Raw genomic sequence first — 72,089 nt, forward strand, 5'->3', positions numbered from 1 at the left:
GACAATAAGATTAAAACCTATACAAAACGCGTGCGTGAAGAAACTAGACTTAGTAAGAGATCGAATAAGTCAAAAGTATGTCTGCGGAACGAATGAAACGACTGTGGAGCGTCGCAAACTTCAGCCTGTAGAGCTGGCTGGACCAGTTGCCTGCCTGGAATGACAAAACGAACGATTTTGTAATCATACACCTCTTGTTACTCACATCATTCATCATTGTTCTATAAAATGTTCATAATTGCTAACAATTATAGAAATGAACATATAAATGAATAAACAAAACGAAGTAAAAATTTCATCTTGTTTATGATTTTTAAATACAGTACACGAGATATATTTCACATTCATAATTCTAGCGGCTGTATCTAATACAGCCTACCACGGTTTTTACTAACGGCTCTTTTAGAAACTGAAGTATTGCTATCATGAGTCATTTCATTGTAAAGCACAATGTTCTTCCATGGTCGGTAAATAGGAGCTGCCGGACATTTTCTTCTTTTAAAACTCTTTTCTTGCTAATAATTTTAAAAACGTTAAACTTAATATGATATCTATATCTTGCCATACTAGCAGAAACTTTAGGCAAATGGAACCTCAAAATTAATGCAAGGAAAACAAAACCCATGACAATATGTAAATCCAAGAAAACACCTATAATACACATCAAAATTGGCCCTAATAAAATTGAACAACTGAAATAGCTTTGCTGCCTGGGAACCCTAATCACGAGCGATAATCGGAGCATACTGGAAGTCACAAAAGGATAGGAATGGGACAGAGAGCCTTCCAAGAAAAAATCTGCTGGCTAATAAACATAGATATTCAAACTCGGAAAGCCTTTTCAGAAAGCTTTTTACGGAGCGTGCTTCTGTATGGTTGCGAAAGCTGGACATTTAGAGAACAGGAAAAGAAAAGATTATAGGCAATTGAAATGTGGATACCTGGAAGAGAATACAGAGGATAACTTGGACTGAAATGAAGAGCAATACCTAAGTCCTTGGAGATAAAAGAAAAAAAACGGAGTCTGGTAATTGAAACTGAAAAGCGGAAAATATACATTATTGGTGAAGAGTTCCTTTGTAACATCACTGAATACCGGGCGAGTTGGCCGTGCGGTAAGGGGTGCGCGGCTATGAGCTTGCATCCGGGAGATAGTGGGTTCGAACCCCACTGTTGGCAATCCTGAAGATGGTTTTCCGTGGTTTTTCATCTTCACACCAGGCAAATTAAGGCCACGGCCGCTTCCTTCCCACTCCTAGACCTTTCCTATCCCTTCGTCATCATAAGACGTATCTGTGTCGGTGCGGCGTAAAACCAATTGTAAAAAAAAATCATCACTAAAGTAAGAATTGCTGGGAAAAGAGGAAGTGGACGACCTAGGATGTCGTATTTCAAGAACCTGCTTCAGAGAATGAACTACAAGACCTACGCCGCATTGAAAAGACTGGCTTAGGATAGACCATCTATGGCTACGGCGACAAGGCTTAGCCTTTTGAATATGATCGTGTCATATGTAAATTTTTAAAGTATTCATTACAATTCGGTACAGGAATTCGCCAGACATAACAATGAGGCAAGTGTAATATTCTACTTCCTCTCATTTTGATGTATTTTTCTCTCTCACAGGTGTTGCTTCTCACCCCAGCGCACCTGTTCAGTGGTACCGCACTCAAGGAGGAAAGTTTGAAAAACGGTCGTATGCACCATAAGTAATAATTAATAACATCATGTACAGTCAATATCTTCTCAATCTATATTTTGCACGTAGATGAGGGTAAAGTTCTGCTGAAGAAGGTTATATCTCGTTCGTCTGGACCATGACCTTTTCAGTTAACATTAATTAAGGTCTCAGGCTTGGAGGAGAGCAGACGGTATGATTTCATCGCCTCAGCAGTCTGGAGTGCTGCGTGTAGGTCGGGACAGTGGTATCAAGGAGGTACTGCAGGTGTGACTGCGACTGTGCATTAATCGAGTAAATGGGAAAATCTGACATCGTTCCATACATATCGTAATTTTTTAATATACAGTACTTCCTAACACCAAGATATAGATTACGATATTTTTACTCGATAGCTTGTAAAATAGTTCGGGAACATGCGTACAAGTGTTATTGTATCAAAAGTACACTACTGGAGCTTACGCTGAACTTCATACTTCAACATTGAGATAAGCTGCGAAAACGGAAATTAAACAAGGAAACTGAAATATAGTAGGATAATAGGTTTATTTACAAAAGTCCGACTCATTCGCTGAATGGTCAGCGTTGAGGCCTTCAGTTCAGAGGGTTCCGGGTTCGATTCCTGGCCGGGTCGAGGATTTTTATCGCCTCTGATTAATTCTCCTGGCCCTGGAACTGGGTGTTTGTGTTTGTCCCAACACTTTCCTCTTCATATTTACACAGCACGCTACACTGCACCACACAAACAAGTAGGGTTATAGCCAAGAAGGGCATCCGGCCGTAAAACAGGACCAAATCCGCATGTGCGATACAGTTCGCACCCGCGACCCCACAGGTGTGGGAAAAGAAGGATAGGTTTATTTACAAAAGAATTTGATCTACATTAGATCATGTTAATATAACCATGACATAATAATAATAATAATAATAATAATAATAATAATAATAATAATAATAATAATAAAATCAAGGAAGTGACTATGCGGTTAGGGTCGTGCAGCTGTGAGTTTGCATTCGGGGATAGTGGGTTCGAACCCCACTGTCGGCAGCCCTGAATATGGTTTTCCGTGGTTTCCCACTTTCACAATAACCAAATGCTGGGGCTGTAGGTCTACCTTAATTAAGGCCACGACCGCTTCCTTCCCAGCCCTAGCCCATTCTTATCCCATCGTCCCCATAAGACCTGTCTGTATCGGTGCGACGTAAAAAATTGCTGAGGGAGGTTAAGATATGTATTCTATATGAACTACGAATCAATGTAGACGTAAGAAGTAATAGTTGCGTGGAGAGGATGAGATCATCACGGACTCGGTGGCATGGAGATCTGCATTAAACTAATATTTGGGACGATGACCCAAACAACTACATATCCTTTAATAAAATATCTGTTTGATGCAATATCCTTTATACATTTGCGATGTGATCAAAGTTAACATTATCATTTGATTTTTATTGTTTCTTTATTCTCATGTATGTAAATAAAATAATGATTTTCTCTGCACACTTCAAATTGTTCCTCATATTCCATTTCTATCTCGAATTAGATATGCAAACGTCGATAGTAGGTTCAGATTAATGTTTGTCTGTCTGTCTATTTGTTTGTTTGTTAAATCACGGGAAAATTACTTAACAGAATGTGTAAGAATTCGGAATTTAATTTCTGGGATAGTCGGGTTGTACGTTATTTGATTAGTACGTAGTGGTGCAAAAATTTTAAGGGGATCAAAACAGAAAATCTCAAATATCTCCGTTAATAATAGTCGAAATGAAAAGTAACATTGTAGACAGTGTAACTTCCAAATTTTGCGTGTGATGAGTTTTTATATCGTACGAGCTACGCTAACGGAGATTTTCACGAATTAGGTTTGTAATGCAAAGTCTATCAACGGTGAGCATGGCGATATCGTATACTATTCACGGTAACAAGTTAACCAGAAGAATAGAGGCGGGGTTGGGTTGTGGAAAGTAATCATAGAAATGTTGGGGAATGAAGTATTACCGAGGTCTCGGATGCCCAAATATTGCCGACAAGCAAGAAAATGGTATGATAACATACAGTGTCGTAAGTTTCCAAAACCGATCTACTGTAACATTTAACTGGCTGCCTGTTAGTTGTATTGTAACTTCGTATATTCTGCTGCCACTCATATTCACTAAATGACATGACTACTGCAATTATACAAAAGCTAACTCGTCAACGGCAGGTACTACAGCCAGTAACACCATCATTCCCATTTTGCAGCCAGACGTCGTATTCAAAGATATCATATAATGTGTTTTTCGATTAATTGTGTGTTCCATGCAATATCGTTCGCTCTCATGTTCCGATAATTCCGAGCAAGTAGCTGCGCGGTTTGGGTCATATGGCTAACAGCTTACATTCGGAAGATAGTGGGCTCGAACCCCACTGTCGACAGCCCTAAAGGCGGTTTTCCGTGGTTTCCTATTTTCACACCAGGCAAATCTTAGTTAAGGCTACGGTCGCTTCCTTCTCGCTCCTAGTCCTATCCTGTACAATTGTCGCCAAAAGACCCATCTGTGTTGGTGCGATGTAAAGAAGACTTCTAAAAATAAAAAAATGGCCCAATAATTGTACAATCATTCAATTAGAAAAGTTCAAGCAAGATTGTCATAGATATTTTCCTTCCAAAGACATATTTTTCACATCGTATATGTACTAGCTGTATTTTGGAAAAATTGTTGATATGCATGCGAGGATAACCCAGCAAGCCGGAGAGGGAATGAAACATGTAACAGACGGCTGTCACAAATGTCGTCTTCGCGTCACTATTTCCGACCTACTGTGGTCTACGTTGCTTGCTTTACTCCTGCAATGGATGGATGCACGCAGGCGGTTTATTTATCGATTATACAGCATTTGATGTTAACCTCGAAATAAACACACTTTGATGTGATGAGCTGTACGAGCATCGTTCCTTCTACAAGCTGCCTATGGTGCTTTTAATTTTAATGTCGCGTGAATTAGAAAGGTCTTTACGATACAAAAAAGAGCTGCTCTTGCTACTAGTCTGCTTTTTAACCTTTTAAACAAAATTTACCAGTTTTACTAGATGGCAGGTACATAAAGTTTGTGAGGCTGGCAATGTCTTATAGTCCACGCAGCTTTCACTTGCCTGCTCAATAGTGCATTATAAAGCTCATAAAATAAACTTCAGTTAATGGGTCCTAGAAAACAGTAAAATTCTGTGCCTATTATGACTATGTTTGTTCTACTCCACCTGCAGACAAATTAATTTGCACCAGTGACGCCGACCTTGAAAGGGCAAGGCGTTTTCTGCCCTCCAAATATGATCTTAGTGGGGGAGAGTGCCATTTTGCACCCCCCACCCCACCCCACCCCACCCCACCCCACCAAAGCGTGGAGTTTGGTAGTTTTCGGAGGCTGCTAAGGCGTTAAATTCGGATAAGATGGTAGATGGTTTTATATGAAGTAATGAGATGAGAAAGCGGACATTTCTTCAGAGAACTACATTTCCCACTGGAGACTGTTCAGGCGGTACACCTGGTGGTAGAGCTTTTCACATTTCGTATCATGAAACGCATAATATACAAGTTAACAGGACATTTATTAAGAAAATATTTATGAATCAAGTTCTATTTTTCTGTTTGCTTGTGAATATTATTGAAAACACCGTACATAAGACTCGTTTAAATATATATTTCAGAAACAAGCTCTATTGCTGTTCAGTATTTTTTTTTCTGTTTGTGAATATTGTTCTTATATAGGAATGATCGCATTAATAGTTGTTCCTCATTTCACATTTCAGAAAAATTTTGGGACAATACAATTTCCGTGCCTCAAATCCACCGGAGAAGTTCAATAAATGAGTACCCAATGTCGGCAGCCCGGAAGATGATTTTCCGTGGATTCCCATTTTCACACCAGGCAAATCTGGGGCTGTACTTTAATTAAGGCCACGGCCGCTTCCTTCCCATTCCTAAGCATTTCCTATCCCATCGTCAACATAAGACCCACTATCTCCCTAATGCAAGCTCACAGCTGCGCGCCCCTAACCGCACGGCCAACTCGCCACTCGCCTGGTATTATTATTATTATTATTATTATTATTATTATTATTATTATTATTATTATACTTAATTCACAATTTTACAATTGGCTTTATGAGCTTCTTCGGTACAATGTACATGGAAGAAGTACTATTTAGTACATTCGCACATATGCTTCATACATATCGGTATATACTTACAGTGTTGACAAATAAATTTGACAGATATTTATAAGATATTAACTATACAAAAATATTCAAAATTATTGTTAACATTATTATTATTGTTGTTACGGGGTTACCCGTGGAACAGCAGAGGTGAAAGAAGGTGCGGGCTGGAATGGGTCTAACTACAAAACCGAGAAATGAATTAAAATTTCATTAAAGGTTATATTTTCAAAACAGCCAAACTTAACAGATTTGATATAGAATTTGAACATACAACAAATAACAACAAGTTAACAAATCAGGTACAAGACCAGGAAATCCAAGATATAGAGATATTTTAACGAATTGGGCTTCGAGCCCCACCTTTTACAATTCCTGAGCTCTCAGCTCACAACCACAAATTACCAAAGGGCAGAAAACCCCTCATTACATGGAGCACTTGCTCCCACCTAGTAATGTCAAGCCTCTTAGAGGCACCTTTCAGAACACCAGAAAGAGCTGACCCGCTCTCAATCTTTCAAGCCTATTAAAGGCAATACTATACTTTACAATCACTTGCCATCGAGGCACAACTTACAAGAATTAAACAGGGGTATCTCGTACCCAGCCAACAAGGCCTTAAAAGAAAAATAATAGTTTAATTTAAATGGCCCTAAATGCAAAAAGGAAAGGAGGCGTGGATTAGCACTCCTAAATACACTTTTTAAAACCTAAGAGGCACTAGGCCGATGACACAGGGGCTATTCCCAAGCTAGGGAGGTGACTCGTATAAGAAAATTTTAATACATTAAGAGTAGAAAATCGGTTATGAAAACGTAGTCACCTCAAATCAAAAATGAAGGGGAGCTCAAGAGGGTAAAGCACTCTCTATCCCCGATTTACAGCTAAAGTAATAAGAAAATTTTACATAAGCCGGCACTAAGTTACATTTTTAGATAGGTAGGTTACATTGAAAAGGTTTCGGACCTTCCCCGAGGCTGAGCTAGCAAGAAATAAAGATGTTAAAAGGCCATTACCTTTGTTGAAGAGCTGCTGCCCGAAGGAAGAGGCGCTACCCGCCCCCTGCTATACTTCCATACACTAAGCTAGAAGTTGTTGAAGTGGCCGAGAGCCAGGAAAATCAGCAGTTTTTATACTCTCGGGGAAGATTCGAGACCTTTCTTGAATAATTAAGACACGTCCACAGTCGTTTATTGGGTAGCTTACAGTTACACATCAAAATTGGAGAAGAAAGACGCAATTGACTGAAAATTAATGACAGAAATTATTGATTGGCTAACTTCAAAACTGGCGGAAAGAAAAGATTTATATTGCCAACCCACAAATGAAAGAACGAAATTTAGTAAGGAACAAACTTATGAATACAAAATTTCTTCAAATAAAGTTCTACCACTTCGCTCCAGGGTGCATGGTCATAGTTTTTGTAGATACATCTATCAGAGAATGTCCACACTTCTTGATAATTAGTAAACAAAGGCAGTTCGAAATTAACACAGTGACATCTTCTGAGAAACTGTTGAGATAATTCAGTTTTTTAAAGTTCAGAGTTTCTGCTGTAGGGGAGTACTTTAAGGCGGAAAATTCGAAATTGCGGCGTAGAGGTGTACCAACCGGTACAATTATTATTATTATTATTATTATTATTATTATTATTATTATTATTATTAATGCAGTTACGTTTATCATATGTTGTTCATTTGTTACCCATTCTTATTTTGATTGCATCGTATTGTAAAGTGTGACAAGCGAGTGGTGACTAATGAACAAAATCGAGAAACATAGACTAGTCGTTATAATTAATTATCTGGACGAGGATTTATTTTGTATCATACATGATTAACACTTTTGAATACCATGCAGTACCGCGTTATGATGCTGTTAGTAATGTTATTTATATATATAATACTGATTGCAAAGAGGAAGAAACTAAGGATTTGTTACAATAGGGAAAGCTAAAAGAAACTTCACTCAGAGACAGAGATATCTGATCACTGGGTCGGATTGATTACAAATGTCAAGAGATAGTAACTATTCAGATCACAAAAATACACTGGCGGAAAGAAATGTCCAAACACCAAGAATGGGGTTGTGCTAGATTAACGAATGTTGATAGGCATGTTTATACATATGATAGATGACGTTGATTCAAATTTTCCGCAGGTCGCATTAGCGTGGGACTAGTAGCTGTCCCATGAAATTGCACAGCAGGGTTGCTTTAAATACGGGCTGTACTGGACGAGAGCGTTACGTACCTGTGAGATTGAACGGAGTGACTGGGAGTGGGTCAAGAATGCATGTACGACGAAGAGGCCAGTATCAACAGCTCACTGCGGTTGAACGAGGCCGTAAAATAGAGCTACGTGAAGGCGGATTTTCCTTCCGTGCTATTGCAGAACGACTTGGCAGGAATGTCTCCACTGTGCATGCGTGCTAGCAGCAGGGGTCACGAGAAGGTACGCTCGCAAGAAGATCGGGCTCCGGACGTCCCCGTGGCACCACCGAGACGGAGGACCCTGTATTCGGCGTATGGCTGTGGTGCAGCAGACTGCGTCTGCAGCAGCAAGTCCAGCGGCAGTTGGCACCACAGAGACGCAACGAATTGTTCGAAATCAGTTACTTGAAGGACAGCTCCGATCCAGACGCCCTGCAGCGTGTATTCCACTTACCCGTCTACGACTTCAGTGGTGTCAAACGAGAGCTTATTGGAGGATGGAGTGGAGGGTCCGTTATGTTTTCCGATGAAAGCCGGTTCTGCCTTGGTCCCAGTGATGGCCGTGTGTTGGTTAGGAGGCCAGGTGAGAGCCTGCATTCCACCTGTCTGCGGCGTCGACACACTGGACCTACACGGGAGTTCTGGTCTGGAGAGCAATTTCCTATGACAGCAGGAGCACTCTCGTGGTTATCCCAGGCACCCTGACTGCAGATATGTACGCCCGTCTGGTGATTCAACCTGTTGTGCTGCCATTCATGAACAGTATTCCCGGGGTTGTTTTCCAACAGGTTAATGCACGCCTCATGCCGTTGTTGTAACCCAACTTGCTCTACAGGGAGTCGACATGTTGCCTTGGCCTGCTCGATGCCTCGATCTCTCCCCATTCGAGCACGTATGGGACATCATTGGACGACAGCTCCAGTGTCATCCACAACCGACATTACTGTACTGACCGACCAAGTGTAACAGCCATGGAACTCCATCCCACAAGCTGACATCCGGCACCTGTACGACACAATGCATGCACGTTGCATGTCTGCATTCAACAGACAGGCGATTACAATGTTATTAATGGACCAGCAAGGCACATTTGCGATGGCTTTTCTCGCATTGATATTAAGTTGTAGTCTTGTACCTTTAATCAATTAAATATGTTACCTCGACAAATATATTGCTAAAATTTTCGTATTCTACATTCTTCATTTCATGGTGTTTGGATATTTTTTCCGCCAGTGTATCAAGTGAGAACTAGTTCAATATAAGTCAACTAGCGAAAATTGTCAGCAGGAAAACTTCGAAAGATGACAGACCGTTAAATGGCATAAAAGATGAGCTTGAAAAGAAAAGGAAAGCTCCTCGAGTTCTCAAAATGTAATGAACTTTACAAGAGTCCTTTGGATGCGAGTTGGCGAGTGAAATGTAGGTGCCAAGTGTTTGACAAAAGAGAGTTGCCATTGTTGTACGCAAATTGTAGAAATGGTGGCCGATGACTTTCGATGTTAGGCCCCTTTAAACAACAAGCATCATCATCATAATCAAATGGTAGAAATCGTATAAAGGATTTGTTTTAAATTTGTTCCAATACATTCCACGAACTCATCATTTCTTCTACAAGCGACAGAAAGGCTGTGATGACTTTGGGTATATTATCTTGGAGCCAAATGATGGACACTAAACTGTTTCCAAACGTAAGAATGATGTAATAATCTTTTGGTTTCGGTAATATTTTATGTAAGCGACACATTCAGTATGATAAAACATGCATTGTTATGTAACCCTGTTCTGTTAACGTACTCGTAAAATGGTAATTGTTATATGTGTGTGCAAATAATTAGTCGATATTCATTTCCCATTTTTCGTTTTCCTATACACATTAAATCGTGTTTGAAAAATTGGTTTTATTTACTATCTATAGCAGGTAATTCATGTGTCTATTGACATTCTAAAACAGTTTCTTCCGAAATAAAACTCTATTCACAGTTTTAATGGCGTTCAGTTAAATTTACCCCTCAGTATTTCAACATTGGAATTCTGTAGATTAATTACTTCAAATTGTTATTCTTAATTTAATCCACCAATTCGGGAAATATTCCATAAACTATATGTTACACTAATTCAATTTTAAATCATTTAGAAATATATTTTATGTAAATAGGAAGAAAAGCGCGTGATAACGGTATGAAATCGTGACTGAGTTCTCACAAGCACAGCTGATATTCAGATTGTAGTCAACGTATATGGAATTACTATTACGAAAAAGGCTATTCCCTTTCTTACGGTCATGCAAACCGGAATCCTGTGGTAATCAGTAGGCAGTCTGTTTTTATAACATGGTTTTTATTAACTTTTCAGGAATTAGACGTTCAAGGCCTGAATTGCTGAATGCACTTTTGATTCAGTGTCAAACACAGGAACTATTTAGTAATTTTGTTTTTGCTTGCATTTGAAATTGGAGTGTTCCGATTTCAGCCAACCCTGAAGCCTGACATTCTAAATAGCGCATATAGATCTTCTATCGATCGCCCTATTGAAGCGTGGGAAGGATCTCGGACTGTCGCGAACCCACTTCAGGTCCCGTGGGGGAGACGGGTGGAGCTTTTTCTTGTGCAGGGAGGAGGAGCAGGGATGGTATTGATCTGCAACAGGGTCGCAAGCGAGGTCGTACGGTGGCTTCAACCCTGTTACCTCTTGGTCCATTACATTCTATCTCGCTGACCCTTACTTGCTCGCGGACATCACTTGTGGAGATAGGCTCACCGTCCCAGTGAACATATTGGAGGGATCAAGGAACATGCCGTCTACTTACAACGTATTCTCTCTTATTTCTGATAACATAAAATCCTTCAGTAATGAGTTCATCGTATTTGCCTGATCACAAAATCAGAAAGTTTGAGAGATTCCTACAGATTTAATAATTATACACTTATCCCAATAATAATAATAATAATAATAATAATAATAATAATACAGTTCAATGATCTACGGATAATGAATGTGTCATTCGGTGGCCCCGGGTTCAATTCCCGGCGTGCTCATGGATATTAATCCTGGCCTGACGGTTGTAACGTGACGTTAACTAAGGAACTGTCTAATATGAAAGAATAGTGAGGATAGGGAGAAGACCATCACCAAGGATATCCTGTGCTCGGGAAAAAGCACATTTAGAGTTGTTAGCTGGCTAAAACTTAGAGGCACAACGTTATAAAAATAAACTTCTGCTGTAGAATTTTGTTTGTGTATTTTATTGGCCTTCGTGAATGGCGGTGATACAAATTTGTTAGTGTATTGCACATTAATTGATGTCATGCCGTAATTTTGTAAAGGAGTACAAAGGCCACCAAAAGTAAAGTGCTTATTAAAATAAAGATTTCTTGGCTAGTTAAAACACGGAGGTGTTTTTCCAATAAAAGGATGTACTTCTGAGATTTTATAACGAGTTTAAGTAATAACATTCATTACAAATTGCCCAATACGATTCTTGCCATCTTCCCAACATAATACAACTATGACCGAGCGAGTTGGCCGTGCTGCTAGAGGCGCGCAGCTGTGAACATGTATTCGGGAGGTAGTGGGTTCGAATCCCACTGTCGGTAGCACTGAAGATGGTTTTCCGTGGTTTCTCATTTTCACACCAGACAAATGCTAGAGGATGTACCTTAATTAAGGCCACGGCCGCTTCCTTCCCACTCCTAGCCGTTTCCTATCCCATCGTCGCCGTAAGACCTACCTGCGTGGTTGCGACGTAAAGCAAGTTGCAAAAAATATTTCAAAAATACAACTATGTACGTAAATTTATTGGCAAGGTATGTATTGGACGATTTGTGTTAAAGATTAAAACAAAAATATTTTATTACAAAATACCACTGCATTGGACGACGTATACAATTTCTGACGCTGATTCGTCCGAACTAGAGTCCACTGATCTTTTGTGTCAGGGAGTGTAGGCTACAAATGAAGAAAATATAGAACAGATAACTTGTGACTACCGGTACTTAAATATTGCACTTACGTATCAGTCGGATCTTCTGGCACAATAAGTCGCACTTTCGACTTCGATTTTTAAAATGACACCTAGCCCTTATAGAAAGGTCAGTCGTCATTGTGGAAAAACCATGCATGGAAACAACCACTTTGTCCTTCTGACCCCAACTTGGCAGGTTCCATCCTGGTTCAGTCCGGTGATATTTGAAGATGCCTCGTGTCAGTAGATTTACTGGCGACTAAAAGAACTCCTGCGGCACAAAATTCCGGTACCTCGGCGTCTCCGAAAACCGTAAAAATAGTTAGTGGGATATAAAAACCATTATACGGGACGGTTGACATGGATATTGACCCGTTTAGACAAGCATCGTCGATTCAGAATTGGGCTTTGGAAGCAGTCCCTTGGTCAATAATATTGTTTCTGGGAATGTGAGGCATTTCGCGTCAGATCCACTGATTGTGGATATAAAAATATTGAGGATGACGTTTACCGGTGCTGGGGCTCAGATCTTTCATAATTAAACATTTTAAGTATTTGAAAAAATGGTGAGGTAGCTGTGTCGGAATAATTTCAGTTGTTAGTACGTTTCCCTTTAGGACGGACGGAAAGAGTTTAACGAAACAACTTCGACTTTCAGTCATGACAGGCTGCATCCAGATCATTGCCTAACACTTCCTGTCCGCGCCACGCACGGTGTGGTACCATCCTGACTTGAATACTTATTATTCCGTATGTGATATAGTCAGTGACCTGTACGGAACAATGTAAACACAGATAGCGATGGACAAACACAATCTCAGTAATGCTGACAACGCTCTTACGTCTACATGCACGATAGTATCAGCAGATTCTGTGCAGAGAGTTGTCGTGTGGTGCACTGAGTGTGTAGGATACTAAAGGCTACTAGAGAGGTCAAAGCAGATACGTTTTAATGAGCCTCCCGTCCACAGACGTGTCATTTGTGTGCAGCAACGATGGACAGTTTTCGTTGCACGTCATAAATAAGTCAGGTCGAGTACTCGTCTAAAATAATGGCTAGTGAATTATTTAAATCTGCTCACTCTGACATTGTACAGGTCTGAAAGATCTCTGCCGCACACTTATCAGTGTACCCCCTGTGGGTGGGGGACGCAGACGAAGAATGCACTCAGGTATCCTCTGCCTGTCGTAAGAGGCGACTAAAAGGGGCGACCAAGGGATGATTGTATTCGAACCATGAAACTACTTTTGATTAGTACCATCACGCGGGGAACACCATGGGTTGCCTGTACTTGCAAGTAGTACCACTATATTAGGTACGAAATAGGTTTGTGATTAGTAGCAGCAGAGAGTGGTTCACTGTGGGTTTCCAGTACCCGTGCGTCGTACCCTTGTGAGCAACACCACGGGTCTGGGCGTTGCCTGTGATTAGTACCACTATATGAGCGGCACCGTGAGTCTGCGTTGCCTGTGATTAGTACCAACCATGTGACGAACACCACGGGAATACCGGCGCCCGTGATTAGTACATCTAGGTGCGGAGCCATCGGTTTGCGTTGCCTCTGTGTGGCGCCATTATGCGAGAAACACCATAGGTCTGCGTTACCTGTACGAGGTCCAATACTTGTGAGTAGTACCTTAATGTTTGGAACACCGTGAGTTTACGCTACCTTTGATTAGTACCGCAACTTGAGAAATACCATGGTTCTCCTTTACTAGCGATAAGTGCCATTATACGGGACGGTTGACATGGATATTGACCCGTTTAGACAAGCATCATCGATTCAGAATTGGGCTTTGGAAGCAGTCCCTTGGTCAATAATATTGTTTCTGGGAATGTGAGGCATTTCGCGTCAGATCCACAGATTGTTTTAAATTCATTCCTCATCATCACGTTTTGAATTCTTGTCAGTGGATGAATTTTGTACTTTTAAATTGTAATCGCATTTCGTCTCATTTCGTACCATAGGGGCCCATGACCTAGATGTTAGGCTCCTCTAAACAACAAGCATCATCATCATCACTTATCAGTGTGTATGTGAGTGCTCTCGTCGAAATTCTCAAGCCATCAAGAAATCATTTTCTGTCGCTACTGTTATCTTTCATAGTTCCTGCAAATGGCATTCGCTTTCAATTGAGACGTGCTGTAATATCTCACTGGGAGGAGTGGCGAAATTTTCAAATATATTATTTTCTATCAATAACTGCCCATGTGAGAGTAACCCCCAGAATGCAGTCAATGAAAGGGACAACGTGTGATTTAACAACTGTACATTTGTTACGTAGAACTAAAACAGAACATGAATAACATCAATTGCTTAAAGAAGGCGGGCTGAGTCGTTCAGGCGCTGGCCTTCTGACCCCCAACTTGACAGGTTTGATCCTGATTCAGTTCGGTGGTATTTGAAGGTGCTTAAATACGTCAGCATCGTATTGGTAGATTTACTGGAACATAGAAAAAATCCTGCAGGACAAAATTCTGGCACCTCGGCGTCTCCGAAAATAGTCAAAAGTAGTTAGTGGAACGTAAAAACATTATTATTATTATTATTATTATTATTATTATTATTATTATTATTATTATTATTTAAAGCACTGATGGTTGTCATCAGCCTCGAGGCTGTTTGGATCCTCAAATAACATCACCGAAGGAGGTGCGGTTACTTTGGAAACAGCAAAATCTATAACTCTACAATGATGCGTACAGGGCTGGATGAGGAGTAAGGTAGTGTACCATTGTTTTCCTCATGTGATTTTTCTGCACAGTTGATGCTATGAGTAAGTTCTTTCACAACATCCGAATGTACTAATAGTTTCCCGAATTTAAATACTAAATATCACTTCTACCTTAGCAAATTCCATACTGTTAAAGCAGGGTCTCTCAAACGCCCAAAATCTCATGCGTGCAAACTAAGGCGCAGAGTTCCTGTGCACAGTGCATCGGTCCCACTCGGCTCAGCTCGGCTCGGCTCGGACCAACGCTTCGTCTCTGGGCTACTCGGCTAAGCTCGGCTCAACTCGGCTCGGATTTGGAGCGCTACGGAGCAAGTGAAGAAGAGGGAGACAGGTGGAGCGAGCGAGACAGGCGTGGAGAAGCAGCGCTATTGCTCCAAATCGAGGAGTGGGGGTCTGCACTCTGGTCAACCAAGCGAAGTCGTCTTTTGCACCGTGCACAGTGCATGCACCATGCACCCTGAGAGCCCCTGTGTTACAGCCATAAATATGACTGAGATTTTTAGTGGAAGCTACACTTTGCTATGATTTTTCAGGTTATCAGAGAGATTTTCATATTTGCAAAAGCTACACTTTGCTACGACTTTTCAGGTTATCAGAGATATTTGTTAATATTTGCATTTTTCCCGAACTTTGTTATCCCCAAAGTGAATGTATTCCCTCATTCTTCTGGCACGTATATTCGTGATGATGGGCGCAATCCACCTGCTCCACAGCCTGCCTGTAAGTGTAAAGAATGTGACCTGTGCTTTAGAGTTGGCTAGTGTGTGTATGCTTCGAAACACTGAGCCGGTGCAATCAGCTGTCTTGATACTTCGATACAGCAACGCTTACTGTTTCAAAGCAGTGAGATTGCTTCGTGTGACGTGTCGCGTGAACAGAAACTCCAGTCGATCCGTACATGTCAGCTACATCGATGCTTCGAGACAGTGCTTTGTTTATCCTCTCCGTCTAAATAGAAACACTTCCCGTGAAGATGAGCCGACACTCGTTAATAGAAGCTTCATATTCCGAACCGCGAGTAAAATTACCAAATGATCGATGTACTCCGTAACGTAAGGTATTTGTTTTACACAGAAAAGGACATTATTGTTCTCAGAGGAGGGTCATACTAAAACAGAACGACGCTCCCGTTTGTCATTTGCAAAAGTTTCGAAAAATTATGTTTTTAAACTTCAATTTGAAATGGATGTTTAAACTGGATTTGGTCAAGTCTGTTACTGTACATATGATATCGATCTTGGACTCTTCTTAGATTTAATTACGCATCTTATAATCATTCAAATTAGTTCATTTAGTTTCTTAACTATCTTAATGTGCATTCGTAACTAGTTTAGGTCATTTGTTAATGTACGTAAAATTCCGATTTCGGACTCTTCTTAGACTTCAGTACTCGTTTTATAATTATTCAATTTAGTTAATTTACTCAATGCGTTTGTAATGGATTAGGTTAAGTTTGTTATTGTACGTAGAATACCTACACTGATCAGCGAGAACATTATGACCACCAACCTACTTTCGATGTAAATCCGTCCAGGCGATAGCAGCGTCACCTGATGAAGAATGACTGCTACTCAGACACACGCACGGTGCATTTAGTATCAGTGAGCGTGCTGTCCGTCTGTAGAATATGGGGAAGGCTAGCGGTCTGTCTTAGTTTGACCGAGGGCAGATTGTGATGGCCCGGAGGCTCGGCACGAGCATTTCGAAAACTGTACGACTTGTCGGGTGTTCGAGGAGTGCTGTGATGTCTTCAACAAGTGGCGAAACTAAGGTGAAACCCCGTCCAAACGTCGAAGGGTTGGGCGGCCACCCCTCATTAGAGATGTCGGACGTCGTAGGCTAGGCAGACTGGTAAAACAGGACAGGCGGCGAACTGTGGCGGAACTAACATCAGACTTTAATGCTGGACAGAGTACAAGTGTGTCTGAACACACAGTGCACCGAACACTCTTAAGGATAAACCTCCGCAGCCGATGACCCATGCATGTGCCAATATTAACACCACGACATCGTCAAGTACGGCTGCAAGGTACGTAGAATACTCTAACTACCTTGCTACGGCTGAAATGAGCACGTTACCATCGTCCCTGAACGTTAGCGCATTGGCAGAGCGTTACATGGTCTGATGAATCTGGATACATTCTTCATCATGCCGATGGGAGGGTTCGAATCCATCGTCTTCCAGGAGAACAGCCCTTGACACCTGTACTGCGGGACGGAGATAAGCTGGCGGCGGCTCAATTGTGCTCTGGGGAACTTTCACGTGGGCACCCATGGGCCTAGTGGAGCTTGTGCAAGGCACCATCGCGGCCGAGAAGTATCGTACACTGGTTGCAGACCACGTATACCTCTTCATGTCAATCATGTTTCCCAACGGCAGTGGCAATTTTCAGCAAGATAATGCGCCATGTCACAAGGTCAGGAGTGTGGTGGAGTGTTTCGAGGAATGCAGTAACGAGTTGCAATTGATGTGCTGGCCCCCAACTCGCCATATCTTAACCCGATCGAACACTTCTGTGATATGATTGAACGTGGCATCAGAGCTCATCGCCCTCCTCCCCGGAATTTACGGGAATTAGGTGACTTGTGTGTGTAGATGTGGTGCCAACTCCCTCCAGCGACCTACCAAGACCTCATTGCTTCCATGCCAAGACGCGTCGCCGCTGTTATCCGTGCTAAAGGTGGACATTCCGGCCATTAGGTAGGTGGTCATAATGTTCTGGCTGATTAGTGTATTTTAAAATCTTAAATTTCATTAATCGTTTTGTAATTAACTTATTCAAATTAGTTACTGTTTTAGTGTAAAACTGATAACTTTCAGTATCATTGTAAACGCGTAGTGAAGAAGCAACCGCAGTTTATTAATATATACTGGTAGGCCTAGTTTTTATACTTTGTATCATCTATTTGTCATACTGTATCTAGTACATTTGCTCATTAAATATTACATATTTCATGAATCTCATATCGTTATCAGAATATCAAACATTTTATTCAGTGAATTGAACTTGGCTATGAAGCGTGGTTCATGTTTCACCACGCCATCGCAAAACGCTGCTTCTGTTCCGGTCCGAGTCGGAAGTGCACTATGTGTCGACACACTGCTTCGAAACAATTCGCTGTGCCGTATCGAATGTTTCGAAGCAGTCAACAGTGTCACTTCGCCCATCTCGACGAGGGTTCTTGATTGAGATGCCGTAAGCTACGAAAAGAAAATAAATATTTAGACGATACTTCTAGAACAGCGTATGTGATTGATTATTATGTTTACCCTTTGAAACTTAAAAATATTATTAAGAATGATTTAATAAGCTATCAACATCCCGAATGTACGGGCTGACAACAATGGACAAAGTGTACAGTAGTCAAATGAAAAATGTAAAAGCTACCAAGCTGAGAACTAACGCCCGTTGCCAGTAGCCTGATTAAAGCCAGTCCAAAAATCAAGAATGTGGATTACAAATGACATTCACAGATTGTAGAAGTGAGATCTCACTACTCCAACTGAACCGCGTATTACAGATGAAGTCCGAAATCTTGTCCTTCAGTAAGGCTGACCGTTTCCAGAACCTGATGAAGAAAGCTGGCACGGTACCACGAGCTCCAAGCATTAGCCACATTACCTCGATCTCAGTAAGGTGGTATTGTTCAAGGAATGCAGACATGCTATTTCATCAGATGGGGTGCGATTTGCAAGTGCATAGGCATTGGCAGCTTTAATTAACATACTGGAGGCGTTTAATGTGTTGAATTGAAGCTTACCACGATTCGTCCGTATAAAACTCCACTGAGCTTTAGTGTCAGGAAGTGTATACATGAAGGAAATAACGAACAGACAACTTATATCTACTACACGCGCTGTTTTATTGTGAGCACCATTTTGTGTTGCGTTCAACTGGTCATTAAACACGTCTGCTCCTCTCACTCACACGTGATGACACAGCGACGTCCTCGGCACACACCATGCGGGAGATGCGCACGTGCAGACAAGTGACAGCAACCAATTGGTGCATCAAAATCACGGTTTCCTGCATTTCCTGTGATGGACAGTTGTCCTGTTCATCCGATTACTTATACTATAATTTCCATTATAGATTAGATTTTTATTATTTATTAATAATTATTACTAATAGTAATAACAGTTTGAATGAGAAAATTTATACTGTATATTAAAAATTCGTAAATCGGCTATTTGGCGTTAGTTGTTCTACGAACTGATAATTGTGAAGTTATAAATTAAACTGCACTACCAACCGAAAATCGAGCAGAAATTATAAATTAAACTGTTCCCCCAACTGAGAGTCGAAAAAGAGTTCGATTTAACTCAACCTTTCTTTTTACAGGAAATATCCAGGACAAATGGGCATCCTGAAAATACTTTTGGGACATAGAGTCATTTCGTTAAAATCCAAGACGTCTGGCAAACCTAGACTATCGTCTTGTGAATGACGAGTTGTTTATTATGATAGCAAACATTCAAAATTTCTGCAGAGCACTACATTGTTCAGATAAGCTCACATGTTCGATTGGCTACCGTGACTCAGCTAGTAACGGACCGTCAAGGATGTTAGTACGCATTCTCCAGACTATTTATTGCTCGTGTTAGTGATACGCCGCTATTGTTCTGACGCTGTAGAGCCGATGTTAATGAACCTGTAACAAAAGCATGTTTGCCTCCCGGGAGCTTCTGATCTGTTACAATTCGCTGATGTAAAAATCAGTCGTTAGGACTGCACCCTTCTTCAGATTTGCATGTTGGATTGGCCCGTCGTAAGTCTCGAATGTCTTAGACACATATCAACGACACAAACATTGGCCGGTAAAGAACTATTTAATTTTATACATTCTTGAAACGCCGAGGATATTCGTAAACTGTGGATAGCCGGTGGCAGAATATGTTTATCCTATTTGAAACAAGAAGATTTAGAATGAAAGTCATCTTATGCGATGGCTAATTTTTGTGCACTTGAGTGTACAATCGAACTGTATGAGAACACACCACTTGTTGGAACAACTTTCCAGATCTACGCCTCAAATTAAGTAAGGCAACACCTTTGGGTTCTCGTTCAGCTTCGAATGTGTGAAGCTACTAGTTACGTGGTGCAGTGGTAGCGTATCTGCCTATTCCCGGAGGACACCGAGCTCGATAGCTGCAGTCGCTTAAGTGCGGCCAGTATCCAGTATTCGGGAGATAGTAGGTTGGAACCCCTCTGTCGGCAGCCCTGAAAATGGTTTTCCGTGGTTTCCCATTTTCACACCAGGCAAATGCTGGGGCTGTACCTTAATTAAGGCCACGGCCGCTTCCTTCCCACTCCTAGCCCTTCCCTGCCCCATCGTCGCCACAAGACCTATCTGTGTCGGTGCGACGTAAAGCAACTAGCAAATATATATATTCCCGGAGGACTAAAGTTCGATTCGGACTCGTCCAAGAATGGTATCTAGCTGAGGGCTGGAATGGCGTTCGCTGATCCTCGGGAGAAAACTGAAGAACTGCCTTAGTATAGTATATACGAAGGGCGGCATTCTCGTTTCAGAAATAATAATAATAATAATAATAATAATAATAATAATAATAATAATAATAATAATAATAATAATAATAATAATAAGGATCCCGCCTCGACCGCCTCAAGAGCAGTGTCCTGGAAGCGTGAGACTTTGGGTCTGGGATACAACTGGCCAGGAGGACCAGTACCTCGCCCAGGCTGCCTCACCTGCTATGCTGAACAGGGGCCTGGTAGAGGGGACTGGAAGATTGGAAGGGATAGACAAGGAAGAGTAAAGGAAGCGGCCCGGCATTTGCCTGGAGGAGAAGTGGGAAACCGCGGAAAACCACTTCGAAGATGGCTGAACTGGGAATCGAACCCCCTCTACTCAGTTGACCTCCAGAGGCTGAGTGGACCCCGTTCCAGTCCTCATACCACGTTTCAAATTTCGTGGCAGAGCCGGGAATCGATCCTGAGCCTCCGAGGACGGCAGCTAATAGCGCTGACACACTACAGAGGTAGAATTGGGAAGTGATGAGTGTGCTGTTGATTACGTTCGGAGGTGGTGTTAAGAGAATATTCATTCAAAGAAATCTACAGAGGGTTGTATACCTATGAATCCACAGCCTGTTTCCAGTCATTTGACCGGGTCAGGAATGGAATTAATGAAGCCCCCATCTAGCGGCGAGGTTAGGAATTGTGCCGGTCGCCGAATCCTGTCGCACTCCTCTGGGGCAATGATTATTGACTGACAGATGAAATGAAATGATATTGGAGAGTGTTGTTAGAAAGAAAGATGACAGGGAAAAAGGAGTTCCCGGAGAAAAATCTGTCCCGCCTCCGTTTTATCCAGCACAAAAGAGGGTTGTATACCTACACCACCAAATAATGCAAGGCCATACATGTTTTCCATTTCCCATAGAGAGGTGCGTGAGATAAGGAGGTAATATTTTACAACAACCACCAAATTATGCGGATATTGCATCATCAGTGTTACGTATTCCTGTATTGAACTGTTTAGAATTTTTGAATGGAGAATCATTTACCTACCTTACGGCAGTTTGACAACATACGGCTGTCAAATTATATGTGAACGAAATATTAACTCTCGGGAACATTGGCTAGAAACCAAGAAAGAATGGAAGATCTTTTGTTTAATATTATTTTTATTAACAGTTTCGCTGATCAAAAACCTTTCCAGACTTGAAGAAGTTGGAAGTATGTTAAACACTCGCAACGCGTCTGCGTCCGCCTGTCACTCGGCGGACCCGCGTTCGATTCCCGGTCGGGTCAGGGGTTTTTGATTGTAAATAATTTATATCCCTGGTCTGGGGACTGGGTGTTTGTGTCGTCCTTAACGTTTCTTTCCTCACATTCAACACTCTACACTTCCACAATTCCAATTACACGCAGGTTCATATCATATGGTGCAAGTAGGGGCAAAAGATATATATACTGTAGGTCGACGTCCCGAACAAATAGCATTTAAAAAATAAACACTCGCCAGAAAATTATGTATGTATGTAATGTATGTAATGTATGTATGTATGTATGTATGTATGTATGTATGTATGTATGTATGTATGTATGTATGTATGTATGTTTTCGCTAGGACCATCCAAGACCACGTTAAGTCTTGTTACATTTTGAGCCCAGAATTCCCTCATTCTTTCTGAGTGGGCCTGCTTGCGTTCCTCTGTCCAAGGGACACCATGTCTTCTTTTCGGTTGTTCGTCTCGGAAAAGACCTGTGTCATAGGCGTCTTCTGGGTTGATCTGTAGAACTTGAAGGTAGTCTTCGGTGTTTCTAAACCAAGACATTGTGGTTTTAGGTTTTGAATCATATAAATGAAAGATCTGTTTGGTCAACATTTTTCCTTCCTTTTTTTTTTTTTTTAGGTGACTGTAAAATCGTGCCCGTCTTTTGCTGATCGTGCCTGTAATTGTCTCTATTTTGTTATAGATTTGTTTATTGGACTTTTTTTTGCTAGTTGCTTTAAGTCCACCGACACAGACAGGTCTTATAGCGACGATGGGACAGGAAAGGCCTAGGAATGGGAAGGAAGCGGCCGTGGCCTTAATTAGGGTACAGCCCCAGCATTTGCCTGGTGTGAAAATGTGAAACCATGGAAAACCATCTTCAGGGCTGCCGACATTGGGGTTCGAACCCACTATCTCCCGGATGCGAGCTGGACCTTTTTTGGTGGATGCCATTCTTGTAGTTGGATCCCATGATTCCCCTAATAATTCTGCACTCCTTTATCTCCAGTTTTTTATTGACATTTAGGAATAGGGTTTTGAGCTGCATACATAACTACTGGCTTCAGAATCGTTTCATAGAGACGTATCTTAGTGTTTTGGGAAAGGCACGTTTTGTTGTAGATCGTGCGTGACATTTGGTAAGCTATTTAAAGTTTGCGTATTCGTTCCTAAATGCTTCCTTGTCCAGTCCATTTTTCATGATGATCTCATCCAGGTACTTAAATTTTTCTACTGACCTGATGTCCCCGTATTTCGTCCGAAGTTTTGATGGTGCATCTTTGTTTTTTCAAACGATATCTGCAGGCCAGTTTATTATTTTTATTATTTTCTGAATAGCCTATGTAATAAGGGCAGGCGTTCAGCGATATTCTGTTGAATTAATCGTTCATTCTATCAATTTCAATTAATATTTTCAATACACCGCACTCCATTTAAAACTGCAGCAAAAAATACTATTATTGTTCAAGTACGTAAATTTTATTCTACAGCCGAATGACTATTACCATTCATTACGTTCTGATGTCTAAGTTGATCATTCTACCAAGTTATATTGCAATCGGTCTGGTCCATCCTGCCAAAAGGAGTTACTGGTTGTATTTTGAGATAGCAATAGGGAATGGTTAAAAATGACCATCAAATCGATGCCGTGTTTTCGAACAAGAATTGAAGCTTGGCATTGATCATTCCTGTACAGCGGCATAGTTCAGACATGTTTGCTTAATGGGAGCAATTCATATGATCAGTACGTACATAAATATTCACTCGCCACGCACTCTCTTGGGCAACTGATCATGGTTTATTATTGAATATTCATTACTATTTAATGAGCCTCGTCCTCACACTCCCTGAAGTACAGTATATCGATCGGCAGCGCAACAAGTTCCGTATCTTGCGTCTAGATGGCGGACGTAGCACTGTTTTCCGGCCGACGAAGCCGCGGACTAGCCTTCATCTTAGCCTACAAGGAAAGCCTTCATAAAGCCATGGCGCACTTCTTCTTCCGCTTCTTCTTCTTCTTCTTATTATTATTATTATTATTATTATTATTATTATTATTATTATTATTATTCTGCCGGGCTGAGTGGCTCAGACGGTAGAGCGCTGGCCTTCTGACCCCAAGTTAGCAGGTTGGATCCTGCTCAATCCGGTGGTATTTGAAGGTGCTCAAATACGTCAGCTTTGTGTCGGTAGATTTACTGGCACGTAAAAGAACTCCCACTGGACTAAATTGCGACACCTCGGCGTCTCAGGAAACCGTAAGAAAGTAGTTAGAGGGACGTAAAGCCATTATTATTATTATTATTATTATTATTATTATTATTATTATTATTATTATTATTATTATTATTATTATATACATTCGTTTAGCCCCTTAAGGAGCACGTGAAACCATTAAATATCACTGGTATTCTTCATCTTGTTCTTCTTATCTTCCCAAAATTTCCTCATCCTTTCAGTATGGGCCTGCCGTCTTTCTTGTGTCCATGAGTTTTTGAGTTTCAAGCTTTTCTCAGATGGATTCTTGGGTGCAAATTTATGGGTGTTGATCTTTTGTCTGTAAATATTCCTTGCGGTTGCCATTGGATCAACGTCGATTTCTGCGAGGTTCTTTTGTGCATCCACTAGCCAGCGAACTTTGGTTTGTCGGTTTCCATTGATAATAAGAAATATTATCTTAGTCAGCCATGAGTCATCCATTCGTTCTAAATGTCCATAAAATTTCATACGCCATTTGCGTGCGACTGAAGTGAATCGCTCAGTTAATGCATAGAGTTCTTCCGAGCATTTTCGCATCCATATACCCTCTTGAAACTTGGGCCCGAATATCTTCCTCAGTATCTGTCGTTCAATTTTCTCAATGTCCTTGATGTTAATGGTGAGTGATGATGTCTCAGTTGCGTAGAGTGCCTCATGGAGGACAAAAGTGTGGTAGTGTCGGGGTTTGCCTTTTGTGGATATTGATTTCTTATTGTAGAAGTTCCAGGTGATTCTGCGCGCATTTTGTTGGCTGATTTTTCATTGCTTGGATTACCAATAATTTCACCCAAGTACTGGAATTGTTTGACTTGTAAAATGTTGCCTTATTTGGTCGCTAGTGATGTTAGATGTGTGCATTTGGAATCCATGTATTGCGTTTTTCATTATTATTATTATTATTATTATTATTATTATTATTATTATTATTATTATTATTATTATTATTATTATTCGTGTGCCACTTTTCCTACATCCTAGTGGGGTCACGAGTGTAGATTGTCACAAATGTAGACTTGGCCCTGTTTTACGACCGAATGTCCTCCCTGACACCAATCCTATACGAAGAGATGTATTCATTATTGCGTGGTTCATAGTGTGGTGTTTTGTGTATATGACAAGCACTATACTGGAACATACATAAACACCCAGTCCCTGGGTCAAGGCAATTAACCAGACGCGGTTAGAATTCCCGACCCGTTCGGGAAACGAACCCAGGACTCTCTGGACCGAAGTCCTCGACTTGGATCATTCAGCCAACAAGACAAATTTACATTTACACTTACATATCTTCAGTTTCATGAAGTATTTCTTTTAGATTTCCTTTGATAGCAGTATGATTTAAAACTAATAGCTAAGAATTTGCTGCCCCTCAGTACTCGTTAGGTACACGCTGCCTGTGTGACGATCTAATACCTGCAAGCCATCTGACTCGAGCATCGTAGCAAACCGAAGACACTCAAGAGGCTACATGGACAGCGGGTGTAGTATAGCTAAAATACAGTAAGTTACTGTTAATTCTATGAAACCTTACATCACGTTCTATGAGTGACATTCCTTCTGCAATGGCAAAACATAATTTTGATGGACAGTGAGTGAATGCTATAATGAAGTGAATTTGTAATTAAAGACACCATACATAGATCCGAAGCCAGACTCGACCTGGTAGTGAACGCGAAGCCCTGTAATCCCATATGTTGTCCCTCAGGCACGATTCTAATATCGGTGTGTGTAAAAGAAAAAGCATTCCGGCAAACATTTTTTTCGAAAGCTAGTCCAACAGATTCAGTTCGAAGCCTCTTCACTAAACAGGCGTTGGATTTGGAGATACATTTGTGCTGCTACTGCTCCTTAGGACGTTACAACTGTTACACAAACTGAAGTACAATGAGCTGATTACCAGGTATGTCCTTAGCATTGTAATAGAATTCACAATAATCACTTGCCGATCAATCAAGCAAAATCTTCTGTCCATCAACCCATGGTGTCTACAGATTTACGTGTGAACTCCTCGGGAGTGTTTTTATCCATTACAGACTATCATAATGCATTCTCCGGGGCTCGAAGTATAATCATCTTAGTGGAAAGCTTGTGACTATTCCACATGGCTGACATGCCCGAGAAACAATAAACCTGAACAATACAACTTCTCTGTGAGGCTAAGGCCAACCTGATCCTGACGGCTACACTTATGGGAACAGTTCTTAGTATTTTCTGTAGTCCATGAAGTCTGATATCCTGCAGTCGATCGAGTCTTTTGTAGCATCATAACTGTATTTCATGTTATTAGCTTTTCGCAATATGGCTACGATGGGATAGGAAAGGCCTAGGAGTGAGAAGAAAGTGGCCGTGGCCTTAATTAAGATACATCCCCAGCATTTGCCTGGTGTGAAAATGGGAAACCACGGAAAATGTTCTTCAGGGCTGTCGATAGTGGTGCTCGAACCACTATCTCCCGGATGCAAGCTGACAGCTACCCGCCCCTAACCGCACGGCCAGCTCGCACGGTTCATTAACTCTCCAAATGCACAATAAGAAAATAATAAAATAAAGGAAGCAACCATCATATCAGCACCCTCACGGTTTATAATCTACGTGGAACAATTACAAAAACATTGAACTGGGCTGTGTTGGGGTGATGGCCGCAAGCTTTGACAAAAAGTACTCGTAGCTCCATGGCTAAATGGTTAGCGTGCTGGCCATTGGTCACAGGTGTCCCGGGTTCGATTCCCGGCGGGGTCGGGAATTTTAAACATCATTGGTTAATTTCCCTGGCACGGGGGCTGGGTGTATGTGTTGTCTTCATCATCATTTCATCCTCATCACGACGCGCAGGTCGCCTACGGGAGTCAAATTAAAAGACCTGCACCTGGCGAGCCGAACCCGTCCTGGGATCTCCCGGCACTAAAAGCCATACGCCATTTCATTTCACTCATAGGTTTCGCGTGATATGTATTGTTAAAATAAACGACCTAGTTAGTATGTGTATCTACACCTTAGTACCGTTTCTTGATATGGGGTTGGGGATGAGGTGAGATTAATTTAGATGGCATGTTTCACTGCCAGATGTCCTTCCAGATGCCAAGTTCAGTTGAAGAACAGAGGAAATGATATAATAATAATAATAATAATAATAATAATAATAATAATAATAATAATAATAATGGCTTATGGCCTCCGGAGAGGCCTGGTGCAGATCTGTCCTGCATGTCTGTGAAGATGAGAGTCCTACCTACGATGATTTCTAATGTTGAATACGCCACACACACATACACACCCAGCCCCCGAGTCATTGGAATTAACCAATTAAGGTTAAAATCCCCGACCTGGCCGGGAATCGAACCCGGGACCCTCTGAACCGAAGGCCAGTCCGCTGACTATTCAGCCAACGAGTCGGACATGAAGATGAAATGAACGATGTGGAATGGAACTGGGTGAGGAGGTGAAAGGGATCGACTGTAGCCTATGAATAGGAACTCGGGACATTTGCCTGGAAGTGAACATGGGATACCACCGGGTTGAAACAATTTACATTAAGTCGAAGAAGAATAGGTTGAGAAAAATATAAGTTCACCTCAAAACAATATGAGTGGGAGCTCGAGAGGGTTAAGCACTCTCTATCCCAATATGTAGTTTAAAAGAGAGAATAGATACAAGTTTCTTTACATTTTAAGGAAGGTTACATAATGGAAAAACTTCGGACCCGCCCCGAGAGTTAAACTGCTGAGCAAGCAAGAAAAGAAGTAATTAGTCGGCCATTACCTGGTTGTTGACCGCTGCCGGAGAAAGAGGCGCTTCCCGCCCCCTGCTATGTACTTTGCACACTGAAAGATGGAACAGAAGTGACCCGGAGACCCTAAAATCAGCAGTTTATATCCTCTCGCGGAAAGTTCGAGGCGTTAGGGGAAATGAGAACACCCTCCCACAAAAACTTTATTGGGTAGGATACAGCAACATATTCAAGTTGGGGGAAGATACATCCGATTGGACAGAAATTAATAAAAGAAATTCGGGATTGGCTAAATACAAAACAAGGGGAAAGAGAGGGGTATACAGCCAACTTAAACAATAACAGAAAGAAATTTAACAAGAAACAAACTTTTGAAATAAAAATTTCTCAAAGAAAAACAGTTCTTTCACTCCGCACTAGGGTGCACTATTGTTGATCTTCAGTAGTGTCCTCTAGAAGAGAAAGTTCACACTTTTTTCTACAAGCAAAACAAAAATACGTCGAAAATGACACAGTTCAAAAACTCCAAATTTTCCACGTAGTGACATCTTCTGAGAAACTTGAAAATTAATACCGTCAATAAAGTTCAGACTTCCTCCAGCAGAGGAGTTTCAATTGGCGCACATTTTAAATTAGCGGCGTGGAGGTGTACCGCCCGGTACAATTATTATTATTATTATTATTATTATTATTATTATTATTATTATTATTATTATTATTATTATTATTATTATTATTATTATTATTATTATTATCATATGTGCTCGTACGACCTAAAACAAGTAGCAAAAAAAGTTATGTCGTAACTCCACAGTTGCAGTCAAGTATATTGTATGAGAAGGAACCGAGATTGTAAATAATAATAATAATAATAATAATAATAATAATAATAATAATAATAATAATAATAATAATAATAATAGGCTATTGATGTTACTTTGCTTTAACTACTTTTACGGTTTTCCGCAGACTCTGAGTAGCCGGAATTTGTCCCGTTGGAGTTATTTTATGCGCCGGTAAATCTATCGGCACTAGACTGGCGTATTTGATCAGCTTCAAAATATTACCGGACTGAGCCGGGATCAAACTCACCAACTTGAGCTCAGAAAGCCTGCACTTGCACCGTCTGAGCGACTGATTCCGATAGCGCTGCTGCATCTATTAGTATTAAATAGCAAAGAAAGTTTCCACTTCCACCCAACAAGATTGTCACGAAAATAACAGAACGTTCAGTTCTTTAAGACAGATTTCGTATAAACTTACAGGTAACTCTATCACTCGATACTCAGGAGTGAATAGGAAAATGGCTCATTATCATTGCGCGATGCTATCGGTAATTAAGCTATGACGTAAGTCCTCTCCATACACAGAGGTAGTGGTTGTCTGTGTGGTCGATAGATGACGCGCAGATAACTATGACAGTCATTAGCAGTTGACCTCCAATTAACATCTCAACTGCTCTCGTCTGCCCAAGTTAATGAGATGCTGTCCTCTAGCACACGACTTGGAAATCAAATGACGCGAATCTCTTGACTCAATAAATATCCCTGTAGGGTTTCGCATTGATTACGATATAAGATTTAATATTCTAATCTGTAGCCGGAACGGATATATTCTGTCGCCTGCAGTCATTCATATATCTACTACTACTACTACTACTACTAAATATGTATCATTCATTTATAGAACATAAATTTTCATTATGGTCTTGATCGTTCAGTTAACCTCTGTTAACGCACAGTAGATCAAGGCCCGTTGCCATGGTCTTAGGATGGAAGTTTTCGCCGGAGTTGGATTCCCAGTTCTGCGACAAGTTGAAGACTGGAACGATGTGTTCTCAGTCTCAGGTAAGACAATTTGGAACATATCTGCGGGGAAAATTTCCCGCTCAACTGCTCTAGAAGATGTCCACCTCACTTTTTACCTTCAACGACAGTCGAATGCAGATACTGTGTTGAGTGACAACTAATTTGCTGAGAAACAATGGTTATTATTATTATTATTATTATTATTATTATTATTATTATTATTATTATTATTATTATTATTATCATCTACCTGCCACAAGTTGGTCTATTCCTGTACTTTGGCGCAGAGGGAAGGCGTCCGTGTCCTAGTGCTCGGAGAGCGATGCTGGCAGAGGCCTTCACTCCTGGCTGCGTCACGTGACCTTAAACGTGCCAATAAATCTACCGATGACACGAGGCCGCCGTATTTGAGCACCTCCAAATACCATCGGACTGAGCTAGGATCGAACCTGCCTAGTTAGGGTCAGAAGACCAGCGCCTCAACCTGTAATGAGTTTATGATTGGAGGGACACTGTTTCACCACGAAAGGTGTCATGAATCACCTGGGTATTTCAAGATCATAATAGTGAAGATCAAATAGATCAAAAGTTCGGGACACAGGTAAATGTGAGAAACAGAAGAGGAGCTTCATACCGTTTAATTAAAATGTTGCCAGAAAATTAATTCCCTAAATGTAAAGAAGACCACGGCCGAGCGAAGTGGCCGCGCTTTTTAACACGCTACGGCAATGGAGCCAAGCTCTTAATTCGGGAGACGCGTGAGTTTGAACCCCACCGTCAGCTGTCCTGAGACTGGTTTTGTGTGGTCTCCCATTTTCACTTCCAGATAAATGCCGGGACAGTTGCTATTCACAGACCACAGCAGATTTCATCTACCTCCTTATCCAGTTTCATTCACCATCATTCATATCGTCGTAATTAGCTCCTCAACTGAGGTTGGCGTCAGGAAGGGCTCCCGGGAGTAAAAATATGTCATACAAATCCATCTCACCTCATACCTGACACCGCAGAAAGACATTGGTCTAAAGGGTAGACATATATAGAAAGAAGGCAACGATATATTCCTCATAGTGAAGGAAAGTTGCTCATATACCAGACAGTTGTAGTACACAAGCCAACGGCCGTAGCCGTGTTGAAACACCGGATCCCGTGAGATCTCCGAAGTTAAGCAACATTGGGCGTGGTCAGGAGTTGGATGGGTTGCCACGCGCTATTGGTGGGGGCTAAGTGAATGGAGGAGCGGAAAGAACTGGCCACCCTACCGCACGTAAACTCCGGCTCAGGAACACCTCTGCGGAGGTTCAGACCTGCCTTCGGGCAGAATAACTCTTACCTTTACCTGTAGTACACAAGAACCTCGTTTATCCGGCCCTCATAAATCCGGATCTCCGGTTTATCCGGATCGAAAATAATAATGATTTAATTTTACTTGTACAGTATTTCTTTTACGGGGTCGACTCTTCATGAATGTCTTTTCCGTCAAAGATAGTTAAGGACGGGAATAGGAAGTAATTCGGCCACGGTCTGTCAAAGGTACCGGATAAACGAGGTTCGTGTGTAATTATTATTAGCGTGCTCGAAACAATCGTTCGTTTAAGGGTCACACATTTATCTGCCAAACGGTTGCATTTGTCATAGTATACTCTACCAAGAAGAAATACAATCTTCTTTACTGTCATGAAAAAGAACAGAGTTGGCTGTTTCTGATAGACAGCCGTAAGTTTTATGTGTAGGGAGGTTGTGGGTTCGGATCCCACTGGTGTCTGGTTGGCCATTTTTGTTATGTACTTAAAATCTCTTCAACACGTACTAAATGTACGTAACACGACCTAATAGTTGAAAGTCGGTCTCGATTCCTCTGGAAGTGTTCACTCACGAACATCCAATATCTGTCGAAGTCCGACGATCTCTGGAATTGTACGTCGAAAGTCTATCGTATCGTGTTCGTGTTATCCATATAATCGTCCACGTAGATTGGTACCGACACAGGCGCGCTTTAAGTCCTAGCATCCTACTCGACTTACTGCGCCTTCTCGAGTTTCTTTCACTCTCATTACCTTCAAAATCTCTCCGCATTGATAAGGTTGGGCTTTTTCTCTTCATCTCATCGCTCCCTATCGTTTCCTATCTGTCATATATACCAACCCCAAACCCTCAACTCCTAGCAGATGCTCCCACATTGCGAATTTTCTCTCTTCACTTAACTTCGCTAGCGAATTTGTCCAAGTTAACTTGTCGACAACTCATTATTCCTCAATCTCGATTGTAGCCGGGGTTGCTAAAGATCGTTCCACGCAACTGCGAACGTTCTCGTCCCTCTCTCTTCGTATTTTCGAGTCGCACTGCCACGCTTCTCCGCTCCTTTACAACCCAACTACCCCTGCATACCACCCGCTCACGCGTACCGCTAGAATTTATCACATACCGGGCGAGTTGGGCGTGCGGTTAGAGGCGCGCGTCTGTTAGTTTGCATCCGTGAGATAGTGGGTTCGAATCCCACTGTCGCCAGCCCTGAAAATGATTTTCTGTGGTTTCCCATTTTCACACCAGGCAAATGCTGGGGCTCTACCTTAATTAAGGCCACGGCCGCTTCCTTCCAACTCCTAGGCCTCTCCCATCCCATCGTCGCCATAAGACCTATCTGTGTCGGTGCGACGTAAAACCACTAGCAAAAAGAATATTATATCACAATGGTTACACTGATCCTTCGTCTGCCGATCATCGGTTATTTCATTGGAACATGTCGTGTAGATCAGAAATGATGGCGTGAAAAAACTCTCCTAAAAATGTGTCGGTTGATTTTCGGGGATGGCAACCTACTACTGGACCAAAGTTACAGCCGTGTTGTTACGATAAAGCACTGACTATTTCATTGAATTAATTCAGTCTAGGATAACCCAATCAGCACACACACATACACGCGCGCGCGCGCGCACACACACTAAACGAATGACAATACTTCACTAATCACCGGCTATTTACAAAAGTCTCCTGTGTTCTCAGCGGATCTTCGAACGACAGTCTTTACATGCAGCGGGCGGTTCTCCGTAATAATGACTGACAAAGTTCACTTTCCACTTTCACTTCACTACATAATCACTACAGTCACTTCACACAACAATTGCAGGGCATTCACAGGGGATGACTGTTGTACAGTTGGCTCGACTCTAAACAAGGCCGACAACTTGCGCAATCAACTCACATGGCCACTCCACTCATTGAACTCTTCTCACTATTCAACTCAACGCAACACAACGCAACACACTTTCTTCGAAGGGAGTCTACTTTTACATGGCTGGTGATGAACTTCTAGTTTGGTGCGGCAGAATACGAGTGCTCTAATTTCACCTTTCGAAAAATTCACCGTCACACCAGACGAAAGGGGCAACAGAAGCAGAGGTATTTTCTGTTAGGAAGGTATTCTAGATTAGTTGTTAATTTAAGTCTTTAAACAATGTCAACAAAGCAACTGTATAAATATTAAAAGAGCAGATCCGATTTGACTGCAAAAGAATAATTTGATCAAATATTAGTGTGTGTTTTCCTTATCTGAGCAGGATTTTATGATTTATAGTGAATAAATGTTAACCATACAGAATATTGTTTAAGTGTAACTTATTTGTAGTGTCGGAACTTAAACATACTGTGTAAATAACATATACCAAACTTAAGCTAGCGAAAGGAGTACATCCCTCCTTAAGGATACTGGGACCTAAGCTGGCAGATTTTACACCTTTGAATACATACATTTTAAAATGATATTTCATGTACTTCTATTTACCAAAGGGGTATCAAAAACACAAGAGACAGTGAGCAATCTTTCTAATCGAAATAAGAACGATAAATCAAAAGTAACGCTGTCTTATTTCATATCACAGTTAGCTCAATGAGTTATACATTCTGCTAGTTAGGTGGACTTAGATTAGTTCTATTGAAAGGTACTCCACTGTTTTTCTAAATGTCAGGAATACACAGTTATCAGTGTGTTGCTTTTCTGATAATGATTGACGGGAGCTATTAATAAATTAACAAATATTAATTATATTCTTTAAGAAAATGAAAAGCTTTTGGATTTTCAAAATGTAAAATATCAATTTCTTGATAAATCTCCGTTTATTCTGTAAAAGTGCATGGTTTTGATCACCAAATATAAAAATTAATGCTCTCTGTGAAGAGTGTACCAAAACGTTTCGAAGATATTTCCTTTGCATATTGTAATATTTTCGTATTAGCCTGCCTGGTGGCCATGATCGTTAAGGCGCTGAAGTCTAAACGGTCTGACACCGAGGTTAGCCGGTTCGAGTTCCGTTGGTCGAAAAAAATTCACCATCAGAATGTTGGCCGGCAGGGTAGGGAAGGTGGTGGTATACAATTTCTAATCACTAGATTGCGTGCTAAAAGCCTGGATTAAATTCCAAACCTCTCCGCAGTGCTCAAATGGAGTGAGGGCATATGACGCTGTTGATGGTGATTCGTCCGTCGGATGGGGACGTTAAGCCTTGAGCAGACCCCTTGGTGCTATTCGACAGGAGTAGGCTATGTGCCGGCACCGGGTTTCACCCTCTCCCTTCCTACTGTCATATATCACGTCATTCATTTCATCTCATTAACTCCTCTGATGAGGTTGACGTCAGGAAGAGCATTCGGTCATAAAAACCCGCCACGAGAGATTCATCTCACCTCATACCCGACTCTGCAGGGAAACGGGACAAGGGTTGGACAAAACATTGTAATATTTTCGTATTCCTCTGGCAAATAGAAGTACATACCTGAAGTATAATTTTGAAATGTGTGTATTCAAAGGTGTGAAATGTGTGATTCACACGTCCCAGTATCCTTAAATAATCTCAAGTGCACCGAGCGAGTTGGCTACGCGATTTAGATCAACTGCCTTTGAGCTTACATTCGGGAGATAGTGGGTTTGAACCCCCACGGTCGGCAGCCCTGAAGATGATTTTCCCTGGTTTCCCATTTTTACACCAAGCAAATGATGGGAATGTACCATAAGTAAGACCACGTTCGCTTTCTTCCCATTCCTAGCCCTGGCCTATCCCATCGTCGCTATAAAACCTATCTATATCGGGGCGACGTAAAGCAAACAGCAAAAAAAAAAAGAAAAAAGAAAAAGAAATACCGAGCTCGATAGCTGCAATCGCTTAAATGTGGCCAGTATCCAGTAATCGGGAGATAGTGGGTTCGAGCCCCACTGTCGGCAGCCCTGAAGATGGTTTTCCGTGGTTTCCCATTTTCACACCAGGCAAATGCCGTGGCTGTACCTTAATTAAGGCCACGGCCGCTTCCTTCCACTTCCTAGGCCTTTCCTCTCCCATCGTCGCCATAAGACATATCTGTGTCGGTGCGATGTAAAACAAAATAGCAAAAAAAAAACCGAAATAATCTCAAGAAATATCTAAATCAGTGGCTGTGAGGGCTTAAGTCTAGATGACTGAGAACAATGTATAAATTAAATATCTTGACTGGTGTCCTAAGGCCACATATTATTAAGAGAACGCCAATGTGTGTACTCGATGCTGTAGAATTGTAAACACCTGCCCCACATGGACCGGCCGCGGCCGCGGTTGGGCTATTGCTCTGGAAGTCCCCATCGAGCGGTATGGTGTTCTTCCAGGATATCCTAGTATTGATGATTAAGTTGATGTGATTGATGACAACATCTTGCATCGTGCAAAGAAGTTATAATAAGCTAATTTATTTTCTGGAAACCGCATTGCGTCATTGGAAAGCCATGCAATTTGAAGGAGACTGCTACGCTTTGTGAAATATGGTGACGTGTTCAAGATCAACATCAGCATGTGGAGTATTGTATATTGCTTCACAAAATGAAATAAATCTGGTTGCGTTTGTTAGATTATTATCTAGAGAATTCACTTTTAAATTGGCTACTAAATTATGTCAATATGAAATTTAAGGGTAGGTGGTTGTTATATACTCTAACTCCGTATAAGAGCGAACTAATTGGTTCGCATGGGAGATTGGTGTGACGGAATCTGTCTAATTCATAACTAGGATTTATACACTTTCTTTTGACAGCTATGTGATATCAGTGTTCCATAGTGGAAATCAACTCAAGAACTGAGAAAATATCATACCGCGCGTGAGCATTTCCTATCTGTTTCCTTCTCCGTCTTTGTTCTCTTTATACCCTCCACCACAACCAGCTTATTACTGACGTCGAGCAATATTGCTTCGTTATCAAATAGCGTGGCATCAAAAGAAATTACTTTCTTTCACATCGTTGTACTTTGATTACGTACCGTGTCTATTAATTCCTTTATTGTTTGATCCAGTAACATGTCCATATCATGTAGCCTACAGATTACTGACAAATACTGAGGCGGTGAGATTACGAAATTTAATACTTTTTCCCCGCAAGAGAAGCAAAGTTTCTTTCTATTTCGTAGTGTGATGCCGCTCTCGAGCAGTTACTGTCAGCGACAGTTTCTCTCTGTTCAACAGGCTAAAAATCCACGTGTGAGTGCGAATAAAAAAATTAGTGACTCCAGGAAAGTTTTACATTGTAGTCTCGTCATTCGCAAAGTAAAAACGAACTTATGATCCTTTCAAGACGGCAAACTTCCTGGTTACGAATACAAAGTAAAGTTTATTTCATTTATTATCTTCCTTTTTCGAGTACGCAACAGATTTCATCATACATATGCATCCTATATCTATACTCTATTAAGGACCTTTCACTTTTATTTACAGCGAGTGCGTAGTCCTCATTGAGCAGACACATACTGACGAACAGATAAACAGATCTTTTCTCTCCCATAAACCTGGCATGCAGCTTAGTTGAGTTACGTTACTTATCACTTCTTTAACGTCTTGATCGCTTATTTACATACCGAAATTTAGACATTTTCCTTAAAACGAAACAAATAATATAAACAACCGTAGGACAGCATATAGAATAGGTTTATTGCCACAATAATTGAATACAGTGTAACTTACGAGTGCCGTCGGTAATCTGCATCCATTTATTCTATTCCACTCAGACTACCCTTCGACGATTCACTGTCACTCTTCACTGCAGTTGTTACTTTCCTGATAGTCGAAAGTTATTTTCTAAGAAAAAGCTATGGACTTTCCTATGAATAACATCTATATATATAATAAGAGTTTTGTCTGTACATTGCTCAGAATTTGAAAAGAATGGTATTTCTGTATCGGTCATGTCCACTGTATCAAGGAAATGCACTTTTTACTTTTCCGTAATGTCTGTCTGTCTGTCTGTCTGTCTGTCTGTCTGTCTGTCTGTCTGTCTGTCTGTCTGTCTGTCTGTCTGTCTGTCTGTCTGTCTGTCTGTCTGTCTGTCTGTCTGTCTGTCTGTCTGTCTGTCTGTCTGTACACGCATCACGAGAAAACGGCTGAAGAGAATTTAATGAACGTTATGTAAAGTTGGGGGATGAGCCGCTATAATCTAGGCTATAAATCATTTTATTCACGCTGAGTGAAATGATAGTTTAGGGGAAGGCCTTAAATTTAATTATCGAATATTTATATTATTAGCAGTCCTATAGATAAATAATATATAACTAAAGTTATATAGAATTCAATTTCCAATCATTTATGTCTTATACATTTTTACCGTACCGGCTCTGATAACACAGATATTAATGAATTTGTATTTTTGTTGCTAAGTCCATATCAACGCCGAGCCACGAGAAAATGGGTTAACAGAATTTAAAGAAAACCGCTATATAGAGTCTGGGAATAAGAAACTACAGTCTAAGCTGTAAATAATTTTATTTTCCCGAGATGAAATGGTAGTTTAGGGGAAGGTGCCTCAAATTTAATTTTTAAATACCGGTACCTATGTTATTGGTGCTGTCGAAAAGTACGGTACTACATAACAAAAGTTATAGACAATACAATTTCCGATCATTTATGTTTCATTCAGTTTTACTGTACCGACTATGATAAGAGTGGTATTTCAGAAGACCTACAATATCCAAAGCGCATAACACTGATCAACAATAACTTTACATTGACCATTGTTTGTTATGATGTTCTTCGTGCCGCTCATCTCCGATAGATGGGATTACTACTGCGTACCGAGTATAACAGCCTGACTGAACATTGGCGGGAAATAGCTAGGGAGTTGGAAAACTTTCTTCTTTAGCATGCCAATCCTCTGGTTCATACATTTTCTGATACTGCAGGTACGTAACACACTGGTTCATCATAGCATTCGAGCTATTCAATCCCTACTCTGAGGCACTGATGGGAATGAGTAGTGTGCGTATTTAATGGAATAATGACAGAGGAGTCTCGATGGCAGTCTGCGACCTGGTTGTTCCAGCTCTGGAACTTTGGACTGTTACATCGGCATCGTAGTACTGTTCGTTGAAAGTGAGAAAGTGTGCGGTTTTTCATTTGATCGAGTATTTTCAATCGCTACATTCCTACTGACGTTTTTGTAATGACCTATGTTTAATTCAGTTAGGAAAACCACCAAGTCAGTCTTTCTGAGAATCCCGTAGCGAAGCACGGGTACATCAGCTAGTTCACAATAAAATCAGAGTATTATGAGTATGACACACGAACCCTCTTCCCTTTGGACGCCGGTCGACCTTCCAGTGGAGACTTGCTTTTTTCCGTGGAGTTTAAATTCCGAACGAGCCGTGTAAACACTGTACGTAGAAATGCCGGTCAGGTGCGCGGTCTTTATCACCACTTCTTCCACCGTCCACTCCCGATTCTCATCCCGTAAGCTTCTGTACACGTTCAAAACAATTGGCTTCGACAGCCTTCTTAATTTCTCCCCACTTTTATTGGCTGTAAAGTATTTTACAGGTGACTCAAGTGTTACTGCAGTATCAGCCACATGTTTGTCCGCCTCCGTAGCGTAACGGTTAGTGTTATTAGCTGCTGTCCTCGGGGGCCCGGGTTCGATTCCCCGTACTGCCAGGAATTTAAAATTGGCAGGAGGGCTGGTATGTGGTTGTAATGGTACATGCAGCACAGCTCACCTCCAATGGGGGTGTGCCTGAAAAGAGTTGCACCACCTCAGGATGAGGACACGAGTTTACTTTATCCACATGTTGCTCATAGCTGGCAGCCATTGTCAATAGTGTAGGCTACAGCCAGTATTGTCAACAGTTCTTTTCGATTAAACTTCACTTCAACAACGGAAAAACGATGTGAACAAATTAGTGAGTTCTAACAATGGAATGTACTTGAACAAAGCTTACAGTGTACATAATGCAATAGGATATCAAGCTCAGGTTAAACCATTTTATATTTTGCTGCAAATGCTACTGAGAACCTTAACCATTCACACACATCTACATATGAAGGATAGAGTTGGTAACTAACCCAATTAACATAAAACTTGTGCAACAGGAAATAGGCCGCAAATCGCACGACATATGCACCTACCAACCTTACGTGTTCGCTCTGTGTAGGAAAGGAGTGCTCCCTGCTTTGATTAGCGGCGTAACCGCAAGGTAAACACAGCCATTGCCTGCGCCCCATATTCCCTCAGTTATGTTCTCCCGTTATAGTGTGCGGAGTGTAGTCTCGTGGTGAACGTGATAACTTAATGGCACAACGACGCCATTTGGACCCCGATTTGCAGGGTAGAATACTCGGCCGCCTGGAAGCACGCCAGACACAGACCGAGTCGCCGTATCCTTGGAAGTGCCATAAAGTGTCATTTCCAGGTTTTGGAAACGATTTCGAGACATAGGAGATGTTAGTCGCAGGCCAGTACCAGGTCGACCAAGGGTAATCACCCCATAGCAGGACCGGTATCTGGCCTTAACCGCCCGACGAAATCGGAGTACACCTACAACACAGTTGTTGGCGGAGCTTGCAGCCGTCTCAGGGGTTGCCGTCTCCCGGCAAACTGTGTACCGGAGGCTCAGAACAGCAGGGCAGTTTGACCGACGTCCAGTGGTGTGCATCCCGCTCACTCCAGCACAGAGACGGGCCCGTTTACTGTGAAGCCGTCAACATCGAAACTGGACCATGAATGAATGGAGGCATGTGCTCTTCACAGATGAATCCCGCTTCAGTTTGCAGAACTATTCCCGTCGCATATTAATTTGGAGAGAACCGGGTAGCCGATACAACCACAGGCAGGAACATCGTGAAACGGGGCCAGTATGGTGGTGATGGCGTCATGGTGTGGGTCAGCATCATGTTGAATGTTTGTACGGACCTACACATCTTCATGGGTGGTCCGAGGAACACCGTCAACGCTCGGAGATCCAAGAATAAGGTACTGAGACCACATGTTCGACTCTTCAGAGGTGCGGTTGGTCCAGACTTCCTCTTAATGGACGATAATGCCCGACCGCACCGCGCTGCTCTGGTCGATGAATTTCTGGCTGGGGAAGACATTCAACGAATGGACTGGCTAACAAGGTCTGCGGATCTGAATCCTATAGAACATGCCTGAGATTCATTGGGGAGGCGAATTGTATCCCGTCAGCCTCCTTCAAGGACCCTCCAAGACCTTCGCATTGCCCTTTCGGAGGAATGGGATCAACTGCCACAAGAGTTCGTGAACCATCCGATGGAGAGCATGCCACGTCGCTGCGAAGCATGTGTGGTAACCATACATCCTATCAACAGCATATTTTGTTGTGGAAGACATTACCAAGTTTTGTTAGTTGTTGTCAAAGGTGTATCTTAGCTATCAGAACCTTTCTGACACGGTGTTGTTGTTTTTTGTTGTTTTTTGTTTATTTTTTGGACAAGTTGTGTGACATATGGTATGTGAGTCAGCTCCCGTTTGTTCAGCAATCCGTCTGACGTTCCTGTCAGGCGGTATGGCCTAATTTAGTGATTATGCTTAACTTTTGGACACTAGTGTATTTACCGCTGTGGAAGCCTTTTCACTGACCAGCAGCCTGGCTAACATCAAAGGGACCACTTAGGACTTGACCTGACGCCGAGTATAAGTCGCTCTCTTGACAATCTTCACCTTGCGAGACGTGTGTATGCGTAGAATAAAGCGCACCGGTTGCGTACGTTTACATACCAAAGTTTTGAGACACTTGTCATATTCATTTCATGAAATGACAGTTTGTTAATTGTTTGCTTATTCTTCTTAAAGGAACACCCTTTATAATAATATCTTCTGTTGTGCTGAACGATCTGCCATGGTGAGTGAAAGTTCTTATACCGACTGGGTTGGAATTCGGCGTGATGTCAGTGTGACAATAACATTTGTCGCCACTGAGCTTCAGTACGCACGACGTCACGAATGCCCCCTCCATTCATCCCGTCCCACCATAGTACCGAGCAGAGTGGTTCCGAAGGTATTTCACTCTGAGTTGATACCTGGAACAGGGTACTGTTGTGCAAGGCTCCTCTTTCTCATCTAATACTGCCTTAGTTGCCTTGGTTATTTCTTATCCTTTTCCGCTGTCGAGCCTTTCCTGCTGATTCGAAGCAGTGTATTGATTCATTCAACGACGAGCTCACGGCACACGATTCAGCTGACTCGCAGCAGGCAGTGCGCACTCAAATATCAGTGAGACACAATACAGACACGGCTCACTAGCGGGACACTAGCCATTAGCGGGGAGCCGAACTTCCGCTGCAGCGAGACATACAGAGCCATGGCACAGTGAAAGAATCGTTCACTATAACGGACTATCGCGCTCAGCTCATTTGAAAATAATACCCACTAAATAATAGACGGATGTATTTGCAGTGTTAAAAAGGTAGCCGCCGAGCTCGATAGCTGCAGTCGCTTAAGTGCGGCCAGTATCCAGTAATTGGGAGATAGTGGATTCGAACCCCACTGTCGGCAGCCCTGAAGATGGTTTTCCGTGGTTTCCAATTTTCACACCAGGCAAATGCTGGGTGTGTACCTTAATTAAGGCCACGGCCGCTTCCTTCCCATTCCTAGGCCTTTCCCATCCCATCGTCGCCATAAGACCTATCTGTGTCGGTGCGACGTAAAGCAAAACTGAAAAGAAAAAGTGGTTAACTACGGTGGAACGATGTGTTAGTACGCATCGAAGTATGTCAGAAGCCTCTGCCCTTGCTCTAAATCCATACATTTTATTTCATTGCAAATTATCTTTAGTACAACGCCTCTTAACCAGGCAACTCATTCTTATGCTGTTTAAAAATCCACTGAGTTCACTCAGAAACCGTATTTAAATCTCGTGGAGCATGAGTTTAATGCTCTGCACTGCATTACGGCGCACATCAAAACAAAACTTATCACAGATCATCGCACAATAAGACTCTCATGCTCTTATTAATTTAGCCTGAAGGTGAATTGTATTCACCAGTAATGATGCTTCAGAAAGAGAAATTCTTGTGATAAACTCAAAACACTTCGAGATATGAAGAGGCACTTATCTTAGTTAGAGTACCATTGGATACGGAGCTCTCGAACCTGTGACATTAGACTGCAGAAAGCTAAAATAGCCTGTACCTCATCTCCTTCAGTGTCAAACTGCTTAACATCATCTAATCACTTTTTTTTTACAGGAGGCGGACAACTGTTTCCCAACGTTATCGTTTGTTTCGCGTCCAGCAACTGAAAAAGAGAGGGCTCATATGACCTGAAAACTGAAATTGTCTGAGGCCACGGCCGCTTCCGTCCAATTCCTAGGCCTTTCCTCTCCCATCGTCGCCGTAAGACATATCTGTGTCGGTGCGACGTAAAGCAAAATAGCAACAACAACAGATCTATCTGTCGATGTGACGTAAAGCCATTGTAAAAAAGAAAGAACGGAATCTGCCTATCATTCTCGGACGACGAGCTGTCAACCTCATTTAAATTATTATCACGTGCGCTCTGTTCGTTCCCACTTTCACTTACCTCTGATTCCCTATCTAAAACACTTTCAAGAAACTCATTGTGGTCATATTCGTAACCTAGGGCCGCAGTGGAATGAAAGGCATGCGAACTAAGAGAAATGTGTCACTAATTCTAAAGATAACGAACGATAATAACAAACACGAGGTTAGAACTGCATACATACAAGTATTTTTCTGTATACCTCCATTTATAATGTAGATCTCAAGCGACATGTAAATTAAAACTTTGACCATTGCATTATTATTACAGTATTATTATTATTATTATTATTATTATTATTATTATTATTATTATTATTATTATTATTATTATTATTATTATTATTATTATTATTATTATGTCCAGCTCCATGACTAAATGGTTAGCGTGCTGGCCTTTGGTCACGGCGGTCGCGGGTTCGACTCCCGGCAGGGTCGGAAATTTTAACCATCATTGGTTAATTTCGCTAGCACGGGGGCTGGGTGTATGTGTTGCCTTCATCATCATTTCATCCTCATCACGACGCGCAGGTTGCCTACGGAAGTCAAATCGAAAGACCTGCACCTGGCGAGCCAAACATGTCCTCGGACACTCCTGGCACTAAAAGCCATACGCCATTTCCTTTCTCTTCTTCTTCCTTCGTTATGCCCATTCATAGAGCGCGTTTGAACTTGATAGTTGGTTTGATGGTTTGTGCCTTCTTATCCTCCCAAAATCTCTTCATGAATGCACTGTGTTGCATCTTGCGTTCTGTCGACCACTTCCTACCAGTTGTCTTTTTTGGTTTCTCCCTAAATTTATGATTAGCTACTTTGGTTCTAAAAGCTCCACGATTTTCCATGATGTCGTCTGTAATATTTATTTCTTGGAGGTCCGCCTTAGTTTCTTCTAGCCATTTTATTTTGACCTTCTTTGAGTTGATTACTTTGAATAATCTTTTAGTTAGTCTGTCGCTGTTCATTCTGTAGATATGGCCATAGAAATTAAGGCGCCTTTTCCGTACAGCATCAGTAAACCTGTCGGTGAAGGAGTAGAGGTCCGCTGTTTTCCTCTTAATCCACATTCCATTTTCTCTCGTAGGACCATAAATTTTCCTGAGAATTTTCCGCTCCTGCTTTTCAATTTCTGTAATTTTAGAGTGACCACCTAAGCATATGGTTTCTGAGGCATATAAAGCTTCGGGCAATACATTATTATTATTATTATTATTATTATTATTATTATTATTATTATTATTATTATTATTATATGCAAGTCTAAAAAATCCATTTTCAAATAGGCTTCAAAAGTTACAGTGGATGGACATCTAAACATTTAAACCTGGGCACAAGTTACAGAGCTTGTTAGCGTCCGTGTTCAGCACTGTCACAGAACTCCATAAACAGGTGAATATAAAACGGAGATGAATTATGCTTGGTTTGGTCTCGCGGGTAAAGTGTTGGGAGTAGATTACATTTTAGCACTGTTGTCGGAGACGTTGAGTGGCATTGTGAAGTGACAGTTGAAATCGTTAGAAACATCTGAGTGGCACGTGGGCCGGCTGTTATTGTTTAGTGAAGCGCGCAGGAGAGCAACAAGACGCATTCGATTACTGTAGGTGGGGAAACATAGGACAGACTGACAGCGGCCGATAGACCACTCACCGGGTGACAGCTGGGCTTGGGGTCGAGATAGATAATACCAAGTTAACATTCAGCAGGTTTTCTCGGTTTAAACCGTTTGACCTTGATTACTACGCATTGCAAAAAGAATTAAGCATATTAAAAAAGAATCAATAATTATGTTACTGGCTTAACGATCCACTAACTTAGTGCCGTTTTTGGAGACGTCGAGATGTCGGAATTTTGCCCCTTTGGAGTTAATTTACTTACGGCCAAATCTAGCAACACGAGGCTGTCGTATTTGAGCATCTTGGAATACTGCAAGTCTGAGGCTGTATCGAACCGCGATCTTGGCTCAGAAAACCACCACTCTACCGTCTGAGAATTGCTGTTGCTGTTCTTGTGCATCGAATGAAAAGTTACTGTTATCAGCTGCAGAACTGCCTCACGGTCCAGGGTTAGTGAGCCCTGCCCGGTGGCACCGTGGTCGATTCCCGGTTACGTCAACAGATTTTCACCTGCGCCTGAGGACTAGTTCGAGGTCCACTCAGCCTACGTGAGAACAAATGAGTAGCTTACTGACAGTCGGATATCGTCCCCAATCTAGACAACCAAGAGTAACAGCTGAGAGAATTCGTCGCGCTGACCACGTGTCACCACGAAATCTGTTGGTCTTCGGGCCGAGCCGGGGTCACATGGTAGGCCAAGTCCCATCAGAGCTGTAATGCCATGAGTGGGAGGATCGGCTACAGAAATCATTGGTTGAGTGAAATTATGTCCGGCTCGTTAGTATTTTGTTTGCTTGATGATGAATATGACGTTTGAGCTTGCATTCGGGAGACAGTGGGTTCGAATCCCTCTGTCGGCAGTCCTGAAGATTGTTTTCCGCGGTTTCCTCATTTTCTCACCAGGCAAATGTTGGGACTGTACCTTAATTAGGGCCACAGCCTCCACCTTCCAAATTCTGCCGGGCTGAATAGCTCAGACGGTTGAGGCGCTAGCCTTCTAACACCAACTAGGCAGGCTCGATCCTGGCTGAGTCCGGTAAATTTGAAGGTGCTCAAACACGTCAGCCTCGAGTCGGTAGATTTACTGGCATGTTAAAGAACTCCTGCGGGACAACATTCCGGCATCTCGGCGTCTCCGAAATCCATTAAATGTAGTTAGTGGAATGTAAAGCCAAGAGCATTATTATTATTATTATTATTATTATTATTATTATTATTATTATTATTATTATTATTATTATTCGCAACACTAGCCCTTTCCCACCTTTCCGTCGCCGAAAATCTTCGATGTGTTACTGCGAGGTTAAACATGTAGCAAAAAAATCTGATGTTTATCTTTTAGTTATTCTCACATACCGGTACATCTAATATGTGTGTGTGTGTGTGTGTGTGTGTGTGTGTGTGTGTGTGTGTGTGTGTGTGTGTGTGTGTGTGTGTGTGTGTGTGTGTGTGTGTGTGTGTGTGTGTGTGTGTGTGTGTGTGTGTGTTTTGTAGCCCGTTTAGGATAGTGGCATTATTTTGTTCTCTGTTCTATTGTACTAATTTAAACTACATAGTTACTAAGAGAAAAATCTATTTTAGTTTACGATGGTTTTTTTATTTACTGCAGTTGGTACAAAAGTTATGAACATTCATTTCCTTTACTAGAATATGTAACATATTAAAATTAACTTCTTTGAGAACAAACTTAAATCACTAATAACTAAGGAATACTTAAAATACCCCTGAAAATACTCTAGCTTGCAATAATTGAGATCCAGATTTTACTTGCCAGCAAATTGTTGCATGAAAGTTACGTTTTCACTCTGAATGAATTAATATTTATGTGAACTCTGTGCATTGGAGTTATCAACTCTGTACTGTACATTTTTTATAGTTAGATTGTGTTTTATTTTATTTGTAGTATTATTTCCTTTAGAATTAAACTGAATAACTTCCTTACAATTAGTTTTGAGAATATTGGATATTACATAAACCAAATTCCTACAATGACTTGTATGGTTAGTAGATCCATTTAGTACTTTGAGAACGGACCTCCTTGAAGTTTAATTGGTGACCCTTGATCAAGGAGCTTATATCGTACCCAGTTGGCTTGGGTTTGATTTCCAACTCTACCTAACATGGAAGTTCGAAATGTTTGTAGTCCGAAAGGGGGTTAAACTTCTACTTTCAGCCAGCGTAGAAGTGGTTTACACTGGTTTCACATTTTAAGCACAAGAAAGTTCATGGATGATACCTTTTATGCACACTACAGCAGTTTTCGTCCACATTATAGCCCCGTTTTTTACTAGTACACATACAGTAGACTCTCATCTATCCGGCTCGTGACCATCCGGCCTCCGTACTATCCAGTCTATTTAGTACTGTAATATACTTTTCAAAAGCTTTAGCAAGCGAGCTCCTACTAGAACCCTATGTGTTCTTTCAAAATGTTTTATGCATACCTTGTGCTTATGGCAACAATTAGGCCTATGTTTTCCGTCAATGTTTTATTTATTTTAAAAGTGTTATTCATATGTAGTTTACTTGCTGATCGTTTTATGTTTTAATACGTCAGCCTCGTGTCAGAAGATTTACTGGCACGTAAAAGAACTCCTGCAGAGCTAAATTCCGGCACTTCAGCGTGTCCAAAAACCGTACGAAAAGTAGTTAGTGGCACGTAAAGCAAATAACATTATTATTATGGTTTTATGTTTCCTGTAATAATTTTTGAAACGTGTAGTATAGTATGTGCATGCATAACAAACACATATAACTAGTATGTACTACGTAAGAAGTCAGAAAATATTAATAAAGTCGTGTCTTGATATAAAAAGGGTGTTTCTAATGGTACCGCTGGAGCCGTAAGAGAGTAGGTATTTATAGAACTCCGGTCTATACGGCTTTATTTGTTAACCGGCTTGACCTTCCGCAACATTAGGCCGGATAGCCGAAAGTCTACTGTATAACGTTATTACAGATAGCACAATGGAATAAATTATCGTTATCATTTACAAATGAAACGGGCAGTTCATACACTGTCCGGCTCCACGGCTAAATGGTTAACATGCTGGCCTCTGGTCACAGGGGTCCCGGTTTCGATTCCCGGCAGGGTCGGGAATTTTAACCATCATTTGTTAATTTCTCTGGCACGTGGGCTGGGTGTATATGTCGTCTTCATCATCATTTCATCCTCATCACGACGCGCGGGTCGCCTACGAGCGTCAAATTGAAAGACCTGCACCTGGCGAGCCGAACATTTCTTCGGGGGACCAAGGGGAATGTTTTCATTCCGCTCCCCGAAGGGAAGGGGTGGGCCACCTAGAAGGTTACGCCTTTTCTCTCTCACTCCCGGCACTAAAAGCCATGCGCCATTTCAGTTCATACACTCTCATCATTTGTATTGAATAGGTTGACTAATAAAATTTTAATAATCTTAATTGACTCTCTGAGTCTCCCGAAAGTAAATACATGGATTGCCGTTCATAGGCTAACATCGAACTCACGAAGTTGGGCTCATGAGTCTTACACTATTCCCTGATTGTCCAGGTCGGTTTTTATATAGGTAAATTATAAGACTGCGTCATAATTGACCTTCAGGTCAATAACAGTATGTTAATACCACCTTTTGTTCTTAGCTAACAGTTAACGAAATTAGTCAGCCTGATACTGCTAACAAAGCTACCTCGTGATGTCTGGTAACAGGAAATTTGATATGGTTCACTGAGAACAGAGGACGTAGTTCTTCAGTATATCTGTACTTTACCGTTCAGAATGTTTCGATTAGATTTCTGCGTGGTGGTTAAGAAAGTGGAACATTTGCCGAGAAATGATGAAAGTTCTAAATATGCAACAACTCGGTTAGACGATGACTGCTGTTTGAAAGGACCTGACATCGAAGTTATCGGCCCCACAACTGCATTAATAATAAGGTAAAGAGGATAGTATGCAGTGATGCAGGAAACTGGTTAAATTGGCATGAAATTTCTAGAAAATGGAACTCGTAGAATTAAAGTAGGTTATCTGATCCTGTCAAATCAATACTGATCTGTATTTAGGACAGTCGCCCAGGTGGCAGATTTCCTATCTGTTTTTTCCTAGCCTTTTCTTAAATGATTTTCAAAGGAATTGGAAATTTATTGAACATCTCCCTTGTTAAGCTAATGCAATATCTGACTCCCCTTCCTATGAACGAATATTTGCCCCAATTTGTCCTCTTGAATTCCAGCTTTATCTTCATATTGTGATCTTTCCTACTTTTAAAGACACCACTCAAACTTATCTATCTACTAATGTCATTCCATGCTGACAGCTCGGAACATACAGCTTACTCGAGCAGCTCGTCTTCTTTGTCCCAAGTCTTCCCAGCCCAAACTTTGCAACATTTTTGTTACGCTACTCTTTTGTTGGGAATCACCCAGAACAAATCGAGCTACTTTTCTTTGGATTTTTTCCAGTTCTTGAATCAGTTAAGAGGGGAAGGGGTGTCCTTTCAGGCAATATTACTATAACTCTTTGTTTTCTCATGTATATAAATGATATGAGTCAAGAGCTGGAATCACAGATGATGTTATACTGATCAGCAGTTAGGGCAGTCGCCCAGGTGGCAGATTCCCTATCGGCTAACTGGCTCGTGATCATCCGTCCTCCGTACTATCCGGTTTACTTCGTACGTAATACAGTACAATACTCTTCCAAAGCTTTAGCAAGTGACCTCCTGCTAGAACCCTATCTGTTCCTTCAAAATGTTTTATGCATACCTTGTGCTTATGCCAACAATTAGGCCTATGTTTTCCGTTATTGTTCTATTTATTTTAAAAGTGTTATTCATATATACTTAACAATGCAGATAGTTTTATGTTTATGCAGTAAATAAGTTTCAGGATTGTAAGCGACTGCAAAAAGAACTCGATACGAAATGAAAAGGCGTATGGCTTTTAGTGCCGGGAGTGTCCAAAGACAAGTTCGGCTCGCCAGATGCAGGTCTTTTGATTTGACTGCCGTAGGCGACCCGCGCGTCGTGATTAGGATGAAATGACGATGAAGACGATACATACATCCAGCCCCCGTGCCAGCAAAATTAACCAATTAAGGTTAAAATTCCCGACCCTGCCGGGAATCGAACCCAGGATCACTGTGAGCAAAGGCCAGCACGCTAACCATTTAGCCATGGAGCCGGACTAGAACTCGATAATATTGTGAGATGGACAGCAGACAATGGTATGATGTTAACTGGGATGAAAAGTCAGGTTGTAAGTTTCAGTAAGAGAAAAAGCCCTCTCAGTTTTAATTGCTGTGTTGACTGGACAAAAGTAGGGTGCCTCACAGAGATTTCTCTAAGTACTTTGTGTTAGTACAAGGAAGATTCTCCCTTGGGTAATAATAATGAATTAATATTATTGGCTTTACGTCCCACGAACTATTTTTATGATTTTCGAGGACGCCTCAGTACCGGAATTTACTCCCGCAGGAGTACTTTTACGTGCCAGTAAATCTACTGACACGAGGCTGACGTATTTGAGCACCTTCAAATACCACCGGACTGAACCAGGATCGAACCTGCCAAGTTGGGGTCAGAAGGCCAGCGCCTCAACCGTCTGAGCCACTCAGTCCGACTTTGGGTTGTAAAAATAAAGTTTATAGATCCCTCAAATAGTTATGACAGAATTTAGGGGTTATAGTAAGGATAGACCTTTGCTGGCAAGACGTAGTGTTTACAGTGCACTATGTCTTCTGGTATGGGCTAGAATAAAATTGTTACTTTCATTGACCTGTCTCAGTCTTATTCTTGGCTTTGACAATATGAAAGTGGCTGAGGTATGAGCGACGCTAGTAATGCCATTCCTTATGCAGCCAGTCCCTGCTATGAATGGTGTGAAAATGTCGCTCATAGGGTCGGTTGGTGCACGCTTTTCAGTGGGCTTGACAGATTGATGTGCAATAGCAACTTCTGGCTCCGTGAGGAAAGCAACGGGAAACTACCTCACTCCTCATTTCCCTCTTACGCCTCTTCAGTGACACCTAAGCCATCTATGACAGCTAATGTTGAACCTGTTGAGGATCCAACCAGCCTTCGAGCTGAATACCCAACATACATACATACATACATACATACATACATACATACATAGTAAGGATGTAAAGTATCTGGTAGGACCCTAATTTGAATAGCCTAAAGTTCCTTTGCATGGGATCCACACAGGATTGCTTGATACGAGGAGTGGAAAAAAAATCCGAAGGAAAGCAGCACGATTAGTTCTGGGTAACTTCCGACAGAAGAGTAGTGTTGCGAAAATTTTGCTAACTTTGGACTGGGAAGACACTGGGAATAAGGACACGAGCAGCTCTACTGAGTGGTATGTTCCGAGCTGTCAATGAAGAAAAGGCATGGAATGACATTAGTAGATGAATAAGCTTGAGTAGAGCTTTTAAAGGCAGGAAAGATCATAATATGAAGATAAAATAAAACTGGGGCAAATATTCATGTATAGGAAGAGGAATTCCCTGTCTGTTAGGTCATCAGCCCAGAGGCTGGTTGGATCCTCAAATAACATCACCAAAGGCTATGCAGTTATAGGGAAACCACAAAAACCAATGGCAGTACCAAAATGAGGCGTACTAGACAAGATGAGGAGTGAGGTAGTTTGCCATTGCTTTCCTCACTGGGTCAGACAGTACTATTGTAGTACAACTAACCCTATGAGCAACACCTTTCATGACACTCAGACACACTGGTTGTGCTCTGAATGTCATTACTCAGCACCACCCATACCCCAGCAGCTTCCATATTGTCACAGCCATAGATGAGACTGGGACTTCAGTGGAAGCTACACTTTGCTCTGGCCTGTGCCAAGAGATGGATGCAAAAGTACTGTATCCGTCAAGAAATGACAGCAGGCAGGAAGAGGAGGTTCTTTTTTTTTTTTTTTTTTTTTGCAAGTTGCTTTACGTCGCGGAAGAGGAATTAGGGTATGCAATCATTTATCAAGGGAAAGTTCGATAAATTTCCAATTCCTTTGGAATCAGTGAAGGAAACACTAGGTAAACTATTAATAGGGAATTTTCCACCTTGGTGACAGTCCTAAATGGAGATCAATGATGACTGATTGAAATGACAGTAGGTTGTGTTGGTTTCAAACTTTTAATGCTCCTGTTTACAATATATCGTCGTAAAATTTAACTGTGTGTTGTGATAATCCGTAACGAAACACATACTGCATATTATTATTATTATTATTATTATTATTATTATTATTATTATTATTATTATTATTATTATTATTATTATTATTATTATTATTATTATTTGTTGTTGTTGTTGTTGTTGTTGTTGTTGTTGTTGTTGTTGTTGTTGTTGTTGTTGTTGTTGTTGACGTCTGGCTCCTTGACCAAATGGTCAGTGTACTGGCCTTCGGTTCCGAGGGCACGAAGAAAAATAAAGTATGTTAGAATGGAAATATAAAGATTTTGTAACAGTAACTTTAAAATAGAACTCTAGTACATCGGCTTACGCAATGCCATTCTACGTCATCGGCTATTTTGAGTGGCCCAGCTATATTTTAGCATTTAATTATAAAACTACCATTGATTCTACAGACAAATATTTATCCCATTACATTTAGTATATTTTAATTGATTATTAACATAATATTCTTTGAAATTATCTGGTCCAACTAAAGCGGACGCCAAACAGAACTTTCATCTTTACCCCTTCCAGTGTTCACGTACACTTCGGAGGCAGGCCAGTCTGGTATACAATATTTTATAACATCTGATAGATAGACTGTTGATTCGGTTAGTACTAGAAGCGCGGACGGATATTACTCTCTCGCTTATTAAAGTCCATTAGCCCCTGCTCTAGGAATCAATTTCCTTGGTACATGTCAATTGCTGGTAATTAGAGCGCTGACAAATGAATATAGCATCGATTAGTGACGCAAGGGCCTTAAATATCATTATAAATGGACCTTATTAGAGAAGAAATTCTTCTGGCCCCTCTCACTATAGGCCTACCTACCAGCGATACTTTTGGAAGTAGGTGGCGACATTGACCTCAGGATAAGCCCGGCAATGTTTTCCTTTTTATGCGATGATCCTATCCTTCGTCTCCTTTGTCCATCTACCCTTAATTAACTCGTTCTCCTTCAAGTGTAGCCACAATACACTCTTAGGCAAAAGACGTAATTCATTTTTCCGTAATTCGTAGCTCCTTTTCTTTCCAGTTAGTATCAATCGATGAGTCCTTCCTTCCTTCCTTCCTTCCTTCCTTCCTTCCTTCCTTCCTTCCTTCCTTCCATGGTATCTGTTGGGTAGAAGAAACAGCAAAGTCATCTCCGTACAGGCCATGAAAGCCCTTAAAGAGGTGGAAGATAAAGGCTTCCATTATCCGTAACCTAGACACTTGGGCGATAGAGTGGTTAGCTCTGTGCCTGGCAGTCTTTGCCCTCAGGAATTAACCTGGTACTCATTTTTGGTGTAGGCTGAGTGAACCTGAGGACCGTGTGCACCACTGGAAGAGGAAATTTTCTTACATTTAAATCGAACCCACGTCCTTCCGAGTGAATCACAGCCCCTATCTGATAGGTAAGCTCAGGAAATTTAGATATTAAAAATCCTCTGTTAAACAGCCTAAATAGTCACTAAATTAGGCACTATCAAAATAAAATCAAAATAAATATATATTTCTGTTAACTATTTAACATTTAAATTGTCTCCTGAACATATATATGTATTTTACTGGATTTGGATGTGCCAGCTTGGTATTGTTCTCAATTCTGGGAAGATAGAATGAAACTATAGTGAAACTACTAAAACAACTCGCTCTCCAAGTACATTACATTAGACTACTATACATTTTTCAAGGTTTTACGGTAGAACTTTATGCCTCGTTTCAGTCAGTGAATTTCTAAATTAAGAGGCTTAAAATACTTGGTATGTTGGTGATACAATTATGTTGATTTCTTTACGATTTCGAGTATGTATAAGTGTTCCTTTTTAAAAATATATCTTAAACAGCAAGTAGTAATCAAATACTGACTTCACAGGAAGGAGATGAGGAGAAGAGCTCATGGAATAAGATCAATATGAGCAACTCAATAGTGTAAGAAAAAAAGCAAATATGGCATTATAGATTCCTAAATATATAACACCGTCATATCCTTCTACCCCTTCATCGGGGTAACTTTCAAATAGAAAAACCCATAGTGCTACAGTCCTGATGGGCTGAGGGCCTACGAAGCAGCCGCTGTTCAGTCCGAAGGTTTGCAGATTGCAATATGGTGCGTGTTCAGCGTGATGAATCCCTTCGGCCGTTATTCTTGGCTTCCTAAACCGCGGCCGCTATTTCACCGCCAGATAGATCCTCAGTACAAACAACCTTCAAATTAGTTTAAATCAGTAACTTCTTTGGCTGTTTGTTTTAAGTCTCCCCGACAAAGACAGGCTTTATGGGGATGATGGGACAAGAACGGGCTAGGAGTGGGAAGGAAGAGGCCGTGGCCTCAATTAAGTTACAACGTGTGTGGAAATGGGAAACCACGGAAAGCCATTTTAATGGCTACCAACAATGGGTTTCTAACCCACTATCTCCCGAATGCAGCCTGATAGCTACGTGACCTATACCGCTTAGCCAACTCACTGGGAATTGAGAATTAGACTAGGGTTTATGACAATATACAGGGTGGTCTGAAACAACGTGAACTGTATATATCAGCTTTGGAGAGTTGGTCATGTTGATAACGAATCTGAAAGAAATCATTCGATATCTCGCACCGTTGTCATTTCATCCGCTGTTGAAGTTAGCCAATCAGATCGGTTGGCGGGCGAATTCAAATGGGCTTTGTGAGGGGGTGTTGCTAAATCTGTACGTGACTTAAGACCGGCAGTCGAAGAATAAAACTCCGAGCTGACAGCATCGTGCTAGAGCAAGTACGCTACAGCAAATACAGTAGAGACAATACGCGACACTTACGGATTTCGCCTTACTAAAATGGGAGACAATTCGACGGTGGCGCTCCTAGTGACTTAACCTGAACAAATCGCGCTAAATTCAAATATCAATGGAAGTGGATAAATAAATTACGTCTAGAAAGAAAGTGGTATTGAGATATTAACTTCGAAGTTACTAAAGCAATTCTGGATAAATGAATGAAAAGAATTATTTAAAAGGTTATTATTCAATGACTGAAATTAGACACATAAACAAGATATGAAATGGGCTGCTGTGAAATGGCTTGACCTTTCATCTATGCGTTACTTTATTAGCTTTAGCATTCCTGCCTGAACTTTTACGGTTGGATTTGTCTTTTTTCTCATTTAAAAAACATTGTATGATCACATTAAGACACTTGTCAATAAAAATATCGGCACATTCCTTACACACATGATGCAATGAATTAACATTTAAAAGCTGGACAATTTTCCTCTTAACATGAAGCCTACTAACAGAAAGAAAAACTATAAAATTCCGGCTTTAATCTGAGAAGAGGGATTAAAGAAAGAAAAGTATGAAAATGTTGTCGATAGTGATGCTTTGAGGAATATGTACGTACATTTAGAGTAAAAATGTAACATACCCTTGGCTGTATAGTCGAGGATTTTAAAAGTCGCTGGCCTGAAAATGATCTGAACAGATCTCATAATTCTTATATAAGCGTAACGTCCCTTCTTTCTTGTACACTTTATCCAAATCACTTCTGTGACATTTCAAAACCCACAGATCACACCTACAACAACACATCGGTATTGAAGGTTAACTGCTGCACTATACAATAAAATATGCGTATTACATTTTATGCCATTTAAAATATGGGTCGAGCAGGTCAGAAGATTATGAAGTACTATAAAAATCTCTGTCACTGGAAGAATATATATGCAAACACAATATTACTTACATGTTCTTGTCACGAGGGAACCTGAAGAACGACCGCGCATTTTTCTCTACTTCGTAATTACTGCAGCCAAACACAGCACATACCTTTCCCCTCATGTTGAGAGGAGATATCAAGGAATGACACACGCTACTATTTAATTATGTCAGCTCACTGAAAACGCATAAATAACACCAAAAACTTCACACAAAATACACGTGCTCTTATGAGAGAATCAGTACTGTTCAGGTCTATCCGCTAGAGTGAGCTCCAATAGCTGTCCCTCGGTATTTCGCTCAGTGTCGCGTATTGTCTCTACTGTATTTGGCTACAGTGACACCGGCTGAAACCAACGGAGTGTCCGCCTCCGTAGCGTACCGGTTAGTGTTATTAGCTGCCGTCCTCGGGGGCCCGGGCTCGATTCCCGGTACTGCCAGAAATTTAAGAATGGCAGGAGGGCTGGTATGTGATTGAAATGGTACATGCAGCTCACCTCCATTGGGGGTGTGCCTGAAAAGAGTTGCACCACCTCGGGATGAGAACACGAGTTTACTTTATTGTACGGCTCGGTGGCTGAATGGTCAGCGTACTGGCCTTCGGTTCAGAGGATCCCAGATTCGATTCCCGGCCGGGTTGGGGATTTTAACCTTCATTGGTTAATTCCAATGGCCCGGGGGCTGGGTGTTTGTGCTGTCCCCAACATCCCTGCAACTCACACACCACACACAACACTATCCTCCACCACAATAACACGCAGTTGCCTACATATGTCAGACGCCGCCCACCCTCATCAGAGGGCCTGCCTTACAAGGGCTGCATTCGGCTAGAAATAACCACACGAAATTATTAATTTAACGGTGTACAGTTTATGTGTTCGATGCTGATTTCTCTGAAGCCTTTCTTAAGTCACGCGCCAATTTAGCAGCAGTGCCGCGCAAAGCCCATTTGAATTCGCCCGCCAAACGATCTAATTGGCTAACTTCAGCAGCTGATAAAATGGTAATGGTGCGAGAGAGCGAATTATTTCTTTCAAATTATTCATCAGCATGTTCAGCTCTCTAGCGCTCATATGACGGGTTAACGGTGTTTCCGACCGGCCTGTAAGTTATCTTCAGAAATGTGTCCGTACTTAGGGTACCGGTAACTCTTTCTGAATATGTTGTTTAGATAGTAATAATAAAAATGTGATTCTAATTCTGTCCTGTTTGTTAATTCACTTGTTAGGGGTACCTACCTAGTTGAACTGAGCCTCTAGGGAGTGAGTTTACAATCAACTATCTAGAACTAGTGTTTTTTACGTGAATCCATCCGCTCTTCTGACAGAGACCGTCTTGGTCTTTAAAAATGCCTTTTTTCCTTCCTTCCTTCCTTCCTTCCTTCCTTCCTTCTTTCTTTCTTTCTTTCTTTCTTTCTTTCTTTCTTAATCCGTTTACCGCCCAGGGTCGCCTTGTCCATCGGACCCTGCGAGGGATCCCACCTCTACTGCCTGAAGGGCAGTGTCCTGGAGCGTGAGAATTTGGGTCGGGGATAAAACTGGGAAGGAGGACCAGTACCTCGCCCAGGTGGCCTCACCTGCAATGCTCAACAGGGACATTGTGGGAGGATGGGAAGATTGGAAGGGATAGACAAGGAAGACGGAAGGAAGCGGCTGTGGCCTTAAGTTAGGTACCATTCTGCCATTTGCCTGGAGGAGAAGTGGGAAACCACGTAAAACCACTTCAAGGATGGCTGAGGTGGGAATCGAACCCCCCTCTATTCAGTTGACCTCCCAAGGCTGAGTGGACTCCGTTCCAGTCCTCGTACCACTTTTCAAATTTCGTGGCAGAGCCGGAAATCGAACCCGAACCTCCGGAGATGGCAGCTAATCACACTAACCACTACACCATAGAGGCGAACCACTTTAAAACTTCCTATCTAAATTCATTCCTGGCACCGATTTTGTTTTGTAACATACCAATCTGTTTCAGACATTTCTCACATTCTTGGAACCATCTCAACTTTGTTGTCTTTGGTTTTGTGAAATCCAAGAATTTCTCAGTCATTGATCACCCAGGAAAGTTGCCGATAGAATAGTAAACTTTTTCGTTGATAATAATATCGGTTCCATTTTACGATCGATGTCTTCAGTAAATCATTTCAGTTTTTATTATTATTACATTACTGTTACCATTCCATCAGCTCTGGCAAATGCGATTTATGATCTTCATGCGAGAGAACGTTATGTATGCTGAACTACGTCAATCAGTCAAGATTTCGTCTTGGTTTGTTCATAAAACAGAATATGGCACATAAAATAAAGTCAAAACATATCGGTGCTTGACAGTGCTCCTGCTTTTCTACAACATTACTCCCACGAATATCTTCCCCCTATCTATTAACTCATGTGATAAAGAAATTTTATTATAAACAGCATGCTCCCATTAACTTCTCGAATGAATATTTTTATGGAAAATAGTCCACTTGTATTTGCTATGAACAACTATAAAAGTTGTTTACAACATACGAAAGTACGTACTATTTGGAGCCAGATTTTTGTAGATACAGTTCCCTTCTTGTATAACTCCCTTATTTTATCCATTTTAGTTCCAGAATATCACCCTTCAGTGGCTGACGTTCTCTTATCTCTTGATAATTTATAATTTAATTTTAGGGATAGCCCTGTATGCGTAATCAAACGTCGTCTAACCGATATTCTTTTTTTGAATATTATGGACTGGAATACAGCTGTAATACGAGTATCTGTGGCTGAGATAAGAAAAGATACGGTGATAGAACTAATCAGACGGTGACTAACTAGTTCGCAAGTTGGCCTTTGATCCCAGGAGGTCCCGCGTGCGATTCCTGATCGGTTCGGGGATTTTTACTTTCATTGGTTAATTCCTCTGGGCGGGGACTCTCTCTCTCTCTCTCTCTGTGTGTGTGTGTTCTTTGTCTTCTACATTAGATTTCATCCCAGATTGGGCTCTGTCTTCACGGATACACAGGTCGTCCATTGAGTCAACTTGGAAGATCTATATCAGTCCTTTCCGGAGCCACGCATCATTATACAGTATATAATCACAATATTTTACGGGTTCGAACCCCACTGTCGGCACCCCTAAATATGATTTTCCTTGGTTTCCCTTTTTCACTTTGGGCTGTTCCATAATCAAGGCCACAGCCGCTTCCTTCTCACTCCTAGCCCTTTCCTATGCCATCGTGTACGTGATCCGTAAAGCAAATTATGAAAAGAAAACCTATAAGCATGGGGAAAATTTGCCTGGTGAAAGTGTGATGGTCTGAAAGATACGTGTCATAAAAATGTTATGGAATACATGTCGAGTGTCATTTCTGGACGGACATATTCGAACATTTTAATTAAATAGACACTTAATAATAAACGTATGTTTTACCTTCTTGGCCTTTTCGCAATTACTGCGGGTTGCCACTAGATGTGAATTAAGCCCAGATTTACGGTCGGTGCCTGGCCGAGGCGGTAAAGGCGTGCTCGGTTCGCCCGGAAGGACGTGGGTTCGAATCCCCGTCAGGAAGTCGTAAAATTTAAGAAACCTCCACTTCCTGAGGTGCATATGGCCCTGAGGTTCAGTTAGCCTACACCAAAAATGAGTAGCAGGTTAATTCCTGGGGGCAAAGGCGGACGGGCGTAGAGCTAACCACTCTACCCCATCGCGTACCGAGGTTACGAATAGTGGAAGCCTTTACCTTCCACACCTCCATGGGCCTTCATGGCCTGTACGGAGATGACTTTGCTTTACTTTGCTTACCCTTCCTGATGCCAACCCGATGTGGAGGGATGTGTTCACTGTTGCAGGTTTCTATGGTGGTGTGCTGTATGCAAATGAAGAGGTGTATTAAGACGACGAATAACACACATCCCCTAGGCAAGAGGTGTTAACCAGACGCAATAATAATACTAATAATAATCATGACGGTCTTAAAGAGACGCCGAAGTACCGGAATTTTTTTCTGAAATGGGTTTTCTAATAACTCTTAAAGTATCAATAGATAGTGATGGAATACGTCACGTGATAAGCGTCTATCCAGGTACGCTCAGTTGCCATTTCCTTTAAACTTACATTACTACAACACGTCCGCCTCTGTGGTGTAGTGGTTAGCGTGATTAGCTGCCACCCCCAGAGGTCCGGGTTCGATTCCCGGCTCTGCCACGAAATTTGAAAAGTGGTACGAGGACTGGAACGGGGTCCACTCAGCCTCGGGAGGTCAGCTGAGTAGAGGTGGGTTCGATTCCCACCTCAGCCATCCTGGAAGTGGTTTTCCGTAGTTTCCCACTTCTCCTCCAGGCAAATGCCGGGATGGTACCTAACTGAAGGCCACGGCCGCTTCCCTCCCTCTTCCTTGCATATTCCATCCAATCTTCCCATCACTCCACTAGGCCCCTGTTCAACATAGCAGGTGAGGCCGCCTGGGCGAGTTACTGGTCATTCTCCCCAGTTTTATCCCCGGCCCAAAGTCTGAATCTCCAGGACGCTGCCCTTGAGGCGGTAGAGGTGGGATCCTCGCTGAGTCTGAGGGAAAAACCGACCCTGGAGGGTAAACAGATTACGAACGAACTACAACACTTCTTCGTGTTGGGCTTCTGACTAGAAGGTATTCGAAATGTCCCATACTAACAGTGGCCTTACGGTTCTATTCAAGAAGTCGTTACGAAGTGAATATTAAATATTTGAGACAATAAAGTATACAACGAATATTGAATTGTGAAATACCAAAAATAGGAATAACAAACTAATTTTAGCAATGTGATTTGCTATTGAATATTGAGCTCTTGTTAATAAAATTGCATAGTTGACTGATACCTTAAGCCCGTATGGTTAACGAAACTAATTGTTAGCTTTTGGAACGTCTAAAATAACATTACAGAGATTTTTTAAAGAAGTGTACTAGCAGTGCAATTCTTCTTCAATACTGTTCATATTACAAGAAGGGGTGAAATAAGAAACAACCAGTTTGCCTTTGAATCCATTTTGATTTGTGAATTCATTGCAGAATGTTTAATTTCTACGTGTTTCATTGTTGATGAGACCCCATTTTTCTTTATCTCATGACAAATTATCAAATACGTTATTGTTTACATTCCACCCCCATCTCTCCAATGAAGGATATTAGTAGTCAAAAAGCTCTTGAAAGAACTCAGTGTTTTAGAGCTGTGTTTGTAATTATAACACAAAATTAGGAAATTACCCCTGCCGTGCATTTTTGTGCTTTGTCATCAATGCTATTGTGATATGAGCAATATATGCAACAAATGGAAAACATATTAAAGCCTAAATTTTGTTTATTAACAAACCATCATTCCTTTACTTTTCTCTTCTCATACTGTCTCTTCTCTCTTGTTTCAGGTAAGTTGAAGTGATGGCCCTCTCCAGAAGCCCGAAAATGTTCCACCCATCATGAGAGTGAGTTCTGTATCCGTAAATTGCGGACAGATATACAGTATTTGCATGAGGAATATTTGATTTGCAACGTGCTTTATACACTACTATTCTATAACAACATTGATTATTAGAGGTACTTATTGTACTGATACCTCCATTCTTTGCTTGTTGTTCCACAATAATAGCAAGTGGTCGAGTAGTTAATGTACTACACTGACTGATCAAATGTCATGGGATAGTGGAGCACTGATGCGCAGGTGTGTTGTCTGCGCACCACACGCCCCCTGTGCCAGCGGCAGTTGTATAGGAGACCTTGTGAGCAGTGGCTGTGCATGTGACAGGTGTAACATGGAACGTCGTCGTGAGCTGACACCGTTCGTACGGGCTATGGTGGTCGGTGCCCGACGGATGGAAAGTGCGATTTCGGATGTGGTGCGGGAATTCGGCTTCACACGATCAACCGTATCAAGGGTGTATCGTGAATGGTTGAATGCGGGTATCACCGTCCACAACAGACGAACGACCGGCCGTCCAGCCACCCTCGATGACCGTGACCGGCGACATTTGGGACGGATTGTCAATAGTGACAGACGAGCAATCGTGCAACAAATCACAGCTCAATTCAACACAGGCCGTGCTAGACGCGTCTCCCAGTGGACAGTCCGTAGGAACATGGGTTCTATGGGGAGCCGGCGCGCACACGGGTGCCACTGTTAATGCAACGTCATCGGGCACGACGACTCGCATTTGTCGCCAGTCACCAGGGATGGACACTGGAACAATGGCGTAACGTGATATAGTCGGACGAATCACGATTTCAACTGCACCATGCCGATGGGAGGCACCGTGTATGACGCAGACCACATGAAGCGATGGATCCCGCCTGCCTCGAAGGTGTGGTCCAGGGCGCTGGTGTCTCTGTTATGGTCTGGGGTGCATTTTCCAGGAACATGCAGCGGAGGTCCAACTACTGCCATGGCCACCCAGGAGCCCCGATATGAACCCTATCGAGCATATCTGGGATGTCCTGGAACGCAGGTTCCGTGCCATGGATCTTACACCCACGAACAGACCAGCATTGGTGGCCGCTCTGCAAACGATTTGGTGTCAGCTGCGTCCAGAGGACTACCAGGGACTTGTCGACTCACTTCCACGGCGTCTCACTGCTGTTCGCAGGGCCAGAGGAGGCCCCACACGCTATTAGGTGACTATCCCATGACATTTGCTAAGTCAGTGTAGATTGACGTGCCCAAAATGTCATGGACTGCCTAGATTTTTGGCTGCCTCTCCGAAATCGACTACCTTGCCGAGATCGTTCCCGCTAACGTGGGATCATAAGTCGGACACTCAACCACTGATCCACCGAGGCAGTTATATCATCAAAAAACGAAATTTGGTCACTTCTTTTTATTTTCCTAACTACATTGTACGACCGCGTGGGGTGATGGGGATTGTAATGTTACGGCAGTAACATGCTCTGTTTATACAACAGAAGGCTCTACTGTCATCCAGATGTTTGGTAGGTGTTAGTGTCAGTTGAAAGACACGTGTGCCTCAATTCAGAGTGTGTGTGAAAGGTAGTCTTTATGGAATGGAATGTTTACAAGTCATAGCTGATCATCCGTGCGGACAGAGGTAGGAACGGGGGGGGGGGGGCACCGTGGAATGAAGTCACTCATGCACCTAACTGTGCTTCAAGAAGGCTACTGGCAGAGGTACGTTGCCAGAATGCCGGAGATTTGTCAGAATACGATTTGGTATCTATGGAAACTTTTCCAGGAGACTGAAAGTGTTGCCAGGCGCTGTAGCACGAGTCGTCGAGGGAAAACAACCCCGGGCAGGATCGGTGTACAGGCTCTCTGAAGCTGCCAAGTTACAGTAGGAGCACTACAGGTGGACCAACAGCAGGCTTCTGGAGTACGAGTTAGTGATCGGACAGTCGGAAATAGGCTTCGAAAGCCAATTTAAGTTCGTAATACCGATGGCCCGGTCAATACCTGTTCGGGACAGACGAAATCGTGGCAGGAGGCAGCAGTTTGCTAGAGATCTGCATTGACAGCTAAGATATTGGCGTCCTGTGCTGTTTTAGGATGAATCCATTTTCGCGTTATTTCCTTCAGATGGTCGTCTACGAGTCGAGAGAAGACGTGGGGAGCGATTTTATCTCATAGCTGTTCAGTCTACCGGTGCTTATGGAGGTGGATCTGTCTGCTGTGGACAGGCATATAAACCGATCTCCTGGTCATTCGTAATGGATCCTTAACTGCTCGACGGTACATTGACGATATCTTAGTGCCACGTGTGATTCCTCACGTGAGGCAACTAGGAGAAAGAGCAGTATCCATGATAAAGTGCATGATACAAAAATAGTTTTGGAGATTGTTACAGGAGTACCATGTGCAAGGAATGGAGTGGCTATCCAGAAGTCCCGACATGAATCTGATCGTACAAGTTTAGTACCAAATGAAACAATGAATCCGAGCGAGAAATCCATCACCCCTATCACTACAAACCCTTATAGACGCTCTTTTGGAAGAGTGCGGGAGTCCGCCTCAACTGAACGTGTTCCCCACGCGAAAGGTCGCAGTACTCCTCATTAAGACGCTTGATTACAGTATAGTCATTCTGATGTATGACCGGGGACCTCTTTGTTTATGACACGTTTTGCAATGACGTCGTGTACTGAATGTGCAAAGGAAGCTTTTCATTTCAATTCTTAATTAATTGTTGTTTTCATAACGTGTCTGTTTTTACTTCAGAATCGACGTGTATCATGAAGGTGACCAAATTTCTTTTTTTGATTGTCACATTTTAAATTATTTCAGTAGAGAAATTCGACTGTGTTCTTCAATGACGAAGTTCTGGTTAGTAATACGAATTTAGAGGAAGTGTACCATCTCTAGTAATTTGTCAGCTTTTTCGTAAGATTGCTGTATAGTGAGGGAAAGCTTGGGTATTATTGTCAGACATTCCTAACCAAATGTCAACCTCCTGCAGAGCGATTAAAACGTTTATGTGTTAAACGACATACAGCGTTCAGCACTCAAGCTGGCGATAAAATGAATATTTATGTTTGCCCGTAAGTCTTGATTACAAGTACAATTAAGTATCTTGTTTATCACGATCACCAACTGTGTGTGCGATATATTTTGTTGCTTTTTAATGGACTCAGTTATTTACTAGAGGCCGCATTTAGGATCTGAACAGATAATTTGAAACACGTACCATCATGCATTGCCTGCTTTAACAAACAGACCGATTGGAAGACGCTTAAACTGTACCTTGAGGTGACTTAGTTTCCTCCTGTATAGTGATTATTTAACTGATCTCTCTGTCGTACGGGTTTTTAGTGCCAGGACTGTCCGAGGACAAGTTCGAGCCTTTAACACCCATGGACGACCTGCATGTCTGGATGTGGAATTATGATAAAGAGGTAGGGAGAGGATGAAACCCGGTGTCGGATAACACCAAGTGGTCTGTTCAAGGCTTAGCATCCCCATCCACGAACGAATCAACATCCACAGCGTCATATGACCTCACTCCATTTGGAATTGAACCCAGGTTTTCGGCATGCAATCTAGTGATTAGAAATTGTATACCACCACCACCACGTCTTCTACCCTTCCGGCCAACCTTCTGATGGTGAAAATTGTTTCCATTAACGGGACTCAAACAGGCTAACATCGGCGTCACACCGTATAGGCTCGCCACCTTAACGATCATGACCGCCAGGCGGACTTATTTAACTGTTGAACATTACGTTTGTTGAATGGAGGAAAAGCTGCTGAGTGGATATCATTGCGATAGAAAAAATGGAGCAGTTATCCTAACCGAATGGCCTCAGCTACTTCGTGCCATCTAGGTGACCTACCAAACAGTTTCTACATTCTGATTGTGCTGCTATTTAGCAAGGAAACCTAAACAAACTGTACGGGAACTAACCGGTGAACTAAGTAGCCTGATGATCCAAATCCCAGCCCTACACTGAACGACTGTTTGATATGGTATTTCTTAGTAAATAATTTACCAAATTTCCGTCAAGTAGACAATATGTCTGACTATATATCTAATAATCGAAATAACTTCCGTATCTCGTGCTATTGCCAACATCGATATAACTGTCGTTATCACGCCTCGCCCCGCCCCCACCCCACCCCCTCATAAATCACATAAGTTACATTTCACACTTGTTCTACAGCATTGGGAATAACGGCCACTGCCCTCCATTACTGAAACCAACACGTGTGTCTTTTCTTTTTCGCTAGTGGCTTTACGTCGCACCGACACAGATATGTCTTATGGCGACGATGGGATAGGAAAGGCCTAGGAGTCGGAAGGAAGAGATCGTGGCCTTAATTAAGTACAGCCCCAGCATATGCCTGGTGTGAAAATGGGAAACCACGGAAAACCATCTTCAGAGCTGCCGACAGTGGGATTCGAACCCACTATCTCCCGGATGTAAGCTCACAGCCGCGTGCCCCCAACCGCACGGCCAACTCACCCGGTACACATGTGTCTTCGCTGCTCATTCCGTTGCTTCATATTATTATTATTATTATTATTATTATTATTATTATTATTATTATTCATTCTCCTTTGTCAGCTTTGAACCCATTATCTCCAAATCTGAAAACCAAAACTCCATCAATGAGCCACAGGGAAAGAAATTATTTTTGCTCGTGGTAAGAACTTTGTGTTTACCATACTACTTCTTCAGCGTCACGCTTTTTGTACCCATTACTGAGCGTTGGGACTCTGACTAAGACTACCTAGAACCACCTAAAAATGCTCCTAAGTTGGAGTTAACTCGTGGTAGAGTGTTCAGTATCTTACTTACCTTTCGTCATTGGGTGCAACGTTAGGCTTTTTTCCAGATGTCATCATAAGGCCGGAACTTATCGTACCATTTACTACCACGACTTCTGAAGACATTCATGTTCTCTTGATCAGTGTCCTGTTACTTTAACTACTAAACCAGGGAGACAGGTACTGCTGGATTTTCCTTAATATTTTGAAGATACGTTACTCCTCTTATTCCATAGCCAGGACTGATTTCGATACTTTAATATCTCACTCCAGGCACTGAAGATAACGAGTATCCCGCCTAGTTTTATACTACCTCAAACACAGGTCTGTGATCGAAGACCCCGATATAGAACTTAAAATAGCTTTATACTGTACATCTGTAGTATGACAATCACATTTCATTGGGATGGTTATTGACTCCACGAACATTAATTCTTTACTGCCTTTTAATCTCCCTTTATAGTAATGGACTTCTTATTGTCCTGTTATCTAAGTAATCTGATCTGGTAGGTGAATGTCCACATATTGCTCCGTCGTTTGCATTAGGTACTTGCTTACTTTGACAATAAAGCATAAAGAAGGGCATTGTCATATATCTCATGTGAAGAACCTCACGTAAATTCACTTGTATCTCTTTCTTCATAATTATTAAACATATTACAAACGTCAGCGATGAGGCCTTCGGTTCGGAAGGCTCTAGGTTCAACCCCCGACCGGACCGAGGATTTTAACTGAGTATGATTAATTCCTCTGCCATGGAGGCTGGGTAATGGTGTTCATCCAAATAGTATAGGATTTAGTATAGGATTTATTGAACCTTGCCAACGGCCGTGGCCGTGTTGAAACACCAGATCCCGTGAGATCTCCGAAGTTAAGCAACATTGGGCGTGGTCAGGAGTTGGATGGGTTGCTACGCGCTGTTGGTGCGGGTAAGGGAATGGAGGAGCGGAGAGGAAGTGGCCACCCTACCGCACGTAAACTCCGGCTCAGGAACACCTCTGCGGAGGTTCGGACCTGCCTTCGGGCAGAACAACCCTTACCTATTGAACCTTACAGGCCTTCGCCCAATACAGTGTTTAAATCCATAATAGCCTAAGCAAATACAGAATGTATAAACTCCCATACTTAAGAACAATGACAAAATAATAATTCGATGAAACAAAACAATGTAGTATTTGGAAAACAAACAGCCTACGGTCAACTCTCTTCCGGATAGCCGTTAGCCCTTGGAATAAATCTAATCTACAGTTATAAACAATGAACAAGTTATGATAGGTATAGTGGGCCCTCCACGCAGTGATCACCGCCCGGTGGAGTCTGATGTATTAGGCTCTTACCATAAAATCGCGGGGCTACTCACGATAATAGCAAGAATTTGAAATGAAAATAGCTCCCTCCTGCAGTGATAACTGCTGGAAGGAGCCTGGCGATTGATAAAGAATAAACTGCAAAATGGATAGTGGGCCCTCCACGCAAGTGTTCATTCTAATACAAAACACTTCATCTACACGCAAAAACACCACATTACCAACCACTACAAACACACGCAATGTGTGTACAGCTCTCCACATAGCTTTGGCTACAGGAAAGGCATTCGGCCGTAAAACTGGGCCGAGTTTGTAAAGGAATTGGGTAATGGACCAAAAATAAGAAGTTCAAGGTGTTGTAAACAACGTGCTAACCGAAAAGACAGTTCCATCTGCGTCAGTCAGGTAACTGCGTACAATGCAAGATTTTGTCCACAGCAAGAATGGATTTCCAAACGAAGGTGTAACCCAAAACTGTCTTTGTAGATACGAAAAAGGGTAGACTACGACGAACATTAAGCGACGATTTGGTTGTAAGTTGAATATGATTTAATGTTACGATGTATCAATCAGGGCCATCAGTAGGTAATACAATTCTAAGAATTGTATTTGCTTAGATTCTGAGAAAGCTGATTCCGATAAATAGTTACGGTCCAAGTTTATGGTGACTTAGGTTTATGTGAAGTTTCAACAGCATACAACTCTATAGCGGACCAATTTACAAATCTTAATTTCCGAAGACTGCAGATGATTTTGGATTATGTATCTCATGTCTAGGATGTTAGTCGGAGTTTGACCGAAAAAGGCCTAGTATCCCCTTGGACATATACAGTATTACACTCAATTACATCCCGAACGCTGAATAATCTTAGGTAGCATGTTCGTGATGGCCTACAAGGGGAGGTCGCCATGTGGTTTTCTAGAAAAGTGTTCAAATTTTGAGTATGTGCCTTTCATTAAAAATAGTTTAGCCTGTTCGAGCGGTTTTGCCAATAGGCCTTATTTTGTTCAAAATTTTACGTTTAAAATCTATCCTCAAGCGTTTGTAATCCCATTCCCGCTGATATTTCTGACTTGTCTCCATGACGTAGTCGGTAATGCACTGGCATTGGGAAGTGAAGTTTCCGAGTTCGAATCCGATCTTTTAATAGTAACCAGGGTGTCTGAATTTTCTCCTGCTGGAGTTTTTCGTAACGTGTCAGAAGACAACGATACCGAGTTGTCGCATTTGAACACCTTCTATCCCACCGACTTAGCTTGGATCGAACTGGGTATCCAGGGATCAGAAACAAACCGACTGCGCCATTCCGGCCAGTAAAAAGTAGCACAAGCCATTATTAGAGCTAAGGAAAAAAATACTGATCAATATTTTTAAATAAATCGCAATTTACATACTGTAAAATAAACAGCGCAGGTTGGATAAACAATTATATTGCTCCGACGACATTATAGAAGTTCAGTTAGAACAAAAATTGTATCAACTAGCAGTTTCCCGCTGGCTCCGCCCGCAATGTACAAAGTATGGTGTTGTTCGTTACTATCCTCACGGATATATTTGCGAAGTTTCCAGTTAATGAAATAAAGCACATGATCTGCTGTGGTAATAGAATGTAATATTATGTCAACAAAACACTTGAAAATACATCACACACGGAAATTGGATTAAACGTTCCTTGAAAAAACATTACGCGCCGAACTGTTAAAAAGTCCCTCAAAAATCTTCGTCATGGAGACAAATGCACTCATAAATTTTCTCAGAATCTACCATTTTAAGTAGTTATTACCTCAAAAGAAGACGCTTGATCCACTGAGTGTTTTTAGGCCAAAGCGAACTGCCTACCTCAATTCGAACGAAAGATATGATTGCTTCAATGAGAAAAAATGTTGAATTGAGAGGTCAAATTGAATGTGCACTAATAACTTTCCTCAGAATCAACCAATTTGAATAGTTCAGAGCTGAAATGAAAGCTTGATCCACTGAGTGTTCTTAAGCCAAAATGAACTCCGTATCCCAATTACAACCAAAGATCTGGTTATCTCGTTGCTTCAAAGAGACAAAAAATTGAAAAAATCAAATAATTTGAGGAAGGCAGAAGTTAAGTGATTTATAGTACCTGATGACAAATCTGTGCATTAATACCTTTCAGTTAAAAAAAATGAAGGAACAACATCAATATTTGTAAATAAATCGCAATTTACATACTGTAGAATAAACAGCGCAGATTGGATAAACAATGATGTTGCTCCGACGACATTATAGAAGTTCAGTTAGAACAAAAATTGTATCAACTAGCAGTTTCCCGCTGGCTCCGCCCGCAATGTACAAAGTATGGTGTTGTTCGTTACTATCCTCACGGATGTATTTGCAAAATTTCGAGTTAATGAAATAAAGCACATGGTCTGCTGTGGTAATAGAATGTAATATTATGTCAACAGAACACTTGAAAATACATCACACAAAGAAATTGGATTAAACGTTACTTGGAACAACACTACGCGCCGAACTGTTACAAAGTCCTTCAAAGATCTTCGTCATGGAGACAAATGTACTCATGACGTTTCTCAGAATCTACCGATTTAAGTAGTAATTACCTCAAAAGAAGTCCGATCTTTTAATAGTAACCAGGGTGTCTGAATTTTCTCCTACTGGAGTTTTTTGTAACTTGTCAGAAGACAACGATACCTAGTTGTCGCATTTGAACTCCTTCTATCGCACAGACCTCAGCTTGGATCGAACTGGGTATCCAGGGATCAGAAACATGATGACTAACCGACTGCACCGTTACGGCCAGTAAAAAGTAGCATAAGCCATTATTAGAGCTAAATTTTGTCAATATATAGATTGCACGTACGTCGTGGTACTTTACGATTTGATGAACTGTGTTACCTCATTTGTCTAATTGTAGGCCTAAAAATGTGTTAAAAACAACACATGACTATGCTCGAAGCTCAACCAGGAGCAGACGAGGATTTTATTTCCACAGTCTCTCTCTGTAACTTGCCCTGATTGATTATATGCACTGGAATGTTTAATACATCCTCCTAATGTAATTGGCGAACGTAAATGTACGTACAGTTGTTTTAATACTGAATAGGCTTTTAATAGTAGGCCTACAGTGTAGTAAAGAAAATCGTAGTTTATCCTATGCACAAAATTTTTCGTGAAATAGCCTATATATATTTTTGTGCATACTCGCCGTCTGCGTAGTGCAGTTGGATTGGTGTTCGCTTTGAGAGTTCAAGATTTCAGGGTTATTTCCAGGTGCAATCAGTAGAGATTTAAGAATACTTAAATAGAAGAGAGATCTGTCAGTAGACTTACTGGCAAGTATAGAAATCATCTATCTTCTATCTTAATCTGTTTACCCTTCAGGGCTGGCTTTTCCCTCGGACTCGGCGAGGGATCCCACCTCTACCGCCTCAAGGGCAGTGTCCTGGAGTTTCAGACTTTGGGTCGCGGGATACAACTGGGGAGAATGACCAGTACCTCGCCCAGGCGGCCTCACCTGCTATGTTGAACAGGGGCCTTGTGGAGGAATGGGAAGATTGGAAGGGATAGACAAGGAAGAGGGAAGGAAGCGGCCGTGGCCTTAAATGAGGTACCATCCCGGCATTTGCCTGGAGGTGAAGTGTGAAACCACGGAAAACCACTTCCAGGATGGCTGAGGTGGGAATCGAACCCACCTCTACTCAGTTGGCCTCCCGAGGCTGAGTGGACCCCGTTCCAGCCCTCGTACCACTTTTCAAATTTCGTGGCAGAGCCGGGAATCGAACCCGGACCTCCGGGGGTGGCAGCTAATCACGCTAACCACTACACCACAGAGGCGGACATAGAAATCATCTTCAAGACAAAATTCCAGCAGTTGGGCATTATTCAAATGAGTATTAAATAATAATAATAATAATAATAATATTAATAATAATAATAAATTATTATTATATTATATATTATTATTATTATTATTATTATTATTATTATTATTATCAAAGCTAGAGAGGAATAGAATGTCTGTCAAAATGTCACGAAAAAGAAAGAAAATGTTGTATGTGAATAGTATTTAAACAATAGGGCCCATAATTATTCAGTGTCACTCTGTTATAAACAAAAATGTCCTGCTCTATGGCTAAATGGTTAGCGTGCTGGTCTTTGGTGACAGGGGTTCCGGGTTCGATTCCCGGCAGGGTCGGGAATTTTAACCATCCTTGGTTAATTTCGCTGGCACGGGGGCTGGGTGTATGTGACGTCTTCATCATGATTTCATCCTCATCACGACGCGCAGGTCACCTACGGACGTCAACTCAAAATACCTGCACCTGACGAGCAGAACATGTCCTCGGACACTCCCGGCACTAAAAGCCATACGCCATTTCATTTTCATAAACAAAAATAAAAGATATTCTTTTTACGGCTATTTGAACGAGATAATTACGTCCAATTTACCACTAATGCTGAAGGAAAATCAAAAGGCTAATTAAGAATACCTAATTCCGAGACGTCATTAAACCGACCGTCACATATTTCTTTTCTGGGCCGTATAGCGCTAAAATCAGATAAAGCAAAAACGCACATTGTCAATAATCAATCTGCTTATCTATTGCTGGCCCTCGCCAATTTTCGTATCAGTTTTAGAATACTTTCCGGCTAAGAAACTCTTCTTTGTTATCAGAGTTTTTCTGTCCGACTCGTTGGCTGAACGGTCAGCGTACTGGCCTTCGGTTCAGAGGGTCTCGGGTTCGATTCCCGGCCGGGTTGGGGATTTTAACCTTAATTGGTTAATTCCAATGACACGGGGGCTGGGCGTATGTGTTGTCTTCATCATCATGTCATCCTCATCACGATGCGCAGGTCGCCTACGGGAGTCACATAAAAAGACCTGCCCCTGGCGAGCCGAACCCGTCCTGGGATATCCCGGCACTAAAAGCCATACGACATTTCAGAGTTCTTTCGAGCGTTGACTGTATATAATTTGCTGCCAACTGCTATGTTATTTTTTTTTTTTTTTTTTTTTGCTAGTTGCTTTACGTCGCACCGACACAGATAGGTCTTATGGCAACGATGGGACAAGGAAGGGCTAGGAGTGGGAAGGAAGCGGCCGTGGCCTTAATTAAGGTACAGCCCCAGCATTTGCCTGGTGTGAAAATGGGAAACCACGGAAAACCATTTTCAGGGCTGCCGACAGTGGGGTTCGAACCTACTATCTCCCGAATACTGGATACTGGCCGCACTTAAGCGACTGCAGCTATCGAGCTCGGTGCTTTGTTATTATCTTACCCATTTAATGGGCCATGGAGTGGTCTGAGGACTGGAATATTTTTAACCTTTGTGGTTGAATGTGCTATGGAATGAACTTTCCGGTTCCATAAGATTACCTAATTTTACACTCACTCACCAAGATGAACAACTATCTTGATATTATAATAGTTTATGAGAAAGGTCCTATGTCAGGCATAATTTCTTCAAGATTATTCAACTTCAGATAGAAGAAACCAGTGCTTACAACAACTTTTTCCAAGTCAGCCAAGAACATAAGTAATTCAATATATAACCACAAAATTACTTCCCGTCTCTTTCCTGTTTTACGCGTAGTATAAAACTTCGTAGTTTACGTGGAGGCTGTTTGCTCTCTCTCTCTCTCTGTGTGTGTGTGTGTGTGTGTGTGTGTGTGTGTGTGTGTGTGTGTGTGTGTGTGTGTGTGTGTGTGTGTGTGCACGTACCGGTTTGACGAAGTTCTCTACGTTGTTCTAATGCATGCAAACCTTTCCACCTCCACTTAACCATTCTAACCCACATGTTCTACAATCTGCTTACCATATCCATATCTTTGACCCACCATTTTCACCCCACACACTTCCATTTTAAATAGGGCGAACAAATCCTCGATTTCCTAAGAAGTATCCTGTTAACCTGTCTCTTCTTCTTCTACCTCCTCAGTTAATCCTCGCCTTCCGATTAGGTATTTGAATAGCTTTACTCTAATAAGCTAACGTTAAAAACTCTTCTTTCTGTCC

Source organism: Anabrus simplex, chromosome 1 (assembly GCF_040414725.1).
Source record: "Anabrus simplex isolate iqAnaSimp1 chromosome 1, ASM4041472v1, whole genome shotgun sequence".
NCBI classification, from domain to species: Eukaryota; Metazoa; Arthropoda; class Insecta; order Orthoptera; family Tettigoniidae; genus Anabrus; species Anabrus simplex.